Source organism: Bidens hawaiensis, unplaced genomic scaffold (assembly GCF_021521415.1).
Source record: "Bidens hawaiensis isolate Kalapana, Puna unplaced genomic scaffold, B.hawaiensis_p1.1 tig00017761_1, whole genome shotgun sequence".
Classification (NCBI taxonomy): Eukaryota; Viridiplantae; Streptophyta; class Magnoliopsida; order Asterales; family Asteraceae; genus Bidens; species Bidens hawaiensis.
This window is the reverse complement of record NW_027492679.1, coordinates 86,189-158,277: the sequence shown is the minus strand read 5'-3', so window position 1 is coordinate 158,277 and position 72,089 is coordinate 86,189. Positions and strand designations below refer to the sequence as shown.

The 72,089-nt window shown below is 36.9% G+C and overlaps 2 protein-coding genes and 1 pseudogene across 3 annotated transcripts; all 3 read left to right on the top strand.

Annotated features, from left to right (window-relative positions):
- The first annotated feature begins 16,981 nt into the window (after nt 1-16,981).
- Nucleotides 16,982-22,485, top strand: LOC143554571 (protein CHROMATIN REMODELING 35-like). Its single transcript, XM_077044292.1, has 6 exons — nt 16,982-17,047; nt 17,793-18,268; nt 19,157-19,510; nt 19,952-20,107; nt 20,207-21,987; nt 22,075-22,485. Exons 1-6 carry the CDS (start codon nt 16,984-16,986, stop codon nt 22,079-22,081), a joined length of 2,838 nt encoding a protein of 945 aa, XP_076900407.1. The 5' UTR covers nt 16,982-16,983; the 3' UTR covers nt 22,082-22,485.
- A 5,897-nt stretch (nt 22,486-28,382) lies between these two features.
- Nucleotides 28,383-37,685, top strand: LOC143554570 (kinesin-like protein KIN-7D, mitochondrial; annotated as a pseudogene). The gene is made up of 25 exons (XR_013139045.1): nt 28,383-28,858; nt 28,969-29,066; nt 29,169-29,258; nt 29,373-29,425; nt 30,687-30,753; nt 31,072-31,127; nt 31,315-31,374; nt 31,652-31,729; nt 31,944-32,011; nt 32,149-32,205; nt 32,290-32,395; nt 32,631-32,736; nt 32,827-32,933; nt 33,035-33,166; nt 33,290-33,430; nt 33,609-33,749; nt 34,082-34,219; nt 34,338-34,457; nt 34,538-34,588; nt 34,675-34,722; nt 35,000-35,143; nt 35,533-36,255; nt 36,999-37,128; nt 37,234-37,349; nt 37,461-37,685. The product of XR_013139045.1 is annotated as a kinesin-like protein KIN-7D, mitochondrial (transcript).
- Nucleotides 37,686-43,510: 5,825 nt separating this feature from the next.
- LOC143554569 (V-type proton ATPase subunit a3-like) lies at nt 43,511-48,768 on the top strand. The gene is made up of 18 exons (XM_077044291.1): nt 43,511-43,775; nt 44,206-44,250; nt 44,477-44,599; nt 44,690-44,797; nt 44,871-44,981; nt 45,075-45,248; nt 45,337-45,474; nt 45,565-45,672; nt 45,797-45,904; nt 46,035-46,183; nt 46,317-46,470; nt 46,556-46,716; nt 46,797-47,003; nt 47,083-47,266; nt 47,353-47,436; nt 47,545-47,738; nt 48,174-48,233; nt 48,354-48,768. Exons 1-18 carry the CDS (start codon nt 43,626-43,628, stop codon nt 48,556-48,558), a joined length of 2,463 nt encoding a protein of 820 aa, XP_076900406.1. The 5' UTR covers nt 43,511-43,625; the 3' UTR covers nt 48,559-48,768.
- Nucleotides 48,769-72,089: the final 23,321 nt, after the last annotated feature.

Below are 72,089 nucleotides of genomic sequence, written 5' to 3'. Positions count from 1 at the left end.
ATCAGGTACTTGTATTAACTTGGTAGTCTTCACGTACATGTGAAAGTACCGATACCCGGACTAATTCAGGTTCTTTGTTACTCGTGTTGGTGTCGATTTCGATCGTCGAAGATTTGAAAATAAAAAAAGTAAAGTGGTACAAAAACGGGTACCGTCCCAAAACACCTGTACCAATACCCTCATTATACTTGTTTCCATTTCACACCCTCACACACACAAAACCAGCATACCTTATTTCCATTTCACACCATCACACACACAACCCAGCATACCTCGTCGGGCTGGAGACCACGACGACGGGGTGGTTTCAAGCGGAAGAACCTTTGGGTGAAGTATTTTTCGTTCTTCTTGAAGAGGTTCATGGTTGGAGCTGAGCAGAACTAGAATAGATGTTTGGATTTTTTTTAAGAAACAGCCATGGTAGAGACAAAACGTTCCATCTCCAGCATTATGTACATAACGCTAATGCCCAAAACGTCGGGGGCGGTGTGCCTCGGCATTTTGGCTTCAAAACGCCGCCGGAAATGCCCGAATACGGACATTCTAATCCTCTCTTACTCCACCTAATAAGACTTAGGGTGACACACCATTAGTTATTGGATCCTTAAGCATATCATGAATGCATTCGATACGAAAATTTAGATTCCTCAATTTGTTATAAACAAACAATTAGTTTCATATCGAAATTTAATGAATCACCTCTCGAACTATTATTGTTTAAAAAACATAACAGCGGACTTTATTACACCAAGTCTTCAATATATAATTTATATGGAGGTAATATACTTATGAGTCCATGATGGTTGGTTAATTTGTATATGTTTTAGTTCGTTTATTCAATAGTTTTAATCGTTTATTTTAGGAACTTCGATACTTCATACATGTGTTATTGTATTTCAGGTCACAGGTATTAAAGCTCTTAATTTAGACCTGCTGATGCATGTATTGAAGACCTGGTATGTCCAGCACGCGAAACGAGGAATATTTATGAAGTTTGCTAGTGACAAGCCCCATCGCGTATCGCGATGGGTTTAAATGATTTGTTGACTTTCTGGTCCATCGCGATACAGTGAAGACCCTATCGCGTATCGCGATAGGGTGTGCAGACGGACTTTAGGGGTTTTAACATATTCTTCATCATAAACGACCCCATCTCCGTTTTTATCAAGGCAGGCGACTTTCAGAGGTTCCAAGGGGAGATTCCATCATTCCAGCTTGTGTCAAGATCATATACATGCTCCATACCATCCATATCGAAGAACTAACGATGTCAAGGATCGGCTAATCTCCTAGAATCTCACCCCGGGAGTGTATAGGTTGTAATCTTTTCAGTTTTCTCATGTGACTAAGAACACTTATGTATTATTGTTTATGGTTGATATATGATTATTGATGTTTTGTATTTTTGTGTGTTCAATCGGTTTAGGTTTACGTTGGTCTGAACGATTTGTTACCAATTGCTAGATAATTGATCATATGACTGTTTGATTAGATTAAATACGATAAAACATATAATTTCCCTTAACTGAGTCACACTGGCAAGGACTGTTTGATAACCAGTGTCGTGTGTAAAGCGATTGTTGATGTCTAAGGTTTTGTCTGATTGATCAGTCTGTTGTTAACCATTAATAATTAATCTGTTAGGTTGCATGAGATTACTGTAGGTTGCTTACTTGAATTCCCGGGTGTGATTTGCTATTGTTAATTGATTGAAACTCGTTTATTTGTTTGTTTGCTTAATTCTCTAAATTCAACTTAATTGCTTGTGTGATCAGCACTAAATCCGTTACTTCATAATACTGAAACTGTTTACACGATTACATTGACCACATACTCCTGGTGGATACGATACCTTACTTATCCTATCTATATAGTTTAACTAGGTTTTTGCGTGACTCGAACGACGGTCATCAAAATGGCGTCGTTGCCTGGGAGTTAGTGCGCTTAGTGTTTTCGTGTTATTTGATTTTTGTGTTTAATTTTAATTTTAGTCTTAATTTTTGTTTTCAGTTTTTAGTTTGAATTTTATTTTTTTCTATTTTACGCGGGGTGTATTGTTTGTGTAGATAACAGGTTTATGCACACCCGCCACTCGGGCATACAGTTGAGAGAGTAGCTCGGCAGAATCGAGTTCAAAACAGAAATTCAGAGATGGAATATCCAAACAAAAACCAAAACCAGAACCAAAATGAAAACCAAAACCAAGACCCACTCCCACAAAATAACGAGTTTCACCCAGATAACATGCCTCCACCACTGAACTTCAATAACCAAAACGACCAGAATAACTCAACTCAAGCTTCCAGAACCCGAAACCGAAACCTAAACGTAGACCTTGACCAAGCCGGACCAGCAGTTCCAGATAATAACCCTAATCGCAGAGTTTGGATAAATCTCGATGATGTTCAGCATAGAATTCCGACAGAAGATGAAGAATAGGGGGAAGTTAATAATGGGAACGAGGGTTTTGAGGTTGAGAACGAGGTAGACGGGTGGGTTAGAAGGAATCGGGCAGTTGAGCCCGAGAACGAGGTTGTTGAACTAGAGAATGAGGGGGATAATAATTGGGATGAAGAGGTGGAAGAGCCAGTGAATTGAAGACGGGCTGAAGCGGTTAATAGAAATGGGTTGGGTCGAAACAGAGTGAATCGGGTGGAACGGCTCGAACGAGTTCGGAATATAAATGTTAACCGGGGCGGTTTGGTGAACCCCGGGGGATTAAGGAGGAATTATGTAGCCCCGGTTCAGGGCGTTAACAGTCGGTTCAGACCAGCTATCTCAGATGGAGCATCCCCGTTGATCCCACAGGAACGAGTGTCGGGACAACAAACTTTTATGTCTCGGCCATCATACATTAACATTGTTCCTCATTTTCACGGGATGGCTTCGAAGGACCGTATTCTCACTTGACCGATTTTTCAGCTATTTGCGGGTCTATTGGTGATGATACATTTGATCAAGACGAGGTTCGGTTGTGGTTATTCCAGTTTTCAATAAAAGACAAAGCAAAACTCTGGTTTAACTCGCTACCGACGAACAGTATCAGAAATTGGGCCGAGATGCAGCAATTGTTTCTGAACGATTATTATTCTCAGTCGAAGACGAGCAAGGCCGCATGGAAATTCACAATTTTTCACAGTTATCGGGCGAATTATTCTATGAAGCATTCACCAGATTTAATGATATGATCAGAAAATGCCCACACCACCAGATTGAATTATGGGAACTGGTGAAATGCTTTGTTGACGGTTTGACATTCGAGGACCGAAAGCATCTTAAGGCCTCGTGTAATGGTCAGTTGTTGAATCAGCCTAAGGAGGATGATTGGGAATTCTTAGAGTTTTTGTGTGAAGATTCCAAGGCAGAAGCAGTAGCCGAGAGACAAAGACGTGGTACTTCCTCCAGGTCAGTCAAGTCAGTCACGAGTGAGTCTGAAAGAATTGCTGAGTTAGAACATGAACTGGCTGCGTACAGAAAGGGTAAAAAGAAAGAAGTCGGGAAAGTTGGTGTTAAATTACCGGTTTGTGAAGATTGTGGTGAACTAGGGCATAAAGCATAAAATTGCCCCGAGTTTTATGATGACGAGGAGGATTATACCGAGGAGGTTAACTATGCTGGGCTCAATTCGAACACATATCACCCGAGCCTGAGGAATCACCCGAACTTTCGTTACGGGAACGCGTCTATTCAGTTAAACCCGAATTTTCAGGGATCGAGCCAGAACAGGTCGCAGGGTAATTACCGCTAAGGCGGTTATCAGCAGCAGCGGTTCGTATAACCAGAATCGGGGGTATAACAGAGACGGTAACCGGGGTGGAAATTCTTCGGGTAATCAGGACCAGCAGAAAGGGTCTTCGGGGAATTCGGATTAGTCGGTGCACTTAAAGTTAGATGCGTTGTTGAAAGTCATGACAGATCACAAGGCTGAAACGAAACAACAGTTCGAGTTACGGATAAGTCGTCATAGGCAATGATGAAGCAGATCGGTCAGCTCCCTGCTGACATAGCAAATTTACAGAAGAACGCGGACTAACTCCTGAGCAACACCACGGTTAACCCGAACCACTACAGCTCGAGTTCGAAAAAGCACGTTAACCAGGTAAGTATTTTACGTAGTGGTAAAAAGTATGATAATAAAGTTGGGGTTCCACCACCATTGGTTGAGGGGGTGGTGGAAGAGACTGATGAAAATCTCGTCAATGATGACGAGCCGGAACTGGTTGAATTAAATGAACCTAATAAAAGTGAAACTAAAACCAACAAACCAATTCCGAAGGATGACACCAACAATTCTAAGGACAAAGAGAAGGTGAAAACCGTCCCCTATCCCGATGCCTTGTTGGCGCCATCGAAGGCGAAGATGGAATCGAAAAAAGGCCCGCAACAAGAGGAAATGTGGGAAACTTTTAAACAAGTGCAAATTAATATTCCTCTCTTAGATAACATAAAACAAATTCCCGCCTATGCTAAATACCTGAAAGAGTTGTGCACGCAGAAAAGGAGTCATAAGATTCCTAAACAGATTGATTTTACCAATAACGTGAGTGCAATTCTTTCGGGTGCTCTTCCACCCAAGCTACAAGATCCGGGAACGCCCATTATACACATTCAAGTGGGCGATTTTAAAATGGCTCGGGCGCTTCTAGATCTTGGAGCTAACATCAGTATTCTCCCGGGAAGTCTATACGATCAGTATGACTTCAATCCGCTTCGGGCAGCCGCTACCACGGTTGTCCTGGCTGACCAGACACCGAAACTTCCCCGAGTAATACTGACTGATGTTATTGTTAAGGTGGAAGACTTTTATTTTCAAGTTGACTTTTTGGTCCTCGATTATGTTTCGGGTGAAAGGACCAAACAACCTACGGTTATCCTCGGTAGACCATTTTTGGCCACCGCAAATGCCAACATTAATTGTAGAAATGGTACCGTTGACATGGCATTAGGTAACCGTAAGTTGAGGATTAATGTTTTCACACGTGGAGATAATTCTCCGGTCGACGACGAGTACTTCATGGCCGATGTCATTGACGAGTGCATTCCGTTATACGACTCTGTCGTCAGCACGGATGGCTCAGCGAAGACGTGTTTTTTGTTTGACAGGTTACAGGTGGAAACAGACAAGTTGCTGGAAGAGGAGGAGAAACAGATGGGGATCACAGCTGTGCGAGGAGACCGTCCACCATGGTCAATTCAGGTGGAAGCACTTCCCGAGAAGATTGATACCGGGTTGAAACCGTCAATGCTGGAAGCACTGAAAATCGAGCTGAAAGAGCTCCCAAAGCATTTAAAATATGCTTTTCTTGGTAAGAATAATACTTTGCTTGTTATTATAGCTTCTAACTTATCTTTTGAACAGGAAAATGCTTTGATGGCGCTGCTGGTTGCAAACAAGGAAGCAATCGTGTGGACGATAGCGGATTTGAAGGGAATCAGTCCCTCAATTGTGATGCACAAAATTTTAACAGATCCGGCTGTCAAACCCGCACACGATGCTCAGCGGAGGTTGAACCCGAACATGAGGGAAGTGGTGAAGAAAGAAGTGCTGAAGTGGTTGGATGCTGGTATTATCTTTGCCCATATCAGATAGCACGTGGGTGAGCCCAACACAGACAGTACCAAAAAAGGCGGGCATCCAAGTCGTCAAGGACGACTCAGGTAACGAGGTTGCCGCCCGGCCGGTAACCGGGTGGCGCGTTTGTATTGATTATCGAAAACTGAACGCGGCAACATCGAAAGATCACTTTCTGCTTCCGTTTATCGATCAAATTGTTGAAAAGCTATATGGTCAGAAATTTTATTGCTTTTTAGACGGTTATTCCGGGTACAACCAGATAGCTATTCATCCTGAAGATCAGGATAAGACCACGTTTACGTGACCGTATGGCACATTCGCGTTTAGGCGAATGCCATTCGGTTTATGTACCCCCCCCCCCCCCCGCCACCATTCAAAGGTGCATGATGAGTATCTTTTCAGATATGGTGGGGGAGTCTTTAGAAATTTTCATGGATGATTTTTCGATTTTCGGCACATCTTTTGAGTCATGTTTAAATCAACTCGAAAGAGTTTTGAAAAGATTTGTTAAAACGAACTTGGTTCTTAGTTGGGAAAAGAGTCATTTTATGGTCCAAGAGGGGATTGTTTTGGGCCATGTTGTATCGAGTCGGGGGATTGAGGTGGATCGGGCCAAGGTTCAAGTTATTTCTACTTTACCTCATCCCACGAATGTCAAAGGCATTAGATCATTTTTGGGGCATGCCGGGTTTTATAGACGGTTTATTAAGGGTTTAGTGATATTACTAAACCCTTATGTAAGTTATTACTTAAGGATGCCCCGTTTGACTTTAATGATGAATGTGCTAAGGCCTTTGATATTTTGAAGTTGAAATTAGTTAAAGCCCCGATCTTGCAATCACCCGATTGGAGTTTACCTTTTGAAATAATGTGTGATGCAAGTGATTATGCGGTCGGGGTTGTTTTGGGACAACGGGTTGGCAAGAAACCCGTTACCATATACTATGCAAGTAAACACTCTCGGATGCACAGTTGAGTTACACAACAACCGAGAAAGAGTTATTAGCATTAGTATATGCTCTAGACAAATTCAGGCCATATATTTGGGGAAGTAAAGTAATCATTTATTCTGACCACTCTGCAGTTAGGTACCTCATGGATAAGAAGGATGCAAAACCGAGGCTAATCAGATGGGTTTTGCTGCTGCAGGAATTTGATCTAGAGATTCGGGTCACTTGTCCCAAATCATGGTGGAAGATGGGAACACAGACAGGACCATTAACGAGTCCTTCCCGGACGAGCACATCTTGGCAGTCTCACAAAATCCCTGGTTTGCTCATATTGTTAATTTTAAAGTTTCAGGTGACTTACCGGAGCATTGGCCAAGGAAAAAGAAGAAACAGCTGATGTCCCAAGCTAAACAGTACATTCGGGATGATCCAGACTTGTTCAAGATTGGTGCAGATCAGATGATCAGACGATGCATACCCGGGGAGGATGTCAGATCGGTGTTGGAACACGCACATTCGTCTGCGTGTGGTTGTCATTTTAGTGACCAGAAAACTGCTCGAAAAGTTCTAACGAGTAGTTTCTTTTGGCCATCGTTGTTTAAGGATGCTCATAAGTTCTCGACACACTGTTTAAAGTGTCAACAACTCGGGAGCATTTCTAAGAGGGATGAGATGCCCTTGAACCCGATCCTTGTAGGCGATATTTTGATGTTTGGGGGATCGATTTCATGGGCCCATTCCCGAACTCACACGGTAATTTGTATATCATAGTGGTCGTCGACTATGTTTCTAAATGGGTTGAAGCGATAGCCACTAGGACAAATGATCACATAGTCATTTGCAATTTCGTTCAAAGTAACATATTTTCTAGATTTTGAGTCCCCCAAACTATCATACGCGATGGGGGATCTCATTTTAAGAACTTTAAATTCGGGAAATTGCTTAGACGATATGGTGTTGATCATAGGATAGCAACTCCTTACCATCCACAAACGAGTGGACAAGTTGAGGTTTCCAATAGACAAATCAAACAGATTTTACAAAAAACTGTTCAGGCGGACCGAAAGGATTGGTCAACTAAGTTGACCGATGCTCTATAGGCCTACCAGACCGCTTATAAAAACGCCAATTGGAACCACTCCTTATAGACTTATGTATGGAAAGGATTACCATTTACCGGTTGAAATTGCACAAAGAGCGTTTTGGGCTACTAAACAGGTTAACATGGATTATGATGATGCAGGTAAGGTAAGGAAATTGGCTTTGTGCGAGATTGAAGAGTTGAGAGACGAGGCATACGATTGTGCGTCCGCTTACAAGTCAAATATGAAGAAAGTTCACGATGCTAACATCCGGTTGAAGAATTTTGAAGTTGGTCAAAGAGTTTGGTTGTAAAACACAAGAATGAAGCTCTTCTCGGGTAAGTTGAAAAGTAAGTGGACGGGCCCGTATTTGATTGTAAGAGTCGGGAATCTTGGTCAGTATGAGATTGAAGACTTTGATGATCATTTGAGGCAAGTGGTAAATGGCTATAGATTGAAGCCATATTTGGAGATGAAAGACATACACGAGATGGATGAGGAATCGGTGAACTTCATTGTGACTTCACCGGTTTATGAAGACAATTGAGTTCGAGGCACTGTCGAGCTGTAAACTTTAAATTCAGCGCTTACAGGAGGTAACCCGGGGTTTATAAGTGTCTGTCCAGTTTGTTTTTATTTTGTTGAGTCTTGTACTTATTGTCGTCTCAAGTTTTGTGCAGCAAACACCAAGTGTGGGGAAGTTGTTTGACGAGTTGGAAGTTCAAGATGTTCGGTAAGCGTTTGATCAATTACACGTATTTCCAGGTACGTAAAGTGTGTTTTGAGTTCGGAAACATGTTCAGGGTGATGTCGGGATGCCGAAAAGTGGTCGTGTCGAAAAATGTCCGGACCCGATTTAGCAAAAAACTTTCTGTTAACAGCGCCCATCGCGATACGCGATGGGTATATCATCACTACCATCGCGTATCGCGATGTCCTTGGCATCCTAGACAAACGTGACGTCATCGCGTTACGCGATGATGTCACCTATACCCCCATCACGTATCGCGATGGGGTCCTGCCCTAATTGCCACCCAATTGGGTAGCGATACGCGACAGATACCCATTTGACCCATCGCGTATCGCGATGGGTCGTGGACAGTCTGAATATCATTTTTATATAAATGCCGTTTCTTCTTCTTATTCTTCTTATCTTCTCTATTCTTCTTCTTCTCCTATCGTCCTCTTCTTTCCTCTCCGGCAAACACTCTATATCACCACCGTCCCTCACCACCACCACTCCTCACCTTCACAATCATCACAGTCACCACCACCATACTCCCCATCACCTCCGTCCACCCAGCCACCACCGCTACAGTCACTTCACCCCACTACCGCCACCATCCCACCGCCGTCAACCTACCACCTACCACCGCCATCATCACCATAAACCATTCATCGTCATCACTGTCCTTCCTCACCACCACCGTACACCATACCCACCACCACTGTCGTCTACAGCCGCCACCACCGCCACGTTTATTATTAGGGTCTCATATTCCGAAATCGAGGTATGTTCTAAATTCGTTAATTACATTGGAATTTCAAAGGTTTTTGTTCGATTTAGAAGTTTGTGGTATTGCGGGTGGTTATCATTGGGATAATGTTGGTTGACGGGTTGCCGGGTTTGTCAGGTTAGTTTATATTGTGGTTATTGGTGTGTTTGATTGTCGGGTTATTGATTGCCGGGTTCTGTTAAACGTAATGTTGTGATGAGTCGGGTTTTTGAAGTTCAAAACTTAAAATCATTATTTTATTATTAAATTAATGGTTGTGATGGTTCGATTTTAAAAGTTTTTCTTGAACTTATTATTAGAATATGTTATTAAGATTTCATAACCCGGTTTGTCACATAATTGATTAATTGCCGACAGTTTAGTGTTTTGGTTGCACGTTTTTCGAGTCAGTTTGTTTAATTAGAATTCGTTTGTTAGGTGTCGAGTCGTGTCGTTGGTGAGTTCGTTAGTCGAGTCTCGGGAACGCTTTGCTTGTTTGAAATTAGTTGATTTAAACTGCAAATTGATTACCCGCCCGTACTCAATCTCCATTCGGGCGGGATAATCTGGTTTTTAGAAATATGCAAAGGGTTTCCCCGAATTATTCATCTTTATTTATTTTTATTTTATCATTTTATTCTTATTTTAATATTATTTTATTATGTGGGACGACCGCGACCGAAATGCTATACGGTCATCCCCATAGTCACTGTTGATATATCTACCTTAAATGTTTGATTTGGCAGATCTGTCTGATGCACTAGAGTCTTCTCGCGCCGACCGGCGCAAGAGACAGAGGGGTGAGTCCCACCCCATTAAGCAGCACATTCCTCGCACCATACAGTATGATGGTCAGGAGGTGCCGGTTACACCTAACGTCGATCTAGAGGAGATTATGGGTGATGGATGCCGCACACAGCACCAGGTTCTCAGATTTAGCATCACGTCTGAGGAGTACACCAGGTATACGCGCGTTAGAGGTATGCAGCTTCTTGGCTTGAGTACGTTTGATTGGGTTTTACTGGGTACAATGGGGGTGGAGAACAGGCTCCGGGAGATGACATCGGATCGGTGGTTGAGAGTGCTCGAGTGTGGCTCGACTTCGTACGTTGAGCTCACACACAAATTTTACTCGACGTTCACATTCACGCCCACCGATTTCGACGAGCCACATGTCGTGTCATTCTCACTACACGTGTATGAGATGTCGGTCCCTGATTTTGCTGTGACGACTAGCTTCTATACACGGGCTCTGTAGTGGCGTCCTGTATTCGGGACCTCTTCCACCGCTACTTACACCGTATCGTTGCTTACACTATCGCTGGCCGTCATTTGGGCCATGATAAGTGTAGCAACTTTGATTTGTTGTGCCTCATGTCTTTCATCACTGGCAGGGAGGCCAACATAGCAATGCTGCTCCTCACATCGTTCGGCAGAGACCAGAGTTTATAGGGGATGATGGCCCAGATTTCTTTGGGGTCGTATATTACGCAGATTACGCAGAGTCTTGGGGGGTTTTGACAGATATCCAGTTGCATACTTCACCCCTGGACTGGCCACAGTGACATTTGATTTGGCGGATGCTCGGAGAGCCGAGATTTGTGAGATGCACGATCCACCCGTGCTCGTCCCGGTCCCAGAGGGACCACAGGTACCGCCACCAGAGCGTAGTGCAGCTGATGTGGCTATGAAGAGGGGGATTCCTACTCATCATCAGCACGTTCTGATCCCTCGCATGATGCGGCCGCAGCAGCAGTTTGAGCTTAGACAGCCACCACCTCAGCATCAGAAGCCGCAGCTGCCAGTCACACTCGAGACGATCTTTCACCAGCAGCAGCAGCAGATACTGGCAGAGGTTCGGGCCGAGAAGGAGGAGGCTCGAGCCCATCGGCAGGAGACGCGAGCCCACCTGGGCCGCCATGATGAGTATTTTCGTTTGTTATTTGTCTCTTCGCAGGTACCGCTCCCGCAGTCGTTGATTATCACAGTGGAGCAGCCGGTGGACCCGCAGGAGGATGCTGATGATACTCCACCTGCACAGTAGACTTGTGGTTACCTTTTTACTTTATTTTGTTTTTATTCTCATGGTTTGTATTATATTAATATTATATTATTGGGAATATTGTGTGGGTAACCGGTTGGGTGTCTATGTATATATATCTTTTGAGTTCTGCGGTGTTTGATTTATTTGTACATTATGTTGTAACCGAACTGTGTGGGTGTAGTTTACTATAAACCCTCACGAGACCTCACTCGTCCTCCCGGGCTACCGGGAGGTTTAAAGGGCTTGTTGCATATGCTAAATGCAATCGTGATTCCTACGAAAGTGAGTTAGGTCTTTTAACGTTTTAACTTGTTTAACAAAATTTATTATGAAACGATTTAATTTGGCTCGGTAGTTGTTTTAATAAAATTAACAGAAAATCATTTTCATAACTCTTAAAAGACCTATGTCTTACACTTGTGAGAAGCTTGCTTCTACACGTCTCGAGATTTTGCAGGTTCGGTTGTCATTTTGGTACTTGGTCGAGACGAGAGTATACGAGTGTTTATGAGAGTTCGCGAGCCGACTAGTCCTTTTCCAGTCTCATTGATATCAGGTGATCTCAATTTCGTAATTTATTTTGTATTATTAGTTTGAATGTTAAAAGTGTAATTGTATAATTGCTAGTAGCGCCATCACATTTGAGCCCCGAGTTTTTAAATTGCTTAACAATAAAAAAAAGTCAATTTCAATCCCGTCCCTCAAATTTCATTAATTGCTTAAATATTTTAACATTAAGGACAATGTAAACCTCAAGTGTGGGGATGGGGGGAATTTGAAAATTTTAACCCGATAGTACCTCGAAAAGTGTTCGAAAACCAAAGTTGTTAACTGTTAATTATTTCCATTAATGCCAAGTATAGGTTTCTGGTCATGGTTGGTTTTTCAGCTTCTCAATAGTCTTACTCACAAATGTTTTCATAACGAGAAGCTGAAAATGGGGTCGTTTAGGTGGGGATAACGAGTCATGGGGACATGTACACATGTTTATATCGGCAACCTTATTCCTCCGGTACATGTGTGAGTTGACCACATATATATAATACACATATAATACATAGTACACACATGTCATTTGAGTGCTTTCATCGATGTTCATGTATTACAGGATCGTAGCTGGCAAACTACAAAAGTGATAGAGGCAATTAGGTTAAGCCTCGTCTGAATGAGCGAGAGTGTGGGTACTGGGGGTTGGGCCTCATACATTATACATATGAGCGTGGGTAATGTGAGGGGCGGGGGGTTGGTTCCCTTAGAAAACATTTCTTAGACCTATTTTTCATTTGATTAACCCTGATATTATGTTACGAGATGATGCGGCTTAATAGGTTTCTTTGTATTTGTTTTTGTTTTTGTATTTGTATTTGTTCCATTATTAAGCATCACGTTTATTATGTTTAAAAAAATTGAGCAAAAAGCCAAAAAGATGTATGTTTATATTTAGTTACGCAAGTAGTAGTTCGTTTATGTCTGTAAAAAAAGATGAAATCAGTATGCATGTTAGTTTTGTTTATTTAGATGTTCTGTAATAAGCCGGATCAGGTCGTTTGAGCTACTTGAAAATTTCCTTTCCATACCCTTACACCTAGCCCCGTTACAACCCTTTTTAAGTCCTCTTGATTTGCATTTGTGTCAAAGCAGTTTTATGGATGGACACCTGTTTATGAGTGATACTGAGAGCAGAGTGATACTAGCAAATCTTTTGCTAGTCCAGATATTAAACCGAGAGGAGAGTTATTATATTATGAGGGGTATAAGCATGTGTGCCTTAACCAGAAACAAAGTACACTTGTCTGGGCGACTCTATTGTTTTTATTATAGCACTTAACCTTATTTGTGGGATGTCAACCTAGAAAGTGTCAGTCTGGGAAACTGGGTATGACCTTAAACCTTTCTAGTATTAATGACGATAATTTACATACCTATGATGGAGGTTGATGTTTGCTTTAGAGTTTGCTTGAGTGCAAGCAAAAGATAACTGTGGGGATGTGATGGTTGGTTAATTTGTATATGTTTTAGTTCGTTTATTCATTAGTTTTAATTGTTTATTTTAGGAACTTCGATACTTCATACATGTGTTATTGTATTTCAGGTCACAAGTGTTAAAGCTCTTAATTTGGACATGCTGCTGCATGTATTGAAGACCCGGGATGTCCAGCACGCGAAACGAGGAATATTTATGAAGTTTGCTGGTGACAAGCCCCATCGCGATACGCGATGGGCTTGACTGAAGACCCATCGTGTATCGCGATGGGTTTAAATGATTTGTTGACTTTCTGGTCCATCGCGATACAGTGAAGACCCCATCGCGTATCGCGATGGGGTGTGTAGACGGGCTGTTAGGGTTTTTAACATATTCTTCATCATAAACGACCCCATCTCCGTTTTTATCAAGGCAGGCGACTTTCAGAGGTTCCAAGGGGCGATTCCATCATTCCAGCTTGTGTCAAGATCATATACATGCTCCATACCATCCATATCGAAGATCTAACGATGTCAAGGATCAGCTAATCTCCTAGAATCTCACCCCGGGAATGTATAGGTTGTAATCTTTTCAGTTTTCTCATGTGACTAAGAACACTTATGTATAATTGTTTATGGTTGATATATGATTATTAATGTTTGGTATTTCTGTGTGTTCAATCGGTTTAGGTTTACGTTGGTCTGAACGATTTTTTACCAGTTGCTAGATAATTGATCATATGACTGTTTGATTAGATTAAATAAGATAAAACATATAATTGCCCTTAACTGAGTTACACTGGCAAGGATTGTATGATAACCGGTGTCGTGTGTAAAGCGATTGTTGATGTCTAAGGTTTTGTCTGATTGATCAATCTGTAGTTAACCATTAATAATTAATCTGTTAGGTTGCATGAGATTACTATAGGTTGCTTACTTGAATTCCCGGGTGTGATTTGCTTTTGTTAATTGATTGAAACTCGTTTATTTGTTTGTTTGCTTAATTCTCTAAATTCAACTTAATTACTTGTGTGATCAGTACTAAATCCGTTACTTCATAATACTGAAACTGTTTACACAATTACATTGACCACATACTCCAGGTGGATACGATACCTTACTTATCCTATCTATATAGTTTAACTTGATTTTTGCATGACTCGAACGACGGTCATCAGTTCACTTATAAATTTTCAACAACATATATTGACAATTTTGTTGTGATTAATCAACATATAATGTCATTATAACTTCGGTTGTTGTTATCAATTCACTATGGCTCCTCCATGAGATAGATTTATCTGCTGACATAAGAATATATCTCAAAAATTACATTTTGTTATCTTTTAATATAACAAAGTTTAGAGTAATCAACCGATTTGAGTTTTCACTTCCTCTTTTAAGTTATAGTCTCTCATTTCCTTTAAAGATATTTTAATAACCTACTAGATACTTCACATTAATCTATAGATATCTAGTGCGTTGCAATTTGAGTAATGTCTGAACGAGTATAAACTTGAACCCACATGAGGCTTCTACTTAATGAAGCATAAGGAAATAATCTTAGTGATCCTATTATCCTCTAAAAGAGAGCAATATTGTTTGTTACATATGTAAGCATCCATTTAAGATCAACTTATATAACACAAGTAATGTCCCTTTGGGTCTATCTCGGTATATTAAGATAAAATCCTACCCATTAATCTCACTCATAGCGAAGCTATAAGTAAGGTTTGGAAAGGACTGATATAGGCAAACTTTATCTCTATCTCATGGGATAGAGAGGCTGGTTTCTATAGAGACCATTGGCTCCACGCTAAACAAACAAACAAACAAAACAAAATTGAACATATAGAAAATATGAAACTACCAAAATCCGAATATAAGGTAAAGGGGTAAAGTAAAAACATATATACATAAAAAAAATACGTAAACAGTTACACGCACGATAGACTAAATTGATGGAAAAACTAAGCCCCTAGAAAAAGCTAAAAACACAAATGTATCTTTTCCCTAAAAGTCTTTAACCTTAATTCTACGTCTCCACAAACTCCTATCTGGACCATGTCCTTAGAGAGATACAATTCTATAAAATCATGCCTAATTCGTTCATCCCAAGCCAGTTTGGGCCCGACCCTGCTCCTCCTCCCCTCTACATTAAGGTTTTCCACTATTCTAACTAGTAATGTCGCACGCCTCGTCTTCATATGACCAAACCATCTCAACCTCCCATTCTTTATTTTTTCTGATATACTAGTCACCCCAAATATTTCCTTGAAACCCTCATTTCTAGCCCGATCCAACATAGTGTAACCACACATCCATCTCAGCATCCTCATCTCTACTACCTCAAGCTTATGCATTCATGTCCTCTTGTGGCCCAACAATCGATCCCGTATAACATAACAGGTCTAATGGCAACCCTATTAAATTTCCCTGCTAGTTTAGCGGGGAACCTCTTATCGCACAATACCATAGTGGCTGCTCTCCATTTACACCAACCTTCTTGCATGTTGTGGTCCACATCATTGTCTATCTTATATCTCTACATCTCTTTGTGCAAATGATCATATATACTTGAAATTGGTTGATTGCGGAACTACTTGACCCTCAATGGTGATTTGAGTGTCCTCATTAGTAGCTGCATCACCGAAGTCACAATAAATGTACTCAATTTTAGAGCAACTAATCCTTAAACATTTGTCCTTGCAAGCCGCACGCCACTTCTCCAACCTCACATTCAGAATTTTTTTACTCTTTGCAACTAAGATAGTAAAAGGTAACTTAAAGATATATTCAGATGTATATAGGCTATAATAAGTTTAAGCGTCTAGTATTTATGTATCGATGGTCAAGTGGTATGGTATTTCATTAAAAGAAATTAATAAAAAAAGCTAGTGATCAAGTGACCATCGTCCTTTAAAGACCTTTGGCGTAATTTTTTCTCTTTTATGTTGTTCTTCGCTTCAAAAGTTCACCCAACCCCAATATGGTATGTTTGGGAATCAAAATTGCAAAGGTTGTTTGTCCAAGCCTGATGTTATGGTTAAATTGGACGAACGTGACATCGGTAATAAATTTGGACTTTAATGCCAAAATGAGTTTAATGTGGTCGTTAAAGTTGCAAAGTGGTTTTGGTTTGGGACTGTGAAAAATATTAGTCCAATTAATATAAAAGATAGCACTTGGCAAAGGTTGGGCTTTTCGATACTCTCGCTAATCTTCGGCATGGTGCGGATATTTGTAACCTATGTTTGATGGTTTGTTTTTGCTAATGTATATTTTTTTTTAAAACGACAAACAAAAAAAAGTTTATTAAACCACCAAAACGGTATAGCAAGATACTAACCGGGCCAGGTACACTCTACCTCCCTAATTAAAAAAAACACCAAAACACAAAAAAACCTCGTTATAAGTTCCAATTCTCCCAGGTTATATCCGCCATTTGCTAATGTATATTAAATATAACTTATGATCATTGGTAAATAAAAAAAAAGAAAGAAAGAAAAAGAAAAGAGCCTATAGAAGACATTTGGCATATATATATTTTGTGTTTTGCTTTGTTTGTTGTTGGCATCAAACGAAAGAAAGTTCATCACCCAACCAACCCCGAAACCCACTCCACTCTCTCCCCCATTGCTGTTTACTGAACCCGCTTTCTTTCTCCGTCTATCTAATTCTTCAATCAGGATCATCAAGCTGACTTGGCCGTTGTTACCCAATTTTATTACAATGTATGTCCTCAATATTATTTAGGGTTTCTAGTTACACCCCTCTTTTATTTTTTAGTTGATTTCGAGATGTTTCGTTTATGTGTAATTGTACCTAAATAGATGTGATTTATTTTGATCACGTGTTTCTTACAGTCAATTCAATGGACATCGAAGACCACCGGAATATCAACAACACCACCACCACTACCTCCTTTACACCTTCTGGTACCTACTACTCTTTATGCTCAATTGCTATAACCCTATGAAATAAAGCTCTTATGTTTTCAGAAATGCAAATATTATTCGTACTTTTTAGGGTTTCAAAATGGTAATCAACTCTAATCACTATCATATATCACCTATAGGGATATTCAAATTACCCAAACCAAAAACAAGTACTGGTATTGATTGTCTTCTGTTGGTACCAGTGGTATTTTGGTAAAGAAAAAAAATGCTCATCCTGACTACTTGTTTCTTTCAAGCTCATGTGTTTGCAGGACCGCTGTAAATGTAAATATAGACATTGCAATAGCTATGCCTCAACATTCTTATTGTTACATGTAGCATCTTACTTGTTGTATAGGGTTTATTGTTCTTTTGTTATCTTAGTTAGCATTCTTTGTAACTATGAAACTATCCTCATTGTACTTTTTCAACTAGTTGATCAATGATGCACATTACCTTACGTGGGTTTTCATTATTCTGTATGCTGTAACATTTAAGCATTTAGAATTTAAATTTTTTAAGATAAGTGTACAACAGTACAGCATGCATGATCGGATAAAGTTGGAATGAAGGATCTTTGAGCATTTGTTCTTTTATTATCTATTTTGTAATAGTAGCAACATTCTTGTAAGTATAGTCAACAAACAACGCAGGCCAAAATCATGTTAGATTTATGGTTCGCGTTCAAGTTTGAAGGGTAGAAAGTTCTCACTGTATATGGTTTGTTTCTGTGTGTTTGTTTCAGGAACATTAATGGGACTATTAGCTAACAATAAAGAAAGTGCATCTCCAAGCCCACAGTACAGTTCGTACGCATATGATGCAAAAAAGTCTAAGAGAACTATTGACTACACTAATCCATTTGCTATTAGAGACTGGATGCAAGAGCTTGATTCACCTGAATTTGGGTCTGTTACAAAAGAAATAGCAGATCTTCGTTTGCATAGAAAACATATGTTGGGGCCTACTTTTAGAAAGTTTCCCTCACTTAGGGCTGATTTAATGGAGACAGGTTCTGTGAAAACTGAAATTCCCGCCACAAATCATGTGAGGGATATTGTTATGCATGATGCTGCGAATGTTAATGGTATAGATGCACCAGGTGCTGTTGTTAATATTGAATCGGATGATGAAGAACCCACAGTTGGAAGGCCTTTTCAACCATATCGAGATGTGGTTTTAAGCAAACCTGAAGGGGAGTTTTCAATGAAACAGTTTTTGGTAAGTTTTATCAACATTTTGGTTAGTTTTAGTGAAGATCTGGTATAACTTTTCATGTGTTTGTGATGGAAACTGTTGCTGATCAAGATGTGTGACATGCTTACCTGTAAAAGTGGCCAAATGGATGGGCTGGTAAGATGTCAAAACAGGACGGGTCGACCCACTACCCATTTCGTCTATTATTCATTTTTTATGAATAATTGTTATATCAAGTCTAATTTACTAAATATACCATTTAAAAGGGGCAGATATCATAACATAAAACAAACCAACACACTTTATGTTTTTCTCTGAAAAGTTTCTCAACAAGTTTTGCACATTAAAGTCCCTCTACGTGTTAAATTTGAACAAAGGTGTGAAATAAAAAAAAAAAAAAACTTAAAGCTGGTACATCCAAATTATTTTAAGAAACAACTAGGATGAAAAAGATACAAGCCATGTGAGGAAAAAGATAAACACTTGAGTATAACACCCGGATATATCGGTTGCAAGTTGTTTTAGAGCACAATTTTGTTCCAATTTAACATCTAGAGGGACTTTTCGTGCAAAAAATAGAGATTTTTGTGTGAAAAAACCAGGAAGTATGTTGTTTTTTTTTTCAAAATGGTATTTGACCTTCGAAAAAACTAACTAATTTGATTTAAATTAAGTGAATTCGATCAGAGGTTGCAAGCACAAATTACAATCTAATTGACATGATTCACCTTTTGACTAGTTTCCAAATATACTCATTCAACCTTATGGAGATACAACATAACCTCTCTTTTTGGTGATTTGGCTGAAATGACCATGCTTCTACTTACTGTTCTGCAAAATATTAATTTGGATGTGCATTAATATAATATTATATTTATATGATGTGTCATGTGTTGGTTCCTCACCATGCAGGAGGGAGATTATGCTCAAGGTCAATCTTCAGGTGGGAGAGGAGGTGGTGGCGGCGGTGGTGGTGGTGGTGGCGGCAGTGGTGGTGGGCGAGGAAGAGGAAGAGGGAAAGGGAAAAGGAAAATAGGAAAAGAAATAGTAGGTGTAGAAGAAAAACAAACAAATATTGTTATTGGATCAACAGATATACAAGACAAGAATGTTGATAATGATGTTGATGCTGAAAAGAACCATGATAAAGGTGAATATGTTGGTGGTGATTCTGATTCAGACATGGAAGGAAGTGATTCAGATGCCAATGCTGATGGTTTAGCTGACATATGGAAAGAAATGAACTTTGGACTAGAGTCCTCAAAGGTACACATTTATGTGTTATTTGCATTTTCACACGCCAAGCTCTTAAATTCAAACAAAAGAATGAGAAAAATGCTTATAAAGTCAACTGAAAATGAAATGGTCAAATTGGTTGAACGGGTTAACACGTTAACAATCACCTAATGTGCCTTCAGACACTTTCAGTGTTCTAAATCATTTTACTTGAAAGAAATTACATTCTTGTTTTAGGAATACACTTTTGTGATATTATTTTATTACACATATAATTTACAAAATTTGAGAAACAGTGGACATGTGTGCTGACCGGCGCTCTAGCCTGACCCGTTTTGACCCGCCTATAAACACAACCATTTATACCCAAATTCGTTTGACCCATTTTCCATCCCCATTTTCCATCCCGGCCCATTCTAAAAGTTACTTCAGGTGTGTTCAAGAAGTGTAATTTCTTTTTATCTCTGTCAGGATGCTGACATGGACCCTTCGGTCCCCGAACACGCAAAGGTAGATGAAGAATGTGATCATTCATATATACTAAGAGATGATATCGGTTATGTTTGCCGTGTATGCGGAGTAGTCGAACGGAGTATTGAATCTATTATCGAGTTTCAGCGCCCCAAGGTAAATTTGTTTTCTTCATAACACATGACAATATTACATTGTAATATTCATTAGCATCCCGCTTATGAGATTATGTTATTGTATTTCATTTGAATTCAGACTGCAAAGAGTACGAGAACTTATTATACAGAAGGCCGATCTGATAAATTCGGAGACACGTCTGGTGCGGTTCTGGATGGAGTTAAAACACCAGGAAAAGATTTCTCTGTGGTAGAAGTATCCGCTCATCCAAGACATAAAAAGCAAATGAAGCCACATCAGATTGAAGGCTTTAATTTCCTCATCAGTAACCTAGTTTCTGACAATCCAGGTGGCTGCATCCTTGCCCACGCACCAGGGTCCGGGAAAACGTTCATGCTTATCAGTTTCATCCAAAGTTTCATGGCTAAATATCCTGATGCAAGACCGTTAGTGGTCTTACCAAGAGGCATTCTAGCCACGTGGAAGAAAGAATTCAAAAGATGGCAAGTTGAAGACATACCACTCTTTGACTGTTATTCACAAAAAGCTGATAACCGGGCCCAACAACTTGAAGTGTTAAAAAAATGGGCCAACATGCGCTCCATACTGTTTCTTGGTTACAAACAATTTTCCACCATAGTATGTGACAATGACAGAAGCTCGGTTTCTGTCAACTGTCAGGAAATTTTAATTAAATTCCCGTCACTTGTGATACTAGACGAAGGTCACACTCCAAGAAACAAAGACACCGATGTTTTCACATCAGTTGAAAAGGTTGAAACTCCAAGAAAAGTCGTTCTTTCTGGAACACTCTACCAAAATCATGTCAGTGAGGTTTTCAACATCTTAAACCTTGTCCGACCACGGTTTTTGAAAATGGACGGTTCAAAATCTATAAAAAAACGTATTTTGAGTCGAGTGTCAATGGAAACGCGAAAAAATCTTTCTAAGAAGAGCACGGATAGCGAATTTTGCGAGCTGGTTGAGCATACATTACTGAAGGACGAGAATTTTAAACGAAAGGTTAGGGTTATTGAAGATTTACGCGAGATGACAAGAAGCGTTCTTCACTACTACAAAGGGGATTTCTTAGATGAGCTTCCTGGCCATGTTGATTTTTCGGTTTTTTTAAACCTTAGCCCGCGGCAAAAACGGGAAGTTAAAGATTTGAAAAAAATGGCGAGAAAGTTTAAAGTCAGCTCTGATGGTAGTGCGATTTACGTCCACCCGGATTTAAAATCTCTTGTAAAATCCACAACTAATGACAGAGACAAAAATGATGATACTTTGAAAAAAATCGACGCACTTTTGGAGACTTTAGATGAGCGAGAAGGTGTTAAAGCTAAATTCTATCTCAATCTACTTCGCCTTTGTGAATCGAACGGTGAAAAGCTTCTTGTGTTTGGTAATTATCTACTCCCTTTACATTTTCTGCTAAAGTTGACCGAGAAAGTGAAAGGCTGGAGCTTGAACAAGCAAATATTTTTAATAACCGGAGATCATGACAATGATGTACGAGAAGTAGCAATGGATGCGTTCAACAACACGCCTGATGCAAGAGTATTTTTCGGGTCGATTAAGGCTTGTGGGGAGGGTATATCATTAGTTGGAGCTTCTAGAATAATAATATTGGATGTGCATTTAAATCCGTCTGTGACTCGTCAAGCGATCGGGCGGGCTTTTCGGCCGGGGCAGGTGAGGAAGGTGTATACTTATCGGTTAATTGCTGCGAGTTCTCCTGAGGAGAAAGATCATACCACATGTTTTAGAAAGGAGTCAATTGCTAAAATGTGGTTTGAGTGGAATGAGTATTGTGGTCATAATGAGTTTGAAATGGAGACTATTGATATTAAAGATTGTGATGATGAGTTTCTACAAACTCCATGGTTGAATGAAGATGTAACTGCATTATCTAGAAGGTAAGTAAAGTTATTCCGAGTCTTTGGAAATAAATGATTATCATATAAGTTTATAATCTGATTTTACTTGTCATGTGTTTTGTGTAGATCATGAATGGTGAGGAGGCAAGCTCTGTTGATATTTATTTACCTTTGGAATGTTAATTGTTGATGTGGTCGGGCAGGGTCGGGTAAGAAGCTTGTAGGTTAGTAATGGTGAATCTAGATGTCATATACTTGACTGGAAGTTGATCTTTTTTGGGGGTTCACATGTTTGGTATCATGCCTGCAATTTCTGAAATTACAATAACTATTTGCAGTTTGCTGACATCTTTGAAATTAAATCATTATTTATGTAGGGGCTACATCTATATTGTTCATTTTATTTTGCTATTGGGAAATTTTGTATAGGTTAAGAAAAGTTTATAGTTTTACTATTTAGTTCTGAATTTATATAGATTATTCACTTTACATAATGTTTTCGCCACCTTTAGTAATGCAACTAGTGACTAACGCATAGAGACGGTGACTAATCTAGTAAAGGATGTGTGTGCATTCAGTAAATTAGTCAGGTTGCTAGGGTGCTATAGGATGTGTGGCAGGTTTTGAGGAAGTCTATGCCCAGGACACACTGGTGGCACAAAGATATATGATCGCCTAGAGTGCTATAGGCCGACTATGGATTAGCGACAATTGTTAAGAGGTGCGATGCTTGTCAACTACATGGCAACCTCATAAACGCTCTAGTCGTGTAGTTTCCTACCAATTTCAAACTTGTGCCCTTGGTTTCATCGGTGGAACATAACCACTCGAGGGGGAAATGTTTCATTTTAGTAGTGACAAAGTTGCTCATCAAATGAGCATAAGCAGTTTCACTACGCTAAGACTACTCTCCTTCAAGTTGAGCTAACGGACTTGTAGCTTTCTTGAATGCACCTAGCCTAGATGAACCCATCTCATATAAAACCAAAAGCACCTTCATATCTAGAATGTCTTTTAATACATCTGTCGGCACCTCTCCGTAAATACATAAGCAACAAGTTTCAAGATTATTGAGAAAAAAAGTGTAAGAGGAAAAATTTTAGTGACAAAACTTTCCAGATGGATTCCATAAAGATGAGCGTGGTGCGTTCCATAAGGATAGACGTGGTGCTTTGAACACTGAGGTCTCTTTACTCGATGTAATCAGGATATCTACTCGAACTTAAATAAGTTGTTAGGATGCATCTGCCCGGAAGGTATAATCCAACATTTCTTACAAAGTCTTACATCCACATGTTACAAAAAAGCTATTTCAGTAGGTCTATTAGCATCTTAACATCAAAGCATAGAAACACTAAGAACATTGTAAACAATACTATATCAACATAAGATATATGTGTAACAAACTATTTACAAATAAAATTAGGACATTTGATACACATCATTGACACTAATCAAACGATACTGTTGATTTAATGTTATACAATATTTCAAAAGGTAAAGCCAATAGTTAAACGTCTGTTGAAACTTGAAACGACTATAATGTTGTTTAATTTAAATAATCAAAACTAAATATCTATTTAGAAGTTGAAATAACTGATATGACGGATAACATAGATGTGGTTATAGTGTGCGCCACTCAAAATAAACAAACACTCTAAAATTAAGAATGAATCTATTCATACTTAAAATAATATTCTCCACCATGACGGACTCTTAATATGTGAAATTTGTTTTTTTTTCATCTCTCTTATATTTATTTAAAGGGAAATTGGTTTTAAATACTCCCAAACTATGATGTATTGGTAAATAACATACTCAAATTTACATTTGGCTGGTGATGATCCCAACTAAAGGGTTTTTAACAGTCTGTGATTAACGAATGACTAACTCTGTTAGTATGATGCTGAGTTGGCCATCCTAGTTGTTAAAAACCATCTGACGTGGAATGCTTATGTGGCTGTGAACTCTCTATAAACATTAGGTGACATCGTTGCACAAAATCATAACCCTAAAACCACCCAATTGAGCAACTGAAGAACCCTAATACACCAAATTGATGGAATTGAGCTCATCCGCGACTTCTTCATCTCGTTGGAAGAAAAACCCTAAGAGGTTTAAGCTTAATTTCGATGGAAACATCTATTGTAATCACGACATACCTGCAATTCCTAGAGTTGCTGGACGTAGAAGCGTTCATAATGGGGACGAATTCTATGGGTGCCCTTTATGGCCAGTAAGTACACCATTTAAGTATAACAGTTGCTTATAATTTCAAAGATGATTTGATTAGGTGTTTTTTATATGTTTAATACAGAATGAGGACTGTAAATTCTTCATGTGAAAAAAATATATTGATGAATTCTTGAAGGCACATGAACGATGCAAATGCAATGCCATAAAACAACAAGACCTTGAAGATATGAAGATGGAAAATTTAAAGTTGCAGAACATGATTTTGCAAGAGGAGAACAAGAAATTGAAAGAGCAGTTGTTATTGAAAAAGAACAATTGAAAGAATCAAAGTGTTTTAGGTTTAATAATTGTTACGATAGCAGTATGGTGGATTTTATACGTGTGAACTTTCAGTGTTTGTTGTTAAGGTAATTGTCAATGTTTGTTGTTGTCATTATCAATCTATACGATGAAAAGTCGATGTTTATTTCTTATATGGACTAAATTGTTCAGATTGTGTTTTATGCATAAATGACTAGAGGTGTACAAAAAAATAGGTTTGGGATTGGTTTTAGGCAAACCAAACCGAACCGGTTTGGGTTTAAAACCGGTTTCGAATTTCATTGAAATTCAATGAAGAGAACGAACGTTATATCACTCAAACCGGTTCCCTAACCGACCCAAACCGTCAATTTCAGGATTGGTTCCTCTTAAGATATACCAAACCGGTTTAAGAAAAACCGGTTTATAAACCGAACCGACGTGACCAGGCCGACCTATCTTGCTTCTAAACCGATTTATAAACCGAACCGGTTTGACTCAAACTGATTTTGGCCAACAGTTGACCAAACCGGTTCGGTTTATAAACCAGTTCAATTTGGGTTTAAAACCGGTTTTGTACACCTCTATAAATGACCATGTTAAGTAAAGTGTTCAGAACTTCAGATTGTGTTTTATATATAAATGACCATTTTGGGTCTTCCGCATGCCCAAGTAGACTTTTGCATAAATCACCATTATGACCATTTTGCCCTTTCTGCATAAATCACCGCTATGACCATTTTGAAAATGACCATTTTACCCTTTCTGCATTAATCACCATTATGACCTTAAATGACTACCACACCAACACATTGGCTACTATGACTGCTACAACTTCTACATACTTACATTTTTACAAAAAAAAAAAGTGGATGAACATAGATTTTTAACCAAACACAGTCAACACAAATGAGCATAAATTTACCAACTGCATCATAAGATATTTTCAAACAAAATAAGTAAACACAATCATGACTAATTCAAACTATTTACCATTCTACAATTTACCAGCTGCACCAGTGAACAATGTTAACAAATATAACCATTTTACCCTTCTTCATAAATCACCATTTTGACACTAACCATGCTAATTCAAACATAATAATGCATACTTGATCACATGCTAAGTTTACCATCAAACATACTTGTTCAAAAGCTAAATTTACCATAATACATGCTTGTTCAAAAGATAATTTTAACAAAATACATAATAGTCCAAAAGAAAACATATCTTCTTCACATTAAGCAGCCTTTCCTTTGACATTTTCCTTTGTGCTTCCTCTTGTCCTTCTAGATGGAATTGACTGTTGTGGTTGACTTGATTGTGTTGGTTGAGTTGACTGTTGTGGTTGACTTGAATTGGTTGGTTGAGTTGACATTTGGGAAGCTTGGGTTGACTTCTCTTTGCTTATTAGAACCTACCCTTTGGTAATACCGCCTTTTAGAACCTGACAATTGTTGTGTTCCTTGTGTTGACTTTTTAGAAGCTTCTGTTGACTTTTCAGAAGCTTTGGTTGACCTCCCCTTTGGCCTTCCCATTGACCTTTTAGCACCACCATCTTCAACAATAGCTTTACATTTACCCTTTTTAGGGCGCCTTCTTATGTTATGTAGTGTTGACTTGCAATAACTACAACTCATTTGAACTCCATGCTTTGTCAACTTTCCACGCCTCTTGGGATCTTCAACCATATACCGTCAAATAGACCAATCAAGTCACTTGCGACACCAACTTTCGTTTTCTATCTAGATTCTGGAGTATAATAACATTTTTGTGTTTGTTAATTTTTAGAAGTTAGGAACATTTTTCTGACAAAGCTCGTTATTTTATTTACTAGCCCAACTTATACATAATGTAAAGTTTTGACATTTATACACGTTAAATAAGTGTGGATTGTAAGTTGCAACCATATTTATATTTACTTGTTCTAGCTGAAACATTTACATGTGTGTAGTGTAGGTGGTGGAAGTGGTTATTTATGTCCCACGTGGAGTCACTGTCATTCCCGCTCATTTCACGGTTACTTTTAAACACACACAAAATAATAAATTAAAAAATTCCATTTATGGCGCCGTCACTTTCAAGCAAAAACTCAAATTTTGAATCTTCCAAAACGCCACCCCCTCTCCACGTCATCCACCACAAAGTCTCCTTTTTGTTTTCCCTTTTGCCCCTCTCTCTTTGCAAAACAAACAAACAAACAAAATTACAAAAGGTTCATGGGAAAATATTTTTAATATAATAAATAAATAGTAATATTGTATAAGTGCTACTTGGTGTGTGGTGGAGCTTTAACCATTAAGTTTAATGCCCTATTATTACGTTAAAACCTTACAATTTCCTTGTTAAAGCTTTATTACGAAGTTACCATTTCTTCCTTTATCGTTCGGGCTTTAACGCCTTGACACTGTGTTAAAACCCTGTTACCACGCTACATCAATTTTGCAGGCCCTGTCGAAGACCCACAACAACTAGTCTAAACGCTAACTAGTGTGCTGTGTATTATATATTTATACGGTTTCGTATTTAACGACTGAAAGCTAATTACGTATTAAACGACATTTTAATGAAATAATTTAATCTAGCTCTAGCTACTGAGTTAATTGAGTATATACTCTTTTAAGTGATTATTATATAAGATAATAAAAATGAAGATAACTTGAGATATTAATATTATTAAAATAAATAACGTAAATGAAACAACTTAACACATAAATCTATATATGAAAAACAATGCAAACATTAAAGTTGAATAAATTGTGATGCAAGCATACAGTATTTCAAAAATAGTTGTTTTTTGATCGAAATATATTTAACATACATAGAAGTACAATAACGTTCCTTTTTAATTATACGATGCTTTTTCTTTTTTTTTTTTAACAGCTAATTTCTTTTTTTAACACTATGGGTATTAAACCCATGACCTCCCTTTTATACCCATACCACCTTACCACCCCACCAAAGTGGGAATGGCACCATCTTCTTAAGAAGCATAATGATGCTTGAGTTTTTAAATATTTCATTTTTGCCATTATCTTAAGAAGCACCATCTTCTTACAAAAAAACAAAATAAGTTTTACATAATCACGCTATATTTACACCACCTGATTTGATTTTGTATTATAAAACAACCTTACACAAAACATTCAAATAGTTATTTGTTGAAAAAAAAGTTATTTGAAAATTATTGGTCCGAACAGTCGTTCAAACATCCCGAATAACCATGCTAACTATTGAGGCCATACTTTGAAACTTATTGGTTAGAGTAGTTGTTTGACCAATATTCGGCGACCATTCACACTAGGGGTGAAGTATACTTAGTGCCCGGGGTGTACCCGCCCCCTTGTTTTTTGCGCATCAGTATAAATTTATCTTTTCGCGCAAACATTTTTATACGTAGTGTAAATTTAGCTGTTTTCAATCGAAAATTTGAGCCTGACCCCTCGTTTGTGAATTTTTAAAATACATTTTAAGTCCGTTCCCCTGATATTTTAGTCCAAGCTTCGCCAATGATTCACCCCATAGACAATCAATCATACTTAAAAAAACATATTTTGGTTAAAATGTCCGTCTGACTTCTATGAACACGACCTAATCTGGTGTGTGATTAGATAAAATAAAAAGAAAGAATTAAATTAATAATAATAATAATAATGACATTAGATTCCCTGTTAAATGAAATAAAATAAAATAAAGACAACAAATACTTGAATTGAATATGTTGATTTACCTCCCTCCCACCCAGTTACTATAGGCATAGCATCTCATCTCTCGCTACCATTTCCAGATCGTGTTTTGTCGTAAACCAGAAGAAACACACACACACACACACACACTATACGTACAATACACATTTATACACCACTACCACTACCACTACTTTCTCTCTCTACATCTACAACAAGTGAAATTTCAAATTTAAACTTTCTCTTTCTCTCTCTACAACAACACCTTTCAATTCAATCACTCACCGACTGCAGCTGCAAGCAATGTCCGATTCAATCTCTAAACATGTGGAGCTCTGACAACAACAAACCCTAACTCCTTCCTTCTGTCAGATTATTATTATTCAATCCAATCCAGTGAGTTGAATCGGTCAATGGCAGCAGCTTCTTCCTCACGAGGCGGACCAATCACCTCACCCTTCTCCTCCTCTTCCTCATCGTCATCCTTCAAGCAGACCACCGCACTTCAATCGTCCGCATCCACGGCTTACGCTTCTAGATCTGATACTCTACCTTTTACTAATTCCGATTCCATGTACTCCAGAGCCCCTGCTGCTGGTGGTTACGGTTATCAGTCTTCTGCTGATGACTTGTTGATTGATGAGCCGATTGAGATTGATGATGTGCCCAGACAAGGAGGAGCAGCCGGTGATAGCATTTCCGTCACCATTCGCTTTCGGCCTATGAAGTAATAATCACAATTAGTTGTAGTTGTAGATCTTAATTCGATTTGTGTGAATTTGTACTGTATTAACACAATGTGGTATTGATCTGCTGTGTTTGTGGTGTTTATTGTAGTGAGAGGGAGTATCAGAGGGGGGATGAGGTTGCGTGGTATGCGGATGGGGATAAACTTGTACTGAACGAGTATAATCCGGCCACTTCGTATGCGTTTGGTACTAATTTAGTAACTTTGGATTTTTTATATATTAATAAGTTATACTAAATGCGGCATTAAGTTTATTTAAGTTATTGTTATTTGTTTGTTTGTGTTGTAGATAAAGTTTTTGGATCATATGCGGAAACTCAGGAAGTGTATGAAGTCGCTGCGGGGCCTGTTATAAGAGCGGCTATGGAAGGCATAAATGGTAGGGGAAAACTTGATCAGTTTTGAAATTTAATGTATTTATTTCCGGATGTGTTATACGCTGTCCACATTTAAAAGAGTAGTTGTTGGAGCTAACGTAAAACTGCTAATGCAGGAACCGTATTTGCATATGGTGTTACGAGTAGTGGGAAGACGCATACCACGCATGTAAGTACATTATTTATTTCCATGCCATTGATGAATTGTTATGAATTTTGAGGTTGCTTATTAGCTCAAGTTAGAATATCATATGCAAGGCCATTGTTAGAAGCATTTGAATACTGCACATTAATGGCTGCTCTATACCTTCACGATAACTTGAAAGAAGTAGAACTTGATAGAAGCTTATGGTCTTAAACTTCTAGTAGATGATCATTTACTTCTCATTGGTATTGTTTGTCAAGACGTGTTGTTGATGCAATGTTGCTGCAAGAATTACTATGCCTGTAAAACGTCCCTGTACAAATTAGGCTATCATGATTTCATTGAAACATGGAGTTGTGTTTTTCTTGCTTGTTTAGTTGCATGATGTTGAGATTGATGATGTGTGGCTACATGACAAAAGGATAGGATTATGAATCAAGATACATGTGTGAAGGTTGGGATGAAACATATTGAGAAGTTAAGGCAACACCGTTAGAGGTGGTTTGTTACACTCTAAAATCGAACAATAATGTATTGGTTAGAAGGGGATATTTGGATCAAGATAAGATTGTTATGAGAGGTAGTGGTTAACCTAAATATTGACACGGGGAAAGTAAACCATGCACTTCCGACACTTCTGCAATAGGGCAGAAAACATCACATTGTGTCAGTGTTGATAATGCTGGAGTATTTAAGAGAATGATTATAAACATTTTCATTAGAATGATAGCAAATTTTGTAGGATTATTTTGAGCTACAACTCCAGTGCTGAAAGAATAAGTAAATCTGAACCTAGAATCCTAGATATAATTATCTTAAAGATGACATTGTGTACTCTAGGGTTTCAGATTGGATAGGTATAAAAATCATTTCTTGTAGTGTATTCAGATTTGTGATTTCAGTTTGACAACAAGCACAAAAATGTGTTTGACAAGGTTGTGTATTCTTCTAAGTTCTAAGAGTTAAAAGAGTAATATGTACTATTCATACAAACTAATAAATTGTGTATTGTCAAGGCGTGTTTTCTTTTTAGGCTGTGGAGGCATCAAAATCAAGTTAAAATTATTGATTTCTTTAGCAAGTTTTTGTAAACTAAAATTGAGCTTTATTAGATGCAAACATTTGCCAATACTGTTTTCTACCTTATTTTACTTGTAAATGTAAAATGAAAAAAAGAAAGCAATAGCTATTATAATTTACATTATCTTGTTGATCTACTTATTGTTAATGTCATGTATATTGTCTCACTTGTCCATAACTCTATTCTTCTCAATTGTCTTCACAGGGTGATCATAATTCTCCAGGAATAATACCCTTGGCGATAAAGGATGTTTTTTAGCATCATTCAGGATGTAAGTTTCTTAGGAACTTCTTTTTAAATGTTTACTCGTGTCATTTTGCAAGCCTTTGGCAAATTCTCATATGTATGTTGTTTTCTTCATACATACATACATTACATATATGTATGTATGAAGAAAACAACATACATATGAGAATTTGCCAAAGGCTTGCAAATGACACGAGTAAACATTTAAAAAGAAGTTATTACATATATGTATGTATGTATGCAGATGACAAACATGCATACATGCAGTTTTTGGCACATTTGCTCTGTTATATATCCTTGTTTATAATTTTTTGACAATGACCACCTTGTGTTTTCATTGCAGACGCCGGGAAGGGAGTTCTTACTGCGTGTGTGTCATATATCGAGATATATAATGAGGTAAGCTGCCATTTGGGGATTGTTAGATTGTCACTACCACTAATATCATAATAATTTGTCAACAGTCCTTGGCTTTATATACTAGTAGTGCTCATGTCACTTAATAAGCTTGCTTATTTGTATTTGACATGCCTATCCAATCTTCTTTAAATCTGATTCACCATTCTGCTTATGCTTCTTGTCTCAGGTGATTAATGATCTACTTGATCCAACAGGACAAAATTTGCGTGTTCGAGAAGATGCACAGGTTTCTGCACTAGCTTGCTTTGCATATTTCTGTCTTAATTCATTCAGTCTGCTAGTAATTCTTCCCATACATTTCAACCTTTTGTTTCTTAAAATCCATAATAATTTACCAATCCACATAGAGCAGTTAAATATAACAATAATCATTTTGTGTTGTTTGCTTAGTATGATAGTTCAGTTAGCTCTTCAGATTTGATTTGTTATGGTATTATTTAATCTTGTTATATGGAGATTATTATATACGATTGTGACATGATTGTGCTTTGTATCCATTATAGGGTACATATGTTGAAGGCATAAAGGAAGAGGTGGTTTTATCTCCCGGCATGCCCTTTCTTTCATTGCTGCTGGTGAAGGTACTACTGAATCTATGCGTGTGCATGCGTGTTTCTTACAGCACCTAAGGTTTATGTGGGTTGGGTTGTTAAAAAAGTTAAGCTAACCCATTACCCGATAAACTTTATGTTCCTTCGGTTACAAGTTTTAAAAGACGAGTGATGTGTTACGGGCAGGAACCATTTGCTTTAATGCTCTCATCTATACCATTTTAACTCTTTTTGCTATTTGCAGAGCATCGGCACATTGGTTCAAATAACTTCAACCTTCTTAGCAGCCGTAGTCACACAATATTTACCCTGGTATGTGATTCACACAAAGTTTCTCTCTTTATGAGCTTAAGTTTGTCGGTGGTTAAACATAGTCAATTGCTTTTGCTGTTGACTTCAATCCGTTATATTGATGTAATGAGTTTCTTAAGCTATATTTGAACTTTCAGATGATTGAAAGTAGCTCCCATGGTGACGAATACGATGGAGTCATATTTTCTCAACTTGTATGCACGACTTCTTTTACATTTTTCTAGTAAGCTAGTTAAATTTTGTAGCTTTTTATTAAATAATTGTTTGTTGTGTTTTAGAATTTAATTGACCCTTGCGGGATCTGAGAGCTCAAAAACTGAAACCACTGGACTGAGGAGGAAGGAAGGCTCTTACATAAACAAAAGTCTTTTAACCCTTGGAACTGTAAGTTGTTATGAATTTTCTCAACATTACTGCTCTGTTACGTGTTAAATTTAATGAGATTTGGTTGTACATTGAGCTTGCTTTGGCTGTACATAGATATAGTTAGTCTTTTTCTATATAAATAACTAGTGTGCATTTATTTTTCGTGTCTTATATTTGGATGTTTTAGGATTAATAAGTAGAAAATATTATCTTGAACTAATTTATAAGCATTTTGTAAATACCGTGCTTACAGGTTATTGGAAAGCTTAGTGAGGGAAGGGGCATCTCATATTCCTTACAGAGATTCCAAGCTTACTCGTATTCTGCAGTCTTCATTGAGTGGCCATGGGCATGTTTCCGTAAGCATTAAAAACTTATTCTTTTAGTTTTTTTGATAATCATTTATATTTCTTTCAGTGTTCCAAATCTAACTTTTGTTCTCTTTACAGCTTATTTGCACCATAACTCCTGCATCTAGTAGCATGGAGGAGACCACAATACATTAAAATTTGCTAATAGGGCAAAGCGCATTGAAATATACGCCTCTCAGAATAAGGTTTGTTATCACATCAATGTTTAATATGTTTTATATCATAGTGAGAAACAAACATTTTAATCCCACTGTTCTATGTTCTTGAAACCTCCTCCATCTTGCAGATCATTGATGAAAAATCTTTGATTAAGAAGTACCAAAGAGAGATATCAGCTCTTAAACTTGAGCTTGATCAGTTGCGTAGGGGGATGCTTGTAGGTGTGAATCCAGAAGAGATATTGACCTTAAAACAAAAGGTGCATTTTGCGTGTTAATCTCTATCACAATTCACACACGCTTTGAGCTGTGTTTCTAGTATTACATTTATAAGTTTATGAGTTTTACTCTTTAGTTTGATCATGCTATTTCTGTATTAATAGTTGGAAGAAGGACAAGTGAAGATGCAATCACGCTTAGAGGAAGAGGAAGAAGCCAAGGCTGCTCTTATGAGCAGAATTCAGAGGCTAACAAAGCTAATTCTTGTTTCTTCAAAAGATACGATTCCTGCTAATGATGATGAAGTAGGTTAATCTTTCTCAATTTATTTTTACATGTAATACATTATCTTACAACCACATTTAACCCTCAGCATTTACATTCATGTCTTTCTGCTAATGATTTTGTTTATTGTACTTGGTTTATTGCATTTTGATTCATGGAACTGAGCCTAATGATCCTTCTTGATGGCATTTGTTTCAGAATGATTCTCTGCTCTTGCAAAGTGAAATTCAAAATGACTTAATGTCGGGCAATTTATCAGCTGCTGGCAGCACTGTCACGGATTCTACTCACGCGGGTGAAGTCATTAATAGTGCTGGCAGTGGTGTAAAGCGTATCACAGTATGTTTAATGCTCTATACAGTCTGATGGTTTTATATAAATTTTGGCACTAGGACTTGTATCCCAAATCTCAGTAGGGCACTTCAAATATTTGATAGTTATAAGTATGATTTAATGCAACACAATAGAAGTTTTCAATTATTTATAGTAGTGTCTTCAATCTGCGAGTTACACATGTTACTGGCTGATAATTACGTGTGAGGAAGTCATAGTCTTATCATAACACGCTTATCCACCAGTTTTTTTTTGCAAGTTTACAACATTTTGTTTTTGTTTTTCCAACTAACATAAAGTATAAATCTTAACTCTTGATCATATTTTTTTGACCATAGGGTGGACTCTCAATAGATGAGATGGACCTTCTAGTGGAGAGAGTGAAGATGCTTGCAGGAGAGATTGCATTCAGTACTAGTACCTTGAAGCGTTTAGTAGAGCAGTCTGCAAATGACACCGAGAGCTCGAAAACCCAAGTAAAGTTTTGTTCATTTCTCTCACACATACCTGACACAAAACTTGAATTTGTGTCCGCTGTCATGCAAGTTAATTATCAAAAAGCATACTTTGATATAAACTTATGTTGACACACAGATAGAAAACCTGGAACTTGAAATAGAAGAAAAAAGAAAGCAAATGAGGGCCTTGGAGAAACAGATTGTTGAAAGCAATGAAGCTTCAATATCTAATACATCGCTGTCTGATATGCAGCAGGTACACCTTTTTCATGTTAGTTTCCTTTCTGTAATTTATGCAACCTCTACACTACTGACTACTTTTGCTCTCTAAAACAGACAATGATGAATCTAATGACACAATGTGATGAAAAGGCTTTTGAGCTGGAGGTTAGTATGCTTTTTCAGATAATAGCAATGATTAACATAATACTTTTCTTAACTTAATTGAACTAATTATAAGTTCATGATTTCAGCTCAAGACAGCAGACAATCGCATCCTCCAGGAAGAATTGCAAAACAAGGTATTTAGATTGATAATGCAAAGGCGTGTAGTTGTTAAAGTTTAAATCACATCTATCTCTTTTATCATATTTGGTCAAAGGCATAATTAACCTCACATTTGTATTTCATATAACACGTGTACTACATTGCCTTTTGTTAATGCTACATTGTACACTTTGATGCTTGACACAATTACCATAAAAGTATTATGCCATCACATATAGCAATCTATGCAGCCTATATAGTGTGCTCAATTTTGCATTTTGCCCATCTAAACACTTGATTTTTTAATAACAGTGTGCAGGAAACAAAGAACTCCATGAGACAATCATGCTGCTTGAACAACGGCTAGCTATGGCTAATGAGAAGCCAAAGGTATCTCCAGAAACTCATGGATCCAAAGAGTACATTGATGGGCTGAGGACTAAAATTAAGATTCAGGTGATTGCTACAACCTAGTTGTGCTGGTTTATTGGTTTGCTTACTTATAATAGTATTCTGTCAGATGATTTGGTACATCACTTTCTACACCTTTAAATATAACGATTTAGACATTTACCAATGACCTTATATTTTATCACTTGTAAGACTTTAAAAATAAAAATTCATTATTACAGTTTGGCAACTTTTGACCTCTTTAACCCGTTCGACCTGTTCCTTGTTTTAAAATTTCAATTCGACCCTTTCCCCATAATCGGTTTAACTAGTCAAGTTTTATGCTTTACATATCTTTTTAACCTATTACCCTTTTAGTAGTTTCAACCATGATTTCTAATTTTAAAATTAAAAGGTGGTATTGTTTTGTTGACTTCTTTTTCTCTCTAAATCAGGAGGTAGAGAATGAAAAACTGAAGCTAGAACACGTTCACATTCTAGAGGAGAACAGTGGATTATATGTACAGAATCAAAAACTATCAGAAGAAGCGTCTTACGCAAAGGAATTAGCATCAGCTGCTGCTGTAGAACTAAAAAATCTAGCAGGCGAAGTCACCAAACTTTCACTAGAAAACGCAAAACTCGAGAAAGAATTAGTAGCCGCTTGTGAATTAGCCAATTCTAAATCTGCAAACGGTGGTAACTGCAAATACGACCCTATAAAACCGGGTCGAAAAGGCCGTTCTTCTAGTCGAGTCAAAGACTCCTATGATGAGTTTGACTCATGGAACCTTGACACTGAAGATTTAAGAATGGAGTTGCAGGCACGGAGGCAACGAGAGGCAAAACTGGAGGCTGCCTTGTCTGAGAAGGAACTGATAGAAGAGGAATATAGGAAGAAAGTTGAGGAGTCAAAGAAGAAGGAAGCGGCTTTGGAGAATGATTTGGCAAACATGTGGGTTCTTGTTGCTCAGTTGAAGAAAGATGCAAAGGGTGTTGTGACTGTTCCTGAATTGAGCAGTAATGAAAGTCAGACTGAGAGATCTGAAAATGTCAATTATATGAAAGTGGAAAATGGTGATCGGAATAGTTCGGTTGTTAAAGAGAACCGTGTCTTGAATGTTTCACAAACTACTCAGAACGTGACTAAGGAAGAGCCCCTTGTTGCACGTTTGAAGGTACGCACATACATACATACATTGTTTTAAATGACTGATACAATTTCTGGTACGGGTGGCACTATTATGGATGTTCATGGCATGGTTTTGCTGGTTTAACAGTTTGAACCAACTTTTTTCTATAATTATTAGCTTGTATTAAAAATTTTAAAATGATAAATATGGTTCATTATTTATAATACATGCACATAACTACAAATAATAAAAAGAAAAAGAAATATATAAATACATAGGTCAAATGGCCAGTTCGGTTTACACAGCCGGCTAATTTTTATACCGAGCTGAACCGTTAAAGTGCCAAATTGTAGAAACTGGACCGTTTGGAACTTGGATATCAACCGACCAAATCAGCTGACTTGCTTCGGTTTGGACGGTTCCGGTTGGTTTCAACGTTTTTAATCACCTTCAGGCAAACTGGACCGTTTTTAAACGTTTCAGTTTAGGTTCGCTCGAAGGCCAAAACATCTTTTCGCCTAAAATTTTTGGTATATTTTCCAACAATTCGTGAATCAAGTATGATTATAGAAGCAAGAAGTTATATCATCCATATACTAATCTTATTGTTTGAATAAAATGATTTTGGAGGTTTTATGCACAAAATGTATACTTTAGTCAACTTTGAAACCATTTGACCAGTTCCCTCGTAGTATTTTAGTTACAAATGGTAGGAACCGTCCTGCTTGTAAATAAATGGTTAAAAATGTCACCTTCTTCAGCTCATAATTACAATTTATGATGCTCAGGCTCGAATGCAAGAGATGAAGGAAAAGGAGGCTAATTATGTCGGGAATGGAGATGCAAATTCTCATGTATGTAAAGTATGCTTTGAGTCACCAACTGCCGCCATGCTTCTTCCGTGTCGCCATTTTAGTTGTAAGTTTTTTTTTAAACTCAACTTTTCAAAAGCTTTTTACTTTTTATTATACTTAACCATGATTGATGGCATTCAACTTTTTTAATACCTTCAATCGTTTGCAGTGTGTAAATCTTGTTCAATTGCATGTTCCGAATGTCCAATTTGCCGAACCAAGATCACAGATCGAGTTTTTGCCTTCACTTCTTGATATTGGTTTTTTATCTCCCTCAAAATGAAGGTACGCCAATTTTTCTTTTTTATATCTTTTTATAAGGTTTTCAAAATTATATATTTAATTTCTATTATCATTATAGAACATTTGCTAACATTCGGTTTCATGTGTCTGCAGGAGTTGTTTTTTAATGAACGATGATTCATGTTTGGGTAACCCTGTGGTGGGTGTAATTTATTGAATTTTCAATCTTTGCCTGTATGTAAACGAAACATTGTTAAAAAAGGTATAATCTTCATCTGTGTATTTTTTGTTTCCAAACTCGTGACTAAAACATGCAATAGAAATATGTTTAAACCGAGACGCTTGATCTGTTTCTTACTTTCATATATTCACAAACCTGGGAAAACGAGCGGGACGTTTTTGGGTGACGGTGGGTCCGTGGGTCGGGGGGCCAAAACGGAATTTTGAAACCGGTCCTTCTAGAAAAGGATAAAGGAGAAGGTATTGTAAAAGATTCACCCAAGTTATATATGTTTAAAGAAAAGTAATATTATTTTTTGTGGTAATGTTCGTGGTAGTTGGTAGTGACTGTTACTGACATTTGGCTTGTTTTGTTCCAATTTGCTACGTTTCATAGGAGTTGTATAATTCAAGTTATCGGAACTAGAGGTGCACAAATCGGGTTCAAATGGAAAACCCGAACCGGTTCCAAACCGGTTTTTTTACACCGGGTTGTAAAATGGCACCGGTTCCAATCAAGAACCGGTTCGGTTCCCGACCCGAACCGATGCCTAGATATGCGAACTTTTAGGAACCGGGTAGGGTATGAACCGGAACCGGTTTTTACGTAAAAACCGGTTCCACCGGTTTTTTTTGAAATTTAAAAATTAGAGCCGTTAGGAACCGGTTCCAACGGCTATATAGCCGTTTTTGACCGTTGGAACCGGTTTTTTAACTATAAATAGGTTATTTTCTTACTATGAATAGCAAAGTTTGTTTGTTTACTTGTTAAACCACTTCCAAAACTATAAAACACACTCCAAACCACAATTAACCTTAAACCGACAACAAATGGCAACCAATGATGACGTTGTTATGGTGATCGAAACAACAAGATGCCCCGATGTTTGGGTTCATTACGATTTGTGTCTCATGACCGACTCACATGAGTTGGCACGTTGTAAATATTGCTCGAAGTTTCTTAAAGCAGGGTCCAACTCGACATTACGAAAACATACGAATAAGTATTGTCGAGAGAAAAGAAGATTGGAAGCTAAAAAAACGGAAGTGGGAGAGTCGTCCGGCTCTACAACCCAAAAATAAGTATTCCCGGATTAAAACGACGGACTTTGTTTTTTATGTTTTAGTTGTTATGTTTAGTATCGTTTATGTTTTAATAATGTTTGTAATAGTTAGTTTTTAAATAAATAAAATGTTCGTCGTTATTAAAAAAGTAACAAAAATTAATCATGAGTAACAAAAGTAATTATAATAAAACAAATCAAAACTAAATATTAGTTGAACAAGTTACAAATAATTTTACCAAAACAAATAATTACAACTCTTCTTCGTCTTCATTCTCGTCTTCACCCTCGTCTTCGTTATCGGAAGAAACCCCGTCCTCCGCCTCCTCATCATGAATATGACGCTCTATTGGTATTTCGTCTTCAAAGTTCGCCTTGTGTTGTACACGATCCACCGCATCCAAATGGTCCTTTAGGCAAATGCAAACCTCTAGAGACTCGGGAGTTAGTTTTGTTCTTCGCATAGATAACACCCTCCCACTAAGAGAAAAAACCGATTCGGAAGCAACCGTTGAGGCTTGTACGGCAAGCAAATCACGAGCCATGGCGGATAGAATGGGAAATTCGTTTTGTTTACCTTTCCACCAAGCCAACAAATCAATATTGCGAATTTCGTCGACCGTTGCGCCCTCAACATAGTTTGCTCCACTATATCGACCAAGTTCGCTACTTGGTGTGTTTCCTCTTTGCCTCTTAGATGCCGATTCACGAATCCCATTCATCAAGTTTATAAGTGGGTCATTGCACGGCCTACCAGTTGTTGTTTTTTTCACAAAAGACGATCTCGTGCTTGGACCATACATTTGAAAATAATGTTATAAAGGTCTTGAAGGTTTTTGTTGAACTTGTCCTTCGCTTCCGTCGACAACTTCGGGTCAATCTCGTGCATACCTAAGTTGTCGAATATTTCCTCAATCGTTGTTTCAACCCCATTAACATTCCAATAGGGGTTTAATGCGGCGGCACAAGTAAAGACCGGCGGTATGATTTCAAAATATTTTATGAACTTTTCTTTCATCACCGCAACAATATTTTCGAAGAGTTTGTTCTTTTCCGCAAAGCTTTTAAAAACACAAGACATATAGTACAATTCTTGCAAAACCTAACAACTAGTAGGGTAATAGACTCCCGGTAATTTTGTTGTTGACTTTTTGAACACATCAAGATACTCCAACAAATAACCGACTTGGACCCAAACACTTTCCGGAAACATATCGGCCTCGCGTTCTTCAACAAGATTGTTATGAAAAGCTTGTAAAGTTTGGCGTTGGGCAAAAGCACACTTTAACATATGACAAGTTGAGTTCCAACGGGTTGGAACGTCCCAATTCGGCCCCAAATACTTTCTTTCAACCGACTTGCAATAGTTCTTATATTCAAGATGTCTTCTTTTACCACTTTTGAAGACATCTTGTAACATAAGTCTAAAGTATTTAAATCATCACAAATGTGTTCATTGTCAAGACCTATTTGAACAACCAAGTTGATGATATGTGCAACACATCGGACATGAAAAAAATCCCCGAAACAAGGTGGTGAATATTTAATGATAAATTTTTCAGCCGCCTTAGTATTGTTTGAAGCGTTGTCAAACGAAATCGAAAATATTTTATTTCTCAAGTTGTAAGTCGTTATAACTTCATCAAGTAATTCAAACAATTTTTCGGCGGTATGTGGGAACGGGAAGTTTTCAAAAGCGATGGTGCGTTTCATCAATTGCCATGTCACCGGATCAACCCAATGAGCGGTGACACATATGTATGATTCGGGCAACCCGTGTGGTGCCGACCAAACATCGGTAGTTAAACTAACCATGGCTTCTAAAGAATGAAAAGACTCGATTAACTCTTTTTTAGCACACTCCCACAACCTGATACAATGACGTCTTAAGGTAGTACGACTTACATGTGTGTATCTCGGTTGTAGAGTTTCGCGAATCAACGACGTCAACTCCGGGTCATCAAAGTGGTTAAACGGCAAACCTCGTTGAATAACGAACTTTGCCATTCTATCTTGAACTTGAGTCGTGTTGTAACGAAATAGTGTACCATCTTTACCCTAGTCAATTTGATCGGTCGCGCCAATCCCTTTCAACGCCTTGCAATATGGCTTCTCGATGTGCTTTCTCAAAGTAGAGTTGGAATCGTGCTTTAATATTGAACCACATAGTTTGCAACGAGCCTTTTGATAACCTTCGTCATCCACAATCAAATCCCAATTCTTCCATATGTCTTGGTTGCGGTTATGGTTGACTACCGTAACAACCCTTGGGTCCTCCGTAACAGGAACGGGGGCAACAAAAACACTCTTCTTAGCCTTGTTGTTAGTTTTTTTGATGGGTGCCATAATAATATTTAGTTGGATGGTCGGGTAAAGGAACGGGTTTGCTAAAGGAGTAGTATTTTAGTTTGTTTTTGAGTTTGGTGGTGAAACAAGTAATGGAAACAAGTTATATATAGGTTTGGGCATCAAAAACCGGTTCCAACGTCTATATTACCTTTGGAACCGGTTCCAACGGATCTATTGTCTCAAAAACCGGTTCCAACGGCTATATTACCGTTGGAACCGGTTCCAACGGCTAATTGGTGTCTAAAAAACCGGTTCCAACGGCTATATTACCGTTGGAACCGGTTCCAACGGCTAATTGGTGTCTAAAAAACCCGTCGGAACTGGTTTTTCCGGGTACGAACCGAACCGGTTCCAATTAAGAACCGGGTAGGAACCGGGTTGGAACTGGTACTGACATACAAATAGGAGAACCGGGTACGATTTTCGGGTACAAAAATACCCAAACCGGGTATTGTTCCAACCGGGTTGGAACTGGAACCGGTTCCGGTTCGGTTCCACCAGTTAGGTTCCGGAACCGGTTTTTTTGTGCACGTCTAATCGGAACGAGCAAATAAATTTACTCAATTTAACTTGATTTTTGAAAAAAAGAAAAAGAACATAAACTTATATAAGAATAAAAATAATAAAACTGAAACATCTTTTCTTTAAAAATTTGAATAGTAAAAGATTATTAGAGATTTACAAAGCCAGTTTTGGGCCCAATCGGATCGGGTTAATTCAAAGCTGGTCAGAACCAGTTTGAGTTTGGCTGTAAAGGATATGTTTGGACCTACTCGGTTCTAACGAATGAGTTCTCAATCGCAAATGGATCAGATCATATCAAGGTTGAACTGGTTTCTTCCAAACTGGTATCTGGTTTGAATAGGTTTCAGTTCAGACACTGATTAAGTATGAGATAAATGAGATGGTCATTGTTTCTCCCTTCTCTTAAAATTCCAACCAAAAAAGTAAATAATAATAATACTGCAAAAAGTTTGAATGTTTGTTTATGCATATAATGTAGGTGATCCACATGTTACATGTGTATGTAAACAACGTAAAATTACTACACTTGTGAATAAGCTAATTTGATTTTATTATTATTATTATTATTATTATTATTATTATTATTATGTGTGTGTATAAGCAACTCATTTCTATGTAATGAACACAGCTTCTTAAAAAAATACGAATCAAATTATTTAGATTTATTTACATTACTTACATATTTATTTAGTGTTCTATAATCATGGACTTCTGAAGTATGAGTAATAATTAGGTTTATATAGTAGTAAACATGTTTTTGGTTGGGACAATATTCCAAAAATCCATTGCATATATGCCAGCCAACCATTGGATATTTGGATTTGACATGATAACTTTTATAGTTCAAATGAAGTACGTGAATAATAACATTGAAGATAACAATGTAATCAAAGCCACTCACATGTGAATGATTTAAATATGTCACATCAATATTGTTTATTTATTTATTATTTTTTTTCGAACGGTAACTTTCACTGTTAAGCTAGCACTGCGCGATCAAGTTGCGCCCCACCACCCCACTCAGGCCAGCTATGTTGACATGATTAGGATCCACGTTGGCATCCAAGTTTGGCTTGGTATTTCCGGTAAAACCTAGTTTGCTTACCCCGCCCGAAGAAACGATATGTTTTAATGCTCTGGAAAAATCCGGTTGGAATCAGGATTCGACCCCGGAACACCTTGGTCATCTATCATGTTTCTGGCCATCGGGGCAAACCTCTCTGGTTGATATTGTTTTTTTGTTAATAATAAATAGTTTAAAAGAGACGTCAAGTAAATAATAATAAAAATATTTCAACAGCCATATTTTATATCTAAATTAAAATACAAAGTAAAAGATAATACCCTGGATGAGAAAAAGATAGTCGCGACTCGTGAATTCGTGATGGGTTGAAAACAACTATATTAGATAAACAACTATATTAGATAAACCTAAAAAGAGAAAAATTAAATAATGAATGGATTCTATATGAAAATGAGTTTCACTTGTTTTAATTTTATTTTGTACTTATCTTTCTTTCTTGCTTTGCTAGTTTTTTTTAATATAATTTAACTTTTCAAAAAATATTTATTTGTGTACTAATTTTAAAACTTGTTAAGAATTTAATTAATTATTAGTACAACCAAAATTTAATAGTTGTATTAAACTTGATAACTATAAATTTATAAGATAAAAGATCTAACACAATCCTTTTACATACATTAGATACAAGACAACCTATATTCATGAAATTAATCAATAAAATCACATCACGTCACATTATCTGTCCAGTTATCATCAGATCGTTCAAACAAACAAATTTTGATCGTCAATCAATCAATTTTTTTATTTATTCTTAACAAAAAACATATTTGAGCATAACTAGATTTTAACCTTAAACATAACTTGTATTTAACTTAAACGTCATTTACGTACCTAATATACATAGACGATAAATAATTATTGTACATTAACATTTTCCGGTCAATAAATGAAAATAAAATATTAGCTTAGCTGTAGCCGTAAATAACAAAACCCTGAATAAAAGCAATAAAAAACAAAATAATCAATCTGAAGAACGTGGCTGGTGATAAATAGATAATATTGGGAGATCGTGTTGTGTGCTGGCCAGATATTACTGAGTGAGTGGTGCAATAATAATAATAATAATAATAATCAGAGATGACGGAGTATGGTGGTGGTGGCTGTTGTCCTCCGATGGATCTGTTCCGGTCAGAGCCTATGCAGTTGGTTCAAGTCATCATTCCCATCGAATCCGCTCGGTTGACCGCCTCTTACCTTGGAGACATCGGTCTTATTCAATTCAAAGACGTCAGTAAACACTTCAATTCATTTCTATTTCCACTTAATTGCTTAATTAATTACTCAGATCATCCATGCTTGCTATATGATGTAATTTTAGTGTTTTCTTCAGATCTTATTTCTAGGGTTTTACTGATTTTGGTAGTTCATACTTTGTTTTAGGTTATAAGCAATTGATTTGAACTACTTACTTGAATTCACAAACTTAGTTATGGGATATTATACACTTGATTAAAACATAATATGTTTATTCCACTTGCAAAATAAAGAAGAAGAGCTTTTTATGGTGTTCTATTACCTTTTTAGTGCATTTCTAGTGGATCCTGGTTTATTTTTAAACATTATTAGCCTTATTGTTGCTGTTTTTTCTCTGTTAATAGCTTATTATGTGATTTGGTTTCTAGTGAAGATCTAATATTGATTTTATGCATCTTTACAGCTGAACGCAGAGAAAAGCCCTTTCCAGAGGACATATGCCGGTCAGGTGGGCTTTTTTTTTTCTTTTTATAATTTTTGTAAGGTTTGTACTTACCCTCCAAGTCTCAAACTAGAGGTGATCTACTTCAACATCAACTAGAGACTTAGTAGAAGATTAGTTATATTTCTCAGTTATCATAACATAAAAATTTAGATCATACAATTTTGTACCTCCATTACTTCTTGAGACTTTTTTAAGCGGGATTGTGATTTAAGTTGCTTCTATTGTGAAGATTAAAAGATGCGCAGAGTTGGCACGAAAGTTGCGTTTCTTCAAAGATCAAATGTCAAAGGCAGATATCATATCATCAGCAAAATCTGAGGCCAAAGCTGAACTTAATCTGGATGAACTGGAGGCATGTACACATTTTTATACGTATACAATATGCATTAATTTGAACCATGTTTTTGAAACTAATCCTTTCTTGTTCGTTGTAGTATTTTAGGTAAAGCTTGGAGATCTTGAAGCCGAGCTTACTGAAGTCAACACAAATAATGAAAAGTTGCAGCGTGGCTATAATGAACTTGTAGAATATAAGCTTGTTCTGCAAAAGGTATATCAAGTGCTATAAATAAGTTTGGCTGTTATTTCTTTGTATATATTTTCAAATTTAAACTGTTCTATAGGCTGGTGAGTTTTTTAAAGAGGCTCAAAGCAGGGCTACAGCTCAACAAACAGAAGCTTCATCACAACAGGCTGCTGAACAATCTTTGGAAACTCCTCTATTGAAGGATCAGGTACATTGCTATGTAGTTAATCTTTCATTTTCACAATTCAGTGTAGATTTTAGAAGGTTCTAAAGTCATTGATTCTGTTTGATGTTTGTGTAGGAGTCAACAGCTGATCAAGGGAAACAAGTGAAATTAGGGTTTTTAACTGGCCTTGTGCCCAAAGGAAGGTCCATGGCTTTTGAAAGAATATTATTCCGTGCTACAAGGGGAAATGTGTTTCTGAGGCAATCTTCTGTGGATGAAGCTGTTATTGATCCTAATTCAGGAGAAAAGGTCAACTACATATATTGTTTACTAAAGGAAATATTTCAGTTAAATGTGAATTTTGTATGCTTATTAAAATACAACTACTGTTGTACAGGTTGAGAAGAATGTTTTTGTGGTTTTCTTTTCTGGAGAAAGAGCAAAGAGCAAAATTCTCAAGATATGTGAAGCGTTTGGAGCAAACCGTTACCCTTATGCTGAAGATTTGGGCAAACAAGCCCAGATGATAATTGAGGTGCTCAACATCCTTCTTTAGTTTTTGATCATCACATATATTTACCAGGCCTTGATAAAGACACTGATTATGTAAACTGTCACTCTCCAGGTATCTGGAAGGCTATCTGAGCTGAAAACAACAATTGATGCTGGACTTTTGCACCGTGCAAGTTTGTTAGAAACCATTGGGAAACAATACGAACAGTGGAGTGAGCTGGTACATCTCTTAAGTCTACCTGTTACAATTTTCACGCAGATACACATATGCGTGTTTATATATAGATAGGTATAGATGAATCTGTTTTTATATAGATCACTGAACCTCATGTTTCCCTTTCAAGGTCCGGAAGGAAAAATCAATCTATCACACGCTGAACATGCTTAGCATTGATGTGACAAAGAAATGTCTTGTGGCTGAAGGCTGGAGTCCCGTATTTGCCACCCAACAGGTGTTATGTTCATGCTCTTCCTCATATGCATCTTATTTAGGGTTAATGTTTTGATGATATTAAATTTCAAATTGCAGCATGGATTAATTATATCTAACTCTACCGTAACTTAATAAACCTTGTTTTGCAGATTCAAGATGCACTGCAGCTGGCGACAGTTGACTCAAAGTCTCAAGTTGGTGCCATTTTCCAAGTTTTGCACACAAAAGAGTTGCCTCCAACCTATTTCAGGACAAATAAGTTCACTGAGTCATTTCAAACAATTGTTGATGCATACGGGTAAGCATTATTCTGTACTTCATTCCGTGCGTGATTTATGATATACAATTGTGATTCTAGTCTATGTGAATGTTACATATGTTTTTCATTCCATACCAATAAGCATCTATATTACTTTGTACTCTTCTTGCAGTGTTGCTAAGTACCAAGAAGCAAATCCTGGAGTGTTTACTGTTGTCACGTTCCCGTTCCTGTTTGCGGTTATGTTTGGTGATTGGGGACATGGCATATGCATCCTACTGGCAACTTTGTTTTTAATATTCAGGGAGAAGAAATACTCAAGTCAGGTAATTAATGTGACCAGTTTAATTAATGTGATCATTTTTTTAGCAAGTGGAGACTGATAGTATCTATGCATTTTCATGAATACAGAAGCTTGGAGACATAATGGAAATGACTTTTGGTGGTCGATATGTTATATTATTGATGGCCCTCTTTTCCATCTACACTGGTTTCATATATAACGAGTTTTTCTCGGTTCCTTTTGCTTTATTCAGTCCTTCAGCATACGCCTGTCGTGATGCTGCATGCAGGTAGTTTATCTCCTCCCTCCGCCTCTTTGCCACGCACGCACATGGGTTCTGTATCTTTATAACTTTATGCTTTTGTGCAGTGAGGCTACCACCATAGGCTTGATAAAGGTGCGTGATACATATCCATTTGGTGTGGATCCCGCTTGGCATGGGAGTCGAAGTGAATTGCCGTTTCTCAACTCGTTAAAGATGAAAATGTCGATTCTTATCGGGGTAGCACAAATGAACCTTGGAATAATACTCAGCTTTTTTAATGCTATCTACTTTAAGAATCCCGTTAATGTCTGGTAAGTTTGGTGAAATCTGAGATTTGTTATTAACTTTGCTGATAATATTTTCTATTTTTGCAAATTTTGCAAATTCCAGGTTTCAGTTTATTCCCCAGATGATCTTTTTGAATGGCCTATTTGGATATCTTTCCCTCCTTATTATTGTAAAGTGGGTCACTGGTTCACAAGCTGATTTATATCATGTAATGATATACATGTTTCTTAGCCCAACTGATGATCTTGGTGAAAACCAGCTTTTTGCAAACCAGAAGACGGTTCAGGTTTGATTCTTCTAGCAACAATAATTTTCATCTTGGATAAAAAAATGTTATATAATAAACATGACACGATTCATTTCGTTTACCAGCTTGTGCTGCTACTGTTAGCTCTAATTGCTGTTCCATGGATGCTGCTACCTAAGCCTTTCATTCTAAAGGCACAACATAACAGGGTATGGTATTTTTTCCACCATGCAAACACACAGTTATATTTTTTAAGATTGTATTATCATAATATCGTGTTGTTTTTAATTTGTGCATTGTTTTTTATGGCCTTTTAGACACATCAAGGTCAGTCTTACATGCCCCTTGAAGAGACAGAAGAATCTTTACAGGCGGAGGCAGGTCATGATTCACATGATCATGAAGAATTTGAGTTCAGTGAAGTATTTGTTCATCAACTTATTCATACAATAGAGTTTGTACTTGGGGCAGTGTCGAATACCGCTTCATACCTTCGTTTATGGGCACTCAGGTATATATTATTGTTACAACTCTCATCTTTCTCTTGAAACAAGATATTATAGTTTGCATCTTTAAACACGTAATATTAAATTATTAATAATGTTGGGTAAAGTTTCATCTTTATTTCTTGCTTATTCAGAAAGTTGGGTGTTCGTCCACCGTCATATCAAATTGTTAGAAATTCAGCAGATTCAATGTTATCGGAGCCTAAATATTAGGAATTATAAACTTTATTTTCTTAGTTTGGATGTTAGGTGTTGAGCATCAATATTATAATGGCACAGGAAAATCTTAAATGTACAAATTGGCCATCAAGCATGGTTTGACCAGAAGTTGACTTTGATTTAATATGACCAGCTATTGACTTTGAATTAATATGACTGGCAATTGACTTTGACTCCGGTATCACTGTAATATCCTGACTGATAATGCACTTCTCTTTCAGCTTGGCGCATTCAGAGTTGTCAACTGTGTTCTACGAGAAGGTTCTTCTTCTTGCTTGGGGGTAAGTTTCTTAAAAAATAATCAAAATTTTTTATATTTCTCTTTAAAAATATAATTATTAAAACCAAACTGTGAAAACACATTTTCATTCATTGTTGGAACTTGTGTTGAATGTGAACAGGTACAATAATGTAATTATTCTTGCTATTGGCGTAATCGTTTTCATCTTTGCAACGGTTGGAGTGTTGCTAGTGATGGAAACCTTAAGTGCATTTTTACATGCGTTAAGGCTCCACTGGGTGGAGTTCCAAAACAAGTTTTATGAAGGAGACGGGTACAAATTCGCACCCTTCTCGTTTGCATTACTCAGCGATGAAGACGAATGAGCCAATCAGCAGTCATGCTGGTTCTGCATATTTGCATTTGTGATTTTATTTTTTTTGCCCATTCAGTTTGGATAATATTTAAGTTGGAAAGGACTTCATAATTATTGAGCATTGGTTCCATCAATAAAAAAGCATCCTAGTGAAAGCATGCATGTGCCATTTGTGCTATAACAATTTGTATTCATGGGTTTTCGGTAATAATGATTTGTTTATTTATGTAAATTTTTTTATCACCAATATTATCACTTTTGCTCAATAGAAACACATGGCTTGTTTATTGTACGTCCATAATTTTTTCTTACTAAAAACACTTTAACTCATGAAATCCTGCTAGCATTCGCAAGCAAAGCGCTCGAAATTTACCCGAACGATACTTGGGAACATGAAACATTCAGGACGATTATTCATGTATGTGGTTAATTATAAGTTCTATTGCTGGTGTGTGGTTAATTATAAGTTCTTTTGCTGGTTTGGTATGAGTATATCATATAGTATTTGATAACACCTACTTGATTAGCTTTATTTCTTAACACGAAAATTCCACCTTTTCTTGCATTTCAAGAATTGAGCTCATAACTTCGCATGTATCAATGAGGTAGACGTTCACCACTAGACCAATAGATCATGTGCACCTGCTTGATTAGCTAAAACCTGTTTCATACCCGTGTACCTGTCTCAAAACTGAAGATGCTAATATATTATATTATATCATCTTAAAACATATTATAATGAATGCTATTGGCGGTGGTAAGATCCGCCAAATGCTCGGCAGGTGAATATGACCCTTTAAATGATTTGTAGAAACAAGTCCCGGCATTGTATTGTTTAGTCACTTTGAGCTTTCAAGTCAAGATTTTTGGACTTTTCCTTTTACTTCAGTTATAAATTAAACACTAGGGACTAAATTTGTTATTCTTTCTGGGTTTGTAGTGGAAAAAAACTACAAAACATAAGACAAAGAGAAGTTGATGGGTTAGTAGCGTAAGATTAAAATGTTGTGGGTTTAAGTCTTACAAATTGATCATTAGATGGATTTTAGAGTAGATTTTAGAAGGTGTGTATTATCCGTTTAAAAAATATAGAGTAAAATGTCATTTTCGCCCTTGAGGTTTGGCAAATAATGCGAATTTAGTCCAAAAAGTTTATTTTTTGCATATGGACCCTTCATGTTTCCCAGTTCTTGCCAATTACATCCAAATCACTAACTCCGTTAAATTTAATCGTTAAGTCAGGGGTAGACATGTCTTTTCACTATTTCTTTATTATAATACTTATTTCAGTGAACTGTGGTTTTCGTCCTTGTGGTTTGTTCAAACATGCGTTTTTAGTCCAATAGTTTCAAGTTTGCAATTTTTGTCGTTTAAGTTTCATTTCAGTTGCAATTAAACCCGAATTTATTAACCTTGTTAAGTCTTGTCGTTAACCCATTTGTGTGCCCTCATATGACGATCAATTTTGTCGTTTTTCTCCCCAAATAAACCTTAGTCCTAATTCGCAACTACCCTCACGTGAGGGGCTGGGTGTACTTAGGAAAAAAGAAAAAAAAAAGAAGGAACAAAACTGCCCCTCACGTGAAGGGCACACTGATGGGTTAACAACCAAACTTAATGAGATTAGGGAATTCGAGTTTAATTGTAAGTGAAATGAAACCATAGGGAAGAAAATTATAAACTTGAAACTATTGGACTAAAACCGCATATCTGGATAAACCACAAGAACGAAAACCACAATTCACTGATATAGGTATTATAATAAAGAATAGTGAAAAGACATGTCTACCCCTGACTTAACGATTAAATTTAACGGAGTTAGTGATTTGGATGTAATTGGCAAGAACTGGGAAACGTGGAGGGTCCATATGCAAAAAAATAAACTTTTTGGACTAAATTCGCATTATTTGTCAAACCACGTGGATGAAAATGGCACTTTACTCAAAAATATATGAAGAGAAAAAATAGTTTTATTTCGGCTTCCTCACCAAAAGTAAGTTTTTTTTTCTGTATTTAAATTTACAATATCTTTTTAAATTTAAAGTTTGTCATGTATAATTGTGTAGTCTCTCTAAAGTAATAAAAACACCTTCAATCTGCTCAATATGTTTTAATCATCAATCTACAACTTTTATTATTATTATTATTATTATTATTATTATTATTATTATTATTATTATTTGACAAGTTTTATAAGCGTGCTTTTACAACTTCAAAGATCATAAAAGCTTCAAACATAAACATAAGAACATCAATGCCAAAGATCAGTCCAGCCTCCATGTCACTCTAATTCTACCTCCCCCCCCCCCCCCTCAAAAGGAAAAAAAAACCGCTCCTGACTACTTCCATAGTTCCATTCTTATAAATCATTAGCCATCTGTTTCCACGACTGCATGCTTCTCTTTTCTCACCCACTCTAATCCATATATGTCTCTCTCCTTCCACATCGACGTTCGTTGAGCTACAAACCTCCGATTAAAGATGGTCTTAGAATAAATTTTTGTTTTTTATTTTTCAGGTGGTTTTTATCCTACAACGAGATTAACACTTAAATGTCTCTACAATTATTTTAAGTTTAACAAAAACTATTATTTTTAGTACGGCTCATAAATACATTGACTTGGATGTATGGGTCATTCCACTATATTAGTCATAAATTTTCCTTAATTAGGTGGGGTTGCCATGTTTCTTGTCCTTGGATGATTGAACTTAAGTCTGAACCTTGCATGTAGCTTCTTTTTCTGACTTGGGTTCTAACTTTTTTGGGTTGACTTTACGACTTCAGGGATGGACCACGTCTAGACATATATTAAGGCAAATTCTACACACACCATCTACGCCTATTAACTAACTTTAATTACACACCATTCAATATACGTTACGTATGCTTAGTATACAACCCGTATACTGAAATCTTGGATTTGACTTTTTCAGATATCATGCGCTTTGTATGTAATATTATACGGTTCAGATAGCTTATATAAACAAAAATATGAATCATCTGAAATGTGTCGAGTCGTATGAAAAAGTATTATGTAAAATTAATAAATGTCTCGTATAGAAAGGATACACTTCATATAATATAACACGTGAATCGTCTAAATTGTATACTAGTCGTACTCCCGCTTTTGTGTAAAGTAGATAAACGAGTCGTATATGACATTCTATGGGGCGTTAGAGAACGTGTGAGCGTTATACGAATCACCTGCTATTTTATACATTTGTATGCCTAATTTACAACTATAAAACTAGAATTAGCTTTAGAAAAAATACACATAATCTTCCTATAATAAAATCTACCTTCATATATAACTTCTCGCTTTCATTTCTATTTGTTATCGGACGCATAATTTTAATATATTTATTTTTTATAATATCTATAATATATGGTTTTTGATAATACATAGTTATACTAAAGATATGTTTCATCCACTCACCGTGTTAGCTTTACGTGATATCCTATTTAAATTTAACTTTAGCCCTATTTTGAACTTTAGTTAATATTTGATTTTTCAACTGAATTTGTTTTAGATATTTTATTGTAATTTTTCCACAAGCTTTATTAAATTTGTTCGGCTATGATTTTCATCGTGTGTTTTTTGTTACTTCAATTCGGTTTCAGCTACCAAAAACCGTTACTAACTGTTTAGCACAAGTTTGACCTAAAAACATGAAACTATGAAAACCCCTAAGTACTAAGCTCATATAGTTGTATCTACCTATTCTAATAAAGTAAAATAATTGTAAACACGTGTCAGTTTGTGGTTAATCCTCACAATCCCCCCCCCAAAAAAAACTAATATATGTCATAAATTAATAATGATTCACTTTCCTTTTACACTTTATTTATACTATATCTATAAACTTGTATAAAAATAAAAATTTACAAATTATACTACTTTACATTGTTAGAATATATTTCACAACATGCTTGGTGAAATCCAAAAATTAAGATCAAACCGTGTTTGTTAAAAATTGAAGCTAATATAATTTTAAATGTTATCATTAACATATTATACAATGTATATTGTTGAAGATTGTAAATAATAAAAAAAAACTTTTATATGCTTTCAATTTACGAAGTAATTTTTTTAATCACTAAATTATAAATATATGCTTAAAAGTTGATCCATTTTTTTAAAAATAAATCCACTTATCTATTGGTCTTTATGTACATTCTCGTATTAATTGTATAAATTATAAATATATGATTTAATCTATTTATATATTTTTAAGTTAATTTAGTAAACTTAAAATATAATAAACTTTAAATCTATCTACATATATGTGTTAAATTGTAAGGATACTATATATCAACACTTTCAAATATAATAAAGTTTATCATATTTAGTTTCTTAGGGTTTTTATATCAAGTATTGCTTCGGGTTTTTTATGGAACATAAATTTGATTGTTACGGGTTAAAATTTCGTAAATAGATCGTTTGATACTAATTAACTACATTTGGCTCAAATTTATTACGGGTAGAAAATGGGTAATTTGAATATTTTTAAAATTTTGAGAATGCAAATAGATTTATGGTCAAACTTGTTACGAGTTCAAAGTTTTGACTTGAAAATGTAAAACAAATGAAAGTTAGAATTTTAAATATAATTGGGTTTCAAATTTATTTTTAAGAACATTTTTGAAAATAGTAAAAAGATTCAGGATTTTGCACATTAAGTATTTTTCCCATGACTAATAAAATTTAAGAAAAAATGACAAACACTTCCGACATGTCACCTCTAGGCCTATCAATGCTTCTAACTTTTATCAAATTAGAAACATTTGTGTCAACATTGACTTTTCCATGAATAAGATCAGAATGTCGTATTTGAAGCATGTCAAACAAAATTATGTTCAAGTGAAGCAGAACATTTACAAAATTGAACGGGTTAACATGTTATTTTTTTGTCAATTGGAAAGTCGAGAAGCCCCTCAAACTTATCAAAATATTTTTCATGGTGTAGCTCAAAACTATTATTATATGAGAAGTATTTTTCGAAATTAGTTCATAACCAAATTTCTTTTAGATATACATATATGATATTGAGAATAAACTTTCAATAGATGGAGTGTTCTCGGGTATGTTTTTGCACGTGTATTGTTTTTTTATTAACTTCATTTTTTTGAAAAAAATCATTTTATGATATCAATAAAATCAATTTATGTACAATGACACAAGTATAGGTGTAATACATTTTTCTATATACATTATGTATTGCTTTATTTGTAACTTAATCATTTTAATCATCCCGTGGGTTACATGGACTCTAAAGCTAGTAACAAATACAAAAAAAAATATAAGGACTAGCATACATCACCAAACATAGTTGAAAAAGAAAAATACTACTACATCTATCCAAATTACTAGAATCCACACATACAACAAAAGGTTTTACAAATGTTGCTGGCGACACGAACAAGGTGTTTTTGTTTCGTCAAAGCGAAAGTTACACAAAGGTTTTACGGTGGAAGTTACACCTACAATCTCTACAAATGGCAAACCATACCTTTTGTCTTGTATGTTGGATATATGAGCAACACATGCGGGAATGCACGCCAAATCGGGAACGATAATTCATGAACGATGAATAGCCTCTCTAACTTGTGAGTGGATTCATTTTCTTCGTGCTCTTGAAGTTAACCAGCATTAGCCAGGAGTGTGAAAAGAACTTGCATCGAAGACTTATTACCATGGAGGGATACTCGTTGCCTTTGTTGTTCGTTGTATACGTTTTTTACCGTAGACGCACAACGAGGGTCCTGTTTTCTCATTATTAATATAATGTTTTGGGGATTCACATTCTTGTTTGTCAAATCCTTCACTAAAACTTTTTTCTCAGGGTTTAGCCTCTTTTCAAATTCATGACCTTCCATGTATATAGCAGCCGGATGATTATGTGTACCACACACAACTATTATTTTCCAACCATCTTCCTCTTTGTGGTACTTTGCAATCAGCTGAAATAGACAGTTGATTTTCTTGGTACTAGCGAGTCTGACAGTTGCCTTCCCCTTGTATACACCACCACGATCACATCTAAGAAATACCTTGTTCTTGTCGCCGTCAACATTTGTCTTAGACCTTAGGGTCACTATCACGTAGCCATTGTCAAGTCCGGTGTTGTACGCCCATTGCTTCAACTCATCGAAACACATAAAAGCCTGAAATAAGATTCGTATTTGTTAATGACAGGATAACATAATACAAACATGAAGAGAAAACGTATACCTGTTCGGTTGCGAAAAAATGACCAGATTCCACAAAAATGGTTGCAAAAGATTCATCGGATTCCACGACATTTTCTTCAAAATTATACAATTCATCAATGAAATTTATCAGTGTGGTTTGAAAATTAAATTCAAAAAGTCTTTAGGTTGGTAACTTTTTAACAATTTGGAAGGGGTGAAGGGGGAGAGAGAAGAAGTGGGTAAAAAATAATTGCATACCCCACTTATATATATTTCATAACTTGTTGTTTATACGTATATGAAAATCTAAATAGTATACGAAACATATTGGTTTTATATAGTTCGTATGGGATGCATAGACATGTAGAAATATTTGTTTATGGCCATACGCGTAGTATGACTTGTCATACGCATCGTATTGCGGATAGAAAAAAGAACACAGTGTGATTAAATTTTCAAATATTCTTTTTAAAACCTAGTATTCTTCTTACATAGACATGCTATGATTAGACTTTCAAAGATTTTTTTTTTAAAAACCTAGTATTCTTCTTACATAGTTCACATGATCATAGAGATTGATTGATTAATTGTTCACACACGGTTCCTGTAAAAGTAATTGCTCAATTTTAAAGATTCTTCGGCATACGTTTCGTATTATTTCTTATACAGTTCGTATTGATTAATTTTCATGATTTTTCAAAAAAACTACATGCATACGATTCGTTTTCTTTCTTATACAGTTTGTATGATCATTTTAGATATATATGCTTTGTATGAAATGTTATACGTCTCGTCTTGCATATACAACGGAGGATATGAATTGTATACAAAAGAATATGGATCGTATAGTTTCTATACTATATGACTCGTATAGTTTTCTATATGATTCGTATGTCTCGCTGATTTGACTAACTTAAGTGATTATTCCATACACTGCGTATGTTAGCATACGCTTCGTATAAAGTCTATGAAAAGATGTGGAAATAGTGTCAAATGTTTGTATATGGTGTATCAATAGCAAAGCCCTAAATTAAAGTTGTATACTTAGGGGGTGTTTGGGATTCCTTATTTTGCCTCCTTATAACTTTTAATTAAGTTAATAAGTAACAAAAATGTAACTTATGGAACTTCCTCTCACAATATAAGCAATCCCAAAAACCTTATTACTTTTCAAAAAGTTTATAAGTCATAAGTTAGTGAAAATAAGCAATCCCAAACACCCCCTTATATAACTCTTATAACTTTTATAAACTATCAAAAATATAAAAGATACATATTTTAATAAAACAAATATTATATTTGTTAAAAAGCTATTATAACAAGTACTTTTTATATTGTGTTTTTAACCTTTAATGAATTAATGTTTTAACTACTTATCAAATATATGAAATACTAAAACATAGATATACGGTATTATCAGCATATAGGTTTATTCCGTGAACTTTGGCTCACAAGTCACGCCCCCTAGGGCTTTACCTAGTTTTCCCCTATAGAAAGGCACTTAACTCAACATATTAGTGGCATTCTCCTCTTCCATATTCGACACAATATATACATAATCATACATCACGAGAAAATAAAAAAATATATGAGAAAACTGACCAATCAATTTTAATAATTTTTTATTTCTTTTTATTATAAGGTTAGAAATATAAAAATGATAATTTCTCTTTTTAAAAAATATGTAATTCGTTATGAGTTACATATATATAACTTTGTGAACCGCATATTTTATTATTATTTTAAATCATTTTTACATTTGTTATCTTATATATAAAAGAAAGATTTTTTTTTTTAAATTTTGGTTAGTAGTAGTTTTCTCAATTTTCTCAAAACTTTATAATTTTATTTGAAACCTTACCCTACTCATTCATACACACGTATGTTTATTATTTGAAATATGTGACTAACTTGGGCAGATCTATATGATCTTGTGAGAGAAAAGCCCCCATTTGGGAAAAGTCCTAACTTGGTCAACAATTTAGTTTCAACTCGAGACCTTAACATAAGGGTAAGAAGATAATAAACATGGATGTGAGGATAATCTTTGAGGAAAGAAGATTTTTTATGGACCTTGTAATAGGTTTCTTATGATTACAACCCACGACTGGCCACGACTACAATTTATAAGGATAAAAAACGACATTACACTATCATCGAAGCGATTTTAACTGTAGAAGTCTCCTTTAGTGAAATATCAAACAAGTCCCATTTTTGTACCTAGCACTGGCAGTACCAAGATTTTTCCTAAAAAACCGATGCCATAATGATTGATAACCCTTGTTTTCAACTACCTTACTACCAAAGTCGTCATCATTCTTCTACTCTTTTATGTTCACATCTCCATTGACTTTTAGACTTCGCCGATTGAATTATTGGTATCACATTAAATACTTTTGAACTTAACATAAATTACTAAAAGATGATTATTATTTTTAAACGACCAACAAATAACGTCCGGCTACCTAGGACAACCCAATGACAAAAAGATGATCCCATGCGTCCGTAGATAGTGTTGGGTAGCTCAAGCTCATCATCTCCTATTATGGGGAAAACCCGCCGTACTCTGAAAGCCCACTACGGTAAACCCGGTTGAGTCGAATTCGAACTTGCAGTTTTCGGCTTAAATATTCATTTTTCTTCCAATGTCAATTGAGTGATTGAAATTAAGATACTAATACAAGTTCTTCCCTTCCGAATAAGATAGATTCATATTTGAAAGAGGTTAGACAATAAATTCTTTCAAAGTTTATATACGTTAAAAGATTATGTTTGTTGAAGTTATCCTATTAATTTTAGCATTTATTCTCTTTTATGTTCAAGCTCATAATATCATTGTTTTCATTTTATAATATTCAGATATTATTACTATAGAATAAACAAGAAGTTTGGTGTGCTTGAGCTCCTATTGAATCAAGTGGCGTCACATCATTGAACCACTATAATTTTCATTTTTTCTTATTTCGGTTTACATTATGGTATCGTAACGAATGTAATCGAAATTGATTGAATTTGCATCGACTCACTGTTGCAATGTTTGGGGCCGACAACGCCAATGTTTTACCAACGACTGAGTTTCACCAACCGAATAAACGCCATTTTAAATATTTTAATCTTTTTATATGTTGACTTGACAAACAATTTTTTTTAGTTTTGATGCTTGGGCTTTACCAACATTGTTTATATAGTAATGAACGTAACCGAGGCTGACCAAATTTGGCTCGACTTGCTTTCGTAACACTCGGGTTTCAACGTCCAACATTTACCGATCGAATAAACTTCGTCTTAAATATTTTACTTTTCTATATGTTAAAATGACGAACTTATTTTAGGTTTAATTCTAGTATAGTTACAAATGTAACCGATACCGAGTGAATACACGTCGACTCGCTTAGGTTTTACCGACGTGTAACATACTACTTTTGATCATAATAAATAAAAGAATTTCGTTTACTTAATAGTGTGTTATTATTTAGTTAAGTTAAATAAAAATAATTGAGTGTTAGATCTTCGTTTCATACATCCAGCCTCCAAAAACCTCCCTAAAACTCTAAAACCCTCATTTCATACATCCAGCCTCCATAACACACTAAAACACACACACAAACACACCTTTTTCATTTCGGTGAGGCGATGGACCTAGCTGCCTCTCTCATCGATAGTCATGTTAGGGATGGAACCTTGTCTCGCAAGGATTCCAAGCCTACTTCCGAAAAGACTAAGACCGACTCCTCTTCTGATGCTGAAGCTGAAACTAAGCCTTCCTACAACAATCACCGCAACAACAACCACAACAACAAGCGTAAAGCCTATACCGTTAACCAACCCAATAACCAATCTCCTAACCAAAACCAAACTGCCCCAAACAAGAAGACTTACCTCGGTCCTCATCCCCTATGTGCCAAGTGTAGCTTACATCACTCTCCCCAAACCCCTTGCCGGCTATGCACCCAATGCAACCTTTATGGCCACCTTGCTAACACTTGTTGTATCCCGCTTAATGCACAAGCCACCTCACATGCTCAACCCAGTACTCCCAATACACGTGCTTGCTATCATTGTGGATACCCAAACCATCTTCGTAATACGTGCCCTCAAATTATCCATGCCCATCAAGCCCACGCTATGACTACACCTTACTACTTGACCCATGCTCACCAAGTTCAAACTCAACCACCTCATGTCCTGCAAACCCCTTCCATCAATCCAAGTCAACCTTACTTAACCTAACTCTATCAAGCTCCGCACCCCCAAGCTCAAGTATACCAAGCCTACCATGCTCAAGCCCCTGCTATACAAGCTCAACCTATCCAAGCTATTCCAAGCCAGTCTACCTCATCTGCTCTTACTCATGCAACTCCTCATGGTGCTACAAGTCAAGTTAATTAAGCTACTTAACGACCGTGAAGACTTTTGCCGTTCCCCCTGTCTATCTTGATTAATTTACCTTTTCTTAAATATTGTAACACCTCTTTATGGCCTTGGATTATCTCGCATTTGAATTATATATCTTTTATAAGCTATCTTATGAATAAAGTTCCTTTTGCTTACATAGATTGTTAAAGTTTACTTTTATCTTATTTATTTTACCTTCATAAGTGATGTCTTTTTCAAATATTATTATTTTTGCATTGTCTTACTAAACATTCAATTGCAACTTCTGGAATCATTTTATACTAAAACTCCTTAAAATTTTTGTTCCCTAAAAAAAGTAAAAAAAAAAAATATCATGTTTTACTTAAACGTTTAGTAATCCACACAATGGGACGAATTATGTGGACCATCCGACGGCCTAAGTAATTATGGATGCATACATAATTAACAAAGTCCTCACATGGAAATCATGATCCAAATAGTTGTGTGTCATAATAAAGAACCAGAAGTAGTTGAGATAACAGTACGAATGCAAAGATGATAAGGACAGGCTGGATACGTGATGTACATAGAAATATACATCTTTTCGGCATCAAATAATCTCTAAAAAACTGCAATTTCTATCAAATAACATAGCATAAAAGGCTAATTATCATAATAAAATGTAATTTCAGGTGAAATCAAGCCCCAAACAAAGAAACAAGCAAAAAGACGAAGAAAAACAGAAGAAAACAGAAGAAAAACAAAGAAACACGCCCCCATGCTTTTGAACACCAGAAAAGACAAAAATCTACAAGAAAAGATAAAATCTGGAAACAAAAGCACGGGGCCGTGCCTCTCAACCTTGGGAACGTGGACGCTGACCAGAAAAGACAAAATGAATTCAACACATGTCACTAAAAAGCACGGGGGCGTGCCTACGTAAGCACAGGGCTGTGCCTTTCTCTCCAGACTGCCTATAAATAGTGGCTCATGTTGCACTCATTTGGTGTGCCTTGAAAAGAGTTCTATCCGGTTTTCACTTATAAAAACACACACTAACACTCACATTGAAGATCTAGTGAAGAGTTTGAAGGCTTGGAGGTCATCATCATCAACCATCATCATAATCCATCATCATCATAATCATTAAGAAGGAAGATTCATTTACATTTGGTTAGATTGTTCTAGTTTAATCATGTATTTGTTATCATCAATCATCTTAATGCTTATCATCATGCTCATATGAGCTAAACTCCTTTTACCATCTAAAATCTATGAAGAAGCTTTGTTTTGCTTGATGATTAATTAAAACATGTGGTGTAGTCTAGTAAAGTACATGGTTCTATTACAATTATCTATTGATGAGAAATGTTTCACCATCTTAAATCACTAACTCAAAGTTGGTGGTTGTCAATCCCATTGGCAATCGTTCATGATCGATTCATGTTCTTGAAAGATAGAAATACTTTGTGGATCCTTATATTGTACTTAGAAATGATGAGATATAAGTTATGATGTATTTTTCTAAGTCTTGGTAATCCGAAAATAGCTTTGCTTAGGATATCATTTTAGTTAAAGAAATCATATGTTAATGGAATGTGTAATTATAAACTACATAAATCAACCAAGGGGAGGTTGTGTGACTAAACTACAACCACCCGAAGTTGTTAGAATTAGTATTTGAGAAATCGGAGTCAATCTTAATCTTTCTACTTTACGAAACTACTTGCCAACTTAAATTGACATCATTGAGGTGGCGTGACATTAGGAAAGGGTGGACTTTAAAATGCGCACGTTACCTCCTTAGTGCCAAAGATGCTCACTTAAGGTTTAAGGAGCTATCTATCATATATTGCTACGACAAGTTTATCACATGTTTAAATATTAATTATTAATGCTAAAATGGAGTGGATTCTTGATCTTTGATGGTTACCTTCACGTAATTGAACTACTTGTTTAGAATCTCTTGTCTTGGTCACCTATATATTATATATAAGTATTTATATTTTACGAAAAGTTCAAAAAAATTAACCTCAAAATGATTAAAACCTACAACTAAAATAAAACAACGATTTATCATTAGAAACATTTGTGTCCACGGATCGATACTTGGTTCTTACCAATACTATTCTATATATACGAAAGGTACACTTGCCTATTTTGTGTGTGTTTAGTCTTTGTAGAAATCACTTTTATAAATTTAAAACACGATCTTGTGCAAAAGCAAATCATTTCATCTTTTTATATTTTACCACACGCACGCACACACCAAGTTTTTGGGGCCGTTGCCGGGGACTCGGTACGTTTCTAAGAACGATCCATGTTCTAATTTAATCATTGTCTATAATTGTACAAATTTTTAACTTCCATTTTATTTTATTTTTTTTACTAAATACTAAAATACATAATTTTACGGCATGCTTATTTTAAACTTTATTTACCTTACCTTTACTTTAGCTTAATTAATTTAGATCTTAGTTTAGTTTAAAATAGCTTAGCCTAACTCACAGTTTAATTTAGACTAAATTTAGCTAACTTTTACTTTAGTGTTTAATTTTGATTTAGTCCCATGTATGTCCTCTACTTTTGAGTCTGAGCTTGTTTCTCCAATTTCTGAACCGGAATGACTCTTTCGTCGACGAGCACGTAAACGGACTATAGAAACCGTCGAAGCAATCAAAGACGAATTAGTAGATGCCACCACATCAGGAGAAAATCAAACCGAAGAAATGATGGCGGCCCAGGACAATGAGCCGAACACGAGCCAGTACGCCAAGCCAACTCTTAAAGGCTATGGCAATGGAGTGGCTCCACCCGAAATCATCGAAAATTTCGAAATCAAATCAAGTACCATTCATATGGTGGAAAATTCAGTTCAATTTCATGGTCTCCTCGACGAAGACCCTCTTTCTCACATATCTCGATTCCTACGAATCTGCGGAACCTTTAAAATTCAGAACTGTTCAGACGATCAAATCAAGCTTAAACTCTTTCCTTTCTCTCTAAGGGGTCAACCCCTAGAATGGATAGAATCTATTTCCTCTGGTTCATCACCACTTGGGAACAGATGGTTGAACAGTTTCTCCTCAAATATTTTCCGCCTGATAAAACTGCCAAATACCGAGCCAGCATTACCGGATTCCAGACCGATGATGATGAGTCGTTACACGCAGCATGGGAAAGATAAAAAAGTCTTCTAAGAAGATGCCCACATCATGGACTGAGCGTATGGTTACAAGTTCAAACTTTCTTTGACGCACAATCCAGTAAAAAAAAACAGGCCATCGACCAATTCGCTGGTGGAGACCTGGGATCTAAATCACCTAATGAAGCATTTGAAGTCCTGGAGAAGGCTGAAAAGAAGAGTTTCGCTTACAACCCACCAAGATCTACACCTACCCATAAAGGAATACACCACGTCGATTCCAACACTCTTGTCACAGCATAGCTTGAAGCTCTTTCTAAAAAATTCGAACAACTTCAAGCCGAGCTATCAAAAACTAGACTCACCTGTGACACTTGTGGAGGAAATCATAAGACGAGTGACTGTAAACAAGTCATCAGGGCTATGGAAGAAGTATATTTCATCGCTCAACAAAACAATGCTTTCAGCAATAACTACAATCCAGGATGGAGAAACCACCCGAATTTCAGCTGGAAAGACGGAGGCAACACTCAACCCTTACCCGGATTCGAAACAAGACCGATGAATCAACCCTTCCAACCTAAACCTCAATTTCAAGATCAAAGTTCTAGTAACCATCAAAACCCAAGCTACTCGAAGATCGAAGAAATGTTAATCCAACTCATGACTAAAACAAATGAAGCAGAGAAAAAGACCGACTCAAGAGCTGTTGATATCAGCGGAGTATTATTAAAACATGAAGGCGATCTCAAAAGTCAACAAGCATCACTTCAGAACCTAGAAACCCAAATCGGACAAATTGCCTGACAATTATCTGAAAGACCACTTGGAACTCTTTCAAGCAACACAATCACCAACCCGAATGCAACAGCTAACGCCGTTACACTCAGGAGCGGTACAACCGCTGTTGTCTCACCAACTTCAGAACCAGTTATGGAGAAAAAGTCTCCTAATGAAACGCAGGAAAGGCTAACCCCAACAAGCATAGTACAGCCTAAGGAGCTAGTCCGAACCTATGTTCCGCCTATTCCATACCCTGGAAGACTGAAGCAGGAGCGATTGGAAGCCCAGTATGCGAAGTTTCTAGAACTCTTTAAACAACTCCATATCAACATCCTTTTTGTCAAAGCTATTGCTCAGATGCCAAAATATGCCAAGTTTCTCAAAGAAGTACTGACAAACAAAAGGAAGCTGGAGGAGCTCTCACATGTCACCCTAAGTAAAGAATGTTCAGCTATCCTTCAAAGCAAGCTACCGACAAAGATGACCGATCCAGGGAGCTTTACTATCCCTTGTCTCATAGGAAATTTTTCTGTTAGCAATGCCCTGGCTGACCTAGGAGCTAGTATTAATTTAACGCCTTATGCGGTCTTTGCAAAACTAGGGATAGGAGAACCAAAGCCCACCCGCATGAGCATTCAGTTAGCTGACCGATCCGTTAAATATCCTCGGGGCATTGTTGAAAACATGCTTGTCAAAATTGACAAGTTTGTTTTCCCAGTAGATTTTGTGATTCTAGACATGCAGGAAGACAAAAGCGTACCTCTAATTTTAGGAAGACCCTTTTTAGACACCGCAAAGGCTATCATTGATGTTTGCACTGGTAAAATCACTCTCAGGGTCAATGACGAGGCAATCACTTCTAACATAGGAAAATCTATGCAATATCCGCAACAACACGATGACACCTTATACTGTGTTGAAATCATAGACTCCATCGTAAGTTGTTATATGCGAGATTCCTCCATCAACACTCCCTTAGAAACACAAGTCTTAGACAAAACACTCAACAAACCCATTTTAGAAAACGAAAATCTCAACAATAACTACCATGAAGAGTCAGAAATGATATGCGAAATCATTGAAAACAATGAAAAATCAAAACCATCAATTGAAGAACCACCAGCCTTAGAATTAAAAGAACTACCAAAACATCTCGAATACGCCTTTCTAGAAAAGGATTCTCAACTCCCAGTAATTATTTCATCTCACCTTTCTAAAGAAGAGAACGACGAACTTCTTAAGGTACTTAAAAACCATACGAAGGCTATCGCATGGAAGATCATGGATATCAAGGGCATCAGTCCCTCCTTTTGTACTCACAAAATCCTCATGGAAGAATAATACAAACCCGTGGTCCAACATCAAAGACGTCTCAATCCCAACATGCAAGATGTGGTAAAGAAAGAAGTAATCAAACTCCTTGATGCCGGATTAATCTACCCAATCTCAGATTCACCTTGGGTTAGTCCTGTTCAAGTAGTACCCAAGAAGGGATGAATGACAATCGTAATGAACGAGAAGGACGAACTAATTTCAATGAGAACCATCACAGGCTGGCGAGTTTGCATTGATTACCGAAAGCTTAATGATGCCACAAGAAAAGACCATTTTCCACTTCCTTTCATAGACCAAATGCTCGAACGATTATCTGGAAAAACGTTCTACTGTTTTCTTGATGGATTTTCTGGATACTTTCAAATTCCCATTGCTCCTGAAGATCAGGAGAAAACAACTTTTACATATCAGTACGGAACCTTTGCCTACCGAAGAATGCCATTTGGACTATGTAATGCTCCAGCCACCTTCCAACGCTGCATGGTGGCCATCTTTCATGAAATGATCGAAAACTCTATGGAAGTTTTCATGGATGACTTCTCAGTCTTTGGAGACTCCTTCGATCATTGTCTGAAAAACCTAGACAAAATGTTAGCTAGGTGTGAAGAAGTAAATCTAGTGCTCAATTGGGAAAAATGCCACTTTATGGTAAAGGAAGGCATTGTTCTAGGTCACAAGATTTCTCAAAACGGATAAGAAGTTGATAGGGCCAAAATAGAAACCATATCCAAACTTCCGCCTTCCGCCGCCAACTTCAGTCAAAGCCATTAGAAGTTTTCTAGGTCACGCAGGTTTCTACCGCCGCTTCATAAAAGACTTTTCAAAAATCTCAAGACCTATGACCAAACTTCTAGAGAAAGACGCACCATTCGTCTTCTCTGAGGAGTGTGTTGAGTCATTCAATACACTAAAAGACAAACTTGTCAACGCACCAATCATGACAACACCCGATTGGACCCTTCCATTCAAAGTCATGTGTGATGCAAGTGACTTTGCAGTTGGAGCCGTACTCAGACAACGCAAAGAAAAGCACTTCCACCGAATTTACTATGATAGTAAAACTCTTAATGATGCACAAGAGAATTACACCACAACTGAAAAAGAGTTATTAGCGGTAGTATTTGCCTTTGAAAAATTTAGATCATACCTAGTTCTTTCCAAAACCATAGTTTACACCGATCATGCCGCAATACGGTACCTATTTAACAAACAAGATGCCAAACCTAGACTCATTCGGTGGATCCTACTACTCCAAGAATTCGACATCGAAGTTAAGGACAAGAAGGGAGCAGAAAATGTAGCCGCAGACCATCTTTCACGTTTAGAATGTCCAACTCCTGAAGAACTTTACGAAGAAATTATCAACGATAATTTCCCACATGAAATCCTCATGCACATTCAAGAAGTCATAGAAGAATAAGACGAAAGTCCTTGGTATGCCGACTTCGCAAACTACTTAGCTTGCGGGGTCCTTAGAATAGGACTTACCCATCAACAGCGGAAGAAATTCTTCTCCGATCTTAAGTTTTACTTATGGGAAGATCCATACGTATTTAGAATAGGTGCGGATCAAGTCATTCGTAGGTGCGTAGCAGGCAAGGAGGCCTTAGACATTCTCAAACACTGCCATGAAGGACCAACAGGTGGACACCATGGTACCGCCACCACGGTCAAGAAAGTGTTTGATGCAGGATTTTTCTGGCCCACTATATACAAAAATACACATTCTTTGATCCAAGCATGCGATTCTTGTCAAAGAGCCGGGAACATCGCATCGAAAAATAAGATGGCTCAAAAGGGCATTCAAATTTGTGAAATCTTTGATATATGGGGGATAGATTTCATGGGGCCATTTCCTAACTCGTTCGGAAATAAATACATTCTTGTAGCAGTCGACTACGTATCTAAATGGGTAGAAGCACAAGCTCTTCCCACTAACGATGCTCGAGTAGTTGTACGATTTCTGAAAAAGTTATTCTCAAGATTCGGTACTCCGAAAGCCCTAATCAGCGACAGAGGCACTCACTTCTGTGACACCCTGATGGACAAAGTCTTAGCATGGTATGGGGTTCACCACCGACTAGCAACACCATATCACCCTTAGACCAGTGGGCAGGTAGAGGTCTCAAATCGTGGAATTAAGAGAATTTTGGAAAGAAGTGTGGGGATAAATTGCAAAAATTGGGCAGAAAAGTTAGATGACGTATTGTGGGCCCTTAGGACGGCCTACAAAACTTCCATAGGAACGACACCCTTCAAGCTCATTTACGGGAAGGCATGTCATCTACCAGTAGAGTTGAAACACAAAGCCTACTGGGACCTCAAAGCAGTGAATTTTGATTTAACATCCGCCGGAGCAAACTAGGGAGATCAAATTCGTGAGCTCGAGAAACTTAGAACATTGGCCTACGAAAATTCCTGGTCTTACAAGGAAAAGACTAAACGCATACACGACGCTCATTTAAAAGGAAACAAAAAATTTCAAACTGGCGATCGTGTACTGTTATACAACGCTCGACCAAAAGTTGAATCAGTTTTGGTCCATACGTAGTTGAATCAGTTGAATCAGTTTTTGACTATGGGACAATCGAAATTTCAAATTTAAACGACCAAAAGTTCAAGGTAAATGGACATCGATTAAAGCCATACATCGACGGTCCACTTAAATAAGTGTTGGAGGTATTAACCCTCCAAACTTTTTAAATAAGAAATTAAGGAAACAAGGTCTGGCCTAGACCTTCGCAAAAGTAGGCCTTGTAAATATTTATCTTAAAAAAAAAATTATTTACGAAATTATAGAAAACCACGGGGGCATGCTCTCAGAAGCACGGTCCTGTGCCTAAAAATGCGGGCCGACATCTACGCTGCAAAAATCTCAGTCAGACTGGTTTGTAACAGAATTGTCAGAACAAAAACACGGGGGCGTGCTTCCAAAAGCACGGTTCCGTGCTCGGTTTCCTGTTTGGTTATAAATGGCACCTTGTGTCATTGCATCTCTTGCACAAACCAAAACCAAAACCAAAAACCTCTGAAAATCCAGCATGCCAACTGAGATGAATGAAGCAATTCCCATTTCCCGACATCCGAGAAATGATGCCCCATGTTTCCAAAACCGAGCTTCTCTTGAAACTTCAAGAACTTGTGAAAGAACTCACCGAAATGAATCTCCTTGCGGAGACGCGTCTCGTACAACTCACCGAATCGGTGGAAAACATGAAAATAGAACTCCGAGACATCAACGAGCAACTCCAGTTTCAAGTTCTCGGTTTCACGTATTTTCCACCACCAGGACCATTCGGAGGAGGAGAACCTTTCGAGGAACTCTAGGAAACTTAACTTTCTGTTTTCATGTGTAAACAAGTGCATTAAGCACAATGTGTTAGGACTTCGGGCTTAACCCGATTATTTTCTTTTCTTAGGAAACCCGTGCTTATCCCATAATTGTTCTAGGATCTTTATTTAATGAAAAGTAATTTTTAGATGACCAAACTTCCGAATTATCACAACAAACGTCATTCTAAATTTCCGGATCTTGAATCATGTTGAAAATTTAAAAGAAAATTCACTGTGACAAAAAAGCACGGGCTGTGCTTTTGAAAGCACGGTGCCATGTCCAACTTTCCAGTCTCTATATAATGCATGCATAAATTCACTATTCCATTCACACCAAACACAAACTACCTAAATGGAAGGAAAACGGGTTGAATGAAGGCCAGTGAAGAAGGGGAAACAACATGAATCTTCCTTCCTTGAGGAGGAAATCATGAGACTCCAATGCATCGTAAGAGATCAAGTTGAGAGCAACATGCAAATCGAGGCTCGAGTAGTCGAGTTGATTAACAAAGTCAACCTGCTTAAGTTTGAAAACTTCCATGTTGTGGATGGCCACCACAAAGATGTGACTTCCAAACTTAACTTTCTCAACCGAGAAATCGTTACGCACAACAAAAAGCTTGACGAACTTTTGGAAGCCAAACGAGCACCACCACACATCCAGGACTTGTTCGAGAGTGGTGGCCGTTGAAGTTCTGACTTCGTTTCGTGTTTAAGTTGTTCCCGCAAGTACTAAGTGTTAGGACCCGAGAATTGTTGTTGTACTTTTCATTTCATCTATCTTTAATTATGTCTTTAATTTTATGTTTTAATGAAATCTAGGAGTTTTAATTACCATGTTAAAATAACCAGAAAATAAAAACCCAGTTAACAGCAAACCAGCTCGACAAATAAACAAAAATTTAAAACAGTACTGTCTGCACTAAGCAGCACGGTACCGTGCTTCTAAAAGCACGGGGCCGTGTTTTTGGTCACAGAGCAGTTACAAGTTTTTAAATTAATAAAATAACTTTCTCCAACCACCAACCCTAATATCACTGCATTCTGAACCGAAAACCGCCGACCTTCAATTATATTGCGAATTTCTTCACAAAATCTTCGATTCTAAACCTAAGCTATGCTAATTTAACACTTGCATGATCCAAATTTATCACTTTAGGTTTAGTTTAACCCTAAAATCGCTCAAATAGACAAACTCAGGTCAAAACCCGAAGAGGATATGGGTTAATTTGATGAATAGATTGATAGATATTTGATGGTTAGGGTTTAATTGAAAGAAACAATTCGGATTTTGGGTATTAGCATAAATACCCGACACACCATTAAACCCAATTGATATAATTGGTCAGAAACGAGGGTTCGAGGTCTGAGTGAGTTAGAAATCGATATTAAAAACACGAGCCGTGCACAAAACAACACGAGTCGTGGTCAACCAAAAGTTAAACATCAAAGGAACTGAACCAGGAGCAGCAGCACGGGGCCCTGCTTCTGAAAGCACGCCGCCGTGCTTTGCTCTCTGTTTCAGCAAAATTGAAAATTTTTCATAAGTTTTGACTAATTTAAATATAAATTGCAGATGGCCGAGTATGGGGAAGAGTTTCATGCATTCCTAGTCTTCGGAAACTGCAAGACAAAGGAACGATCGGCAAACGAAAGATTAACGTATCTCAACAACAGATATCCAGAAGCCCACTTCCGTGCATGTGAAGAAACCCTTAGACACGTCAACCAATGGGACCGCTATCAGAACATTGTAGAGGGACCTTGGAGACGGGTTTTTAACCAGACAGGGGATTCAGTGACGGAACTCACAAAAGAATTCCTAGCCTCATTCAACATGAAGAAGAAAAAGTTTGACATGTGGGATACCAAGGCAATCGAGTTCCGATGTGGGGGTGTTTGGCATACAACTTCTTTCACTCAACTGGGAGTTGATTTGGGTATTTACATGGCCGAGGAAACTGACACAGACATCTGGTTCGAGGCTAAAACAACATTTGCAGATGAGTGTGATGATGATGAAGCAGAAGCAGGTGCCATAAGGGAAGAAGCTTGGGAATAGTTGAGTTATGGAACAACAAGGTATAAACCGAGCGTTTCAAAAAGCACAGCACTACGTGACCCGCTCATAAGGTACATCCACCGTCTGCTGAGTCATACCGTCACAGCTCGAGGTCAGAGTGAAAGGGTTGTCAACCTGAAGGATCTTTGGGCATTGTACTGCATGAAAAACAAAATACCATGCAATATCACTATGCTATTTTGCAAACTTTTCATGTCAAATGCTACTGCCCGAGGAAATTCCCCGATCTTCGGTGGTCCCTGGATCTACAACCTCTACGGGGCCTATGGTGCAGACACAGAAGGAACTCCAAGCCCATACACGATCGCTCTCAACCTTGATTACTGTGAAAGCATGCAAATGGTTCAGCAAATCAGCCCGGGTGTGTGGAGATTTTGTGATAAGAACAACCAAGTTTGGGACCCAGAAGACCCGTCAGAGATGATGATATAGGATGTGCATGAGAGACGACAATCACCACCTAGACAACAACGCCGCCGAACTTACCATCATAGAGTAGGCCCATCTACATCCAGGGCCGGCCCCAGTTCGTCACACGATAGGAGATACTTTTTCGAGGGTATATTTGGACTTATTGATCAATTCTCGGCTAACACTACCGCTTCATTTAACAGGATTACAGAGAAGATGGCTGCCTCGGATGCACATCGAGCAGTCGAATATGCGGAGATGAGGCGAGAGATTGATGGTTTGGGCTATCGCATGGACAGGCAGTGGGGACCATTTGACCCGGACACGGGTAATTGATGACTGGCGGCATTGGTAGGTCGGGCACGGGCATGGGTTGGTAGTATTTTATGAACTTATTATGTGTGTTTTGAACAATTTACTTTTCGCCGTACTTGTTTGTTTGTTTTTATGTTGGTTTGGATACTTTTATAGCCGTGGATGCCGAAGACATTATGCTAGGTACTAATTTAGCCCGATAGGGCAAGGGATGGATGATTCCATACCCAATTTTCAGCAGTTTATGCTTGGTTGTTTGTGGTTGTTTGCAGTCTTATATTATACAGGTACAAAAACAGGAAAACGGACGATAAACAGGGGACGCTCTGTCGAAATTTCGTTAACCCGTAGGGAAGTAACTCTCCATTTTAACCCATAATACTCAATTAGAATTTTTTATCTTTTCATGATTCTTTTCACATTGAGGACAATGTGAGATTCAAGTGTGGGGAGGGGAATTACTTGACCAATTGCTTGTCCAACTAATTATAAAAATTCTCTAAAATAAATATTTTTGCAGCAAACAAAGATTACTTAAAAACCTAAAGAGAAAACCAAGAAAATTTTTTGCAAACAACCAATCATTACATAAAAGTGAAAAAGTGAAGAAGTTTTGTAATATTGAGAATAAGTTTATGCAAAATATGGCGTTAATACCCAATTCCTCCGTTACTGTGAGATAAACCTCATGCCATATAAATATTTTTTAGAAGCTTTGAGTGAGTCGTATGTTTCGTGTGATTTAGAACTTGTCGCAATTATCTATTTCAAGGCCGCACGAAGCGTTGTATAAGGAAGAAGGTAATAATTACACAATTTTATCAAACCCATTATCAAATTACAAAACCCAAAAACCCGATCACTTTATCCACTTTCATCGGTAAAATACAACACTGGTCTTTTATCTGCAGACCCTAAAGAACTGGAAATGCATTCTTTCAATTTCAATTTCCTTTGCTGCATACACTTCACAAAACCTAGGTGTGACACCCGGTAATTTTCCATATACTTTAATCTTTATAATTGATCAAAATTACGTGTAATTTATATAATTTATATGAGGTATAAACCATAGTATACTTGAAATGTGGACGAGAACAGTCGTTATGCCTATAGGATTGTATAAAGTGCCGATGAGAACGGCTATATGATGAAGATAGCCAGTAATAGTTTAGAGGTGACAAATATATCAAGCTAAATATATATCTATGATCCAATATAAGGGGGTAATGGTAAGACCATGCCCAGTAATGTCCTAATTCCCTAATTAGGACCAAAACGCCATAAACATTTAAATAATGGAATATAGTCGCCGAACCGGCCAAATCAATGATACATTATACAGTGAGACGATCAAGATATGAAACTATGAAGGAATTAAAGGTATACTAGTCAAAATAATATGAAGTTAATAATTTAAACAATCCATGAAGGATTACAATATGGAGCACTATTTAACCGAATATAACTCCGGGCTAAATTTAAATATACATCATACCGGGAACCGAAATAAATACCGGGTTCCATACCATCTATAATACTTTATAGGTGACCAAATAAATTAAGAGAAGCTCATAATACCCAAGT

Coding starts and splice junctions, on each gene's coding strand:
- LOC143554571 (XM_077044292.1), top strand. CDS start 16,984: ATGGACATCGAAGACCACCGGAATATCAACAACACCACCACCACTACC. Junction 19,511..19,951: donor TTGGACTAGAGTCCTCAAAG/GTACACATTTAT, acceptor TATCTCTGTCAG/GATGCTGACATGGACCCTTC. Junction 20,108..20,206: donor TCGAGTTTCAGCGCCCCAAG/GTAAATTTGTTT, acceptor ATTTGAATTCAG/ACTGCAAAGAGTACGAGAAC.
- LOC143554569 (XM_077044291.1), top strand. CDS start 43,626: ATGACGGAGTATGGTGGTGGTGGCTGTTGTCCTCCGATGGATCTGTTC. Junction 45,475..45,564: donor AAGCCCAGATGATAATTGAG/GTGCTCAACATC, acceptor GTCACTCTCCAG/GTATCTGGAAGGCTATCTGA. Junction 46,717..46,796: donor TGTCGTGATGCTGCATGCAG/GTAGTTTATCTC, acceptor GCTTTTGTGCAG/TGAGGCTACCACCATAGGCT.